This window comes from Tachypleus tridentatus, chromosome 4 (genome assembly GCF_004210375.1).
Source record: "Tachypleus tridentatus isolate NWPU-2018 chromosome 4, ASM421037v1, whole genome shotgun sequence".
In the NCBI taxonomy this organism is placed as follows: Eukaryota; Metazoa; Arthropoda; class Merostomata; order Xiphosura; family Limulidae; genus Tachypleus; species Tachypleus tridentatus.
In genome coordinates this window covers 75,417,431-75,474,675 of record NC_134828.1, presented here as the reverse complement: position 1 = coordinate 75,474,675, position 57,245 = coordinate 75,417,431, and the positions used below count along the sequence as shown (strand labels likewise).

Genomic DNA, 57,245 nt, shown 5'->3' with positions numbered 1-57,245 from the left:
CGTTACAAGATAGTGTAGGAGAAGTTTTTATATAATACTTCTTGTTTTCGTTGACAATTTTTTTTATTCTATTTGGTATCGTTTTGAAAATTGAGAAGCAAATGGAGTTTGTCAGATTAAGATTGTGCAGGTTTTTAATCTTTTTTCTCGAAGGCACGTGACTCTGAGATGGGTTGTGGATAAATGGAATGATAAGTGTGACGTCATCTTCTATGCTTAGTTACACGGTGAGAGAAAGTGTTGAGAGAGGAAGATGGTCGTGTAATACGCCGTTTATTATTATTAAACCGTAACTAGTTTTTACAAAGTCTAAAGAATCTCAAGGAAAAAAAAAGTCAAGCAACTATTTTGTTCGCTTAAATGAAAGAGAATTTTATCTCAACTTATAAATAGTAGATTGATATAGCGCTGTTATCCAAAAAGTAGAAGATAACTATTTCAGGTGACGAGCACATCTATAGTAGAAAGACAGAGAATTCTCGTGGAGATTACGAACTTCATTTTTTTTTTTTACCAAAATAAAAAGTCACGAGGAGAAAATGGCCTATCGATTTTTTCAGAACATCATAAGATAAGTGGATAACTTTTTCTTAGAGAAATGCAGTTTCTCCTAGAAAGTTACAAAATTACTTTGAACTATTCGTTGCTGAAAGAGAGGATCTTATAGTCTTTTGAAAAGCTGGCTCATGTTTGTGTTGTAAGGGGTTCGTTCACTCCTATCTAGAGCTACTGATGTTTGTTTATCCAAGGTTTGTATGATGTATACCTGTTTGTAATACTTTTGTCCTGGTACGTTTTAGTGATTTTTAAATATTTGTTTTGATATCATTCGTAGTCTTGGAAAAATTCTTTCAGATATTTTATTCCGAAAATCGTTATAATTAGGAGAGTGTCTCGTCAGACAAACCAAGGCTGCTATGTGTGTATATATAACAACATTTACATAATATTATTGTTTGCTTTGTGAATTATAGTCAGGATTACAGTTTTATATATATATATGTAAATATACATACACACACACATAATGTTCGTAACGTTACGTATGGAAATATTTGGTGTCAGGCAGGAAGTCAATAATATTGTTAAATATATACAAGTCTAATAATAGTAGACATGAAAAGGGACAAAAATGAAAAACGCTAGATAAAATCCAGCACTACTGTGACCTTATGGAAAATGAATTCTCACCAAGATATGATAAATTGAGGTTTGTGCTAGTTACTGACTTTATAATTCTTAGTTGTTTGATGCTGAAACTCTTTCGTTGTTTGATCAATAATATCGACAAGAAAAGGGAGAAATGTAATAATTATAAATCAACTTGTCCGATTTTGTAAAGTACGATTTTTATTGTTATGATTTTTCTTCGACAAATTCGAACATGTTACGTTTTAAACAGACGTTGCCTACGTTATATTAAGACGATTTTGGAGACTTATGACGTCGTTTCAAATCATGTTTGTACCACACCGCCGGTTTCTGACTTTCGTTCAGCGAAGTAATTGGTTTAAAACTGTTATGTCCAAACCACACCACTCCTCTCTGCTGCTTTCCATAATGTCTACAGTGTACAAGGACGACTGTTTTCAAGCGTCTATCTCAAAACAGCCTCTCAATCCGTCGACTTGACTGCTATATTGTTGTATGTAATGACATGAATAGTTGGTTCATTCTCCAGCTGCTTGCAGTATTCAACATTTGAATTATATGTCGCGGAAGCAGTTTTTGTCACTTTTCCAGTTAGAGATCCTTTTTGATTGTATTGCTTACTGTTTCTTCGAAAGGTGTCGCAGGGACGCATGTTCGTTCATTCTTTCCTATTAGAATACATGACTGGGATACGATTTCTTGCGAGTCTGAATGATCCAAGTGCTTCAAGTTGGGTTAATATTTCTTTGTTTTTCAGTGTCCGGACCGGCATGGCCTGGCGGGTTAAGGCGTTCGACTCGTAATCTGATTGGTCGCAGGTTCGAATCCCGGTCGCACCAAACATGCTCGTCCTTTCAGCCGTGGAGGCGTTATAATGTTACAGTCATTCCCACTATTCGTTGGTAAAGAGTAGCCCAAGAATTGGCGGTGGGTGGTGATGACTAGTTGCCTTCCCTCTAGTCTTACACTGTTAAATTAGGGACGGCTAGCGCGGATAGCTCTCGTGTAGATTTGCGCGAAATTAAAAAGAACAAACAAACAAAACAAAATTTTCAGTGTCCGTAAGTACAAGGGATATTTGTTTGTTAATATGAACGTATCAATAAAGTTTGCTGAATAGGGTTGTTACATACTAATCCTAAGAGTGATCAGTTTTCGGTGGCGTGACTCTTGAAACGCCTAAGAATGCCACTTCAGATCGGCTGTAGTTCTCACGCGATCTGCTGATTTGCATATTCAAACTTGTTTTAATATGACGTTTTCAATTCTCTGTATTTGTAAATTTATAGTGAGAACAAAAACATATTCAAACACACAATGCGATATGTGTGTTTTTATGTATAATATACTTGTTTGCTTCAGAATTTTTTCGCAAAGCCAGCTACAGATAGTTTATATATGTGTCGAGCCATCCCTAATTTGGAACTGACTAGTCGAAAGGCAGTTATCCAACAGTATCCAGCACGTACCCTTAGGCTGCACTTGTCTGATAGACGAGTAAGATTTGACCATCACTCTTATTGCACACCCACGGCCGCAAGGTGCGGGGCGCGTTCGTGCGAACCATGAACGAAAGATTGGAAAGGCCATTCGTCACCTCAAAGAAAAAGTTTTCACGAGTGACGTGTGTTTCACCTACTTAGTTAACAACGCATTGGGAAACACTGAGTGGAAAAGGAAATCTAATATATTTAAAGATGGCAGTATGTATCTAGTATTTTATTTAGATTTATAAAAGATGGCGGTATGTAACTAGAGTATTTTATTTAGATTTTCTCACATGGCAGTATGTAACTAGAGTATTTTATTTAGATTTTCTCACATGGCAGTATGTAACTAGAGTATTTTATTTAGACTTTATCACATGTCGGTATGTAACGAGAGTACTTTATTTAGATTTTCTCACATGGCAGTATGTAACTAGAGTATTTTATTTAGATTTTCTCACATGGCAGTATGTAACTAGAGTATTTTATTTAGACTTTATCACATGTCGGTATGTAACGAGAGTACTTTATTTAGATTTTCTCACATGGCAGTATGTAACTAGAGTATTTTATTTAGATTTTCTCACATGGCAGTATGTAACTAGAGTATTTTATTTAGATTTTCTCACATGGCAGTATGTAACTAGAGTATTTTATTTAGATTTTCTCACATGGCAGTATGTAACTAGAGTTTTTTATTTAGATTTTCTCACATGGCAGTATGTAACTAGAGTATTTTATTTAGATTTTCTCACATGGCAGTATGTAACTAGAGTATTTTATTTAGATTTTCTCACATGGCAGTATGTAACTAGAGTTTTTTATTTAGATTTTCTCACATGCCAGTATGTAACGAGAGTACCTTATTTAGATTTTCTCACATGGCAGTATGTAACTAGAGTATTTTATTTAGATTTTCTCACATGGCAGTATGTAACTAGAGTTTTTATTTAGATTTTCTCACATGGCAGTATGTAACTGTATTTTATTTAGATTTTCTCACATGGCAGTATGTAACTAATATTTTATTTAGATTTTCTCACATGGCAGTATGTAACTAGAGTACTTTATTTAGACATTTTCCCATGTAATAAAAAAGATGTTACTTTTGACATACAGCGAAACCAACTTTATTTGACTGTACTTGTTTAGTGGTCTAATTAACGAAGGGCATGACGAGGTAGTTAGAGAACTCGACTCGTAATCTGAGGCTCATGGGTTCGAATTCATATCCCACCAAACATGCTCGCTCTTTCGGTCGTGGGGTTCTTATAATTTGACGGTCAGTCCCATTACTCGTTGGTGAAAGGAGTAACCCCATGGTTGGCAGTGGGTGGTGATGACTAGTTGACTTCCTTCTAGTCTTTCACTGCTAAATTAGTGTAGCTTTGCATGAAATTTAAAATAACACATACTAAATTAATGAGAGGAATGACGTTCCCCTCATTAAAATAAACATTAATTTCTTCCCCTCCCTGTTAACAAAATTAAATTTATGCCTTTGTTTGAAGATGTTTTCAGTAATGTTCTAATCTGAAGTAATTATGTTCTGAGTCATTTATTACCATTTAAAAGCCAGATTACAAGTTCAAGTAGTATTAATTAGATATTCTTATTATGACGAAGACTTGATATATCAGTATGTCGTACGCGTGCCTATGCAGATCTGGAAAATTTGGAATTTTGCCCACAGAAAGTCGCGGAAAGAATGCGGACACCCTGCTTTCGGACATGTTGCACCAGCAGTGAAGATGGAATGAGTTGAGCTTGTGTAAAAACATTGTCTTTATGTTTCTACCCATGTTTATTGTAACGACTTAGAAATGGGAAAATTTAGTAGCACATTTTAAGACATAAATCTTTATCTACGCAATTTAGCATTTACATTAACTTCGCGAGATATGTGTGTATAATATATATATATATATATATTAGTGAAAAATTAATACATTTTGATAAAGTTAAGTAAACAAAATCACAAGGAATATTATATATATATATATATCGGGTCTCCAGCTTGCTAAATAGTAAACTTAGGGGCATGCAACTGAAAAATTTGGGATTGCATTTCCGGCGGTGGACACAGTGCAGATATTTTGTTATGTCTGTAATTTTACATTTAACATTAAACTATAACAATCGTATATGAGAAATCAAGCACCTATATTAAATTAATCTAATAATTTATTACTAAGTATATATCAAAATAAATTTCTTTGGAGATGTACTAATGTAAAATAATAAATATTTAAGTAATTACACTCGGTAGATTAAGTAAACCTGTAGAAACGTTCATTCCATCTAATTGGAGTCTCGGATCGTTATGGGTTTAACGTATTGCTTTTTTGCAAACTAACATTTGTGGATGTAGTGATTCACTTACTTTTAAAGTGTTTGTTACAATTGCCAATGGCCCGGCATGGCCAGGTGGTTAAGGCACTCGACTCATAATCCGAGGATCGCGGGTTCGAATCCCTATCACACCAAGCACGCTCGCCCTTTCAACCGTGGGGGCATTATAATGTGACGGTCAATCCCACTATTCGTTGGTAAAAGACTAGCCCAAGAATTGACGGTGGGTGATGATGACTAGCTGTCTTCCCTCTAGTCTTGCACTGCCAAATTAGGGATGACTAGCGCAGATAGCCCTCCTGTAGCTTTGAGCGAAATTCAAACCAAACCAAACAGGTGCTTACTATGGTGGACTTGTTCCTCAGTGAGTTAGCGGTAAATTGTCGGACCTGTATCACTAAACATCCTAGGTTTGATTCCCTATTATATAGCTTTGGTGTGAAACAACAACAGTGTAGTATGAACCTGACGAATTAAGAACAAGTGGATTCCTAAAAAAAACACAAAAAATAACGCTTGACTCTATTTGAATAAAAGAGAATCACGTACATTTTTCGTTATATATTTTGTGATTTTCTAACTTTTCATGTTAATGTTTGGTTGAGAAGGCAGTGAGAGTGGGAACTGGAATTTATTTTATGTTTTGCGTCTTTGACGCCGATATAATGTTGTAAATATAACTTTTGTGTTTCAACAGAACTGGGTTGAAAAACACTTACCTGACTTAAAAACAAATTGTCCATTGTGATCAAATACAAAGCTGAGGGGGAAAACTTACAAGATAAATAGCATAATTTGTACGCTTCGTGCAAAAATCCTGCGCAGAAGAATTAAAACGAATGTAAGTGCTTTATGAGATATACAATAACATATGATTGTTAATTTATTTTATGTTACACAATTGCAGGTAAATCTCTACATATTTCCATTGGAGAATTAAAATTTTGCTAGCAATAGTTCCCGAACATCCAAGAAAGAACTCTCTACCCTAAATGGTTTATATATTTTGTCGGTGCTGTTTATACAACCTTGACACCAGGCTGGAGAAACACTTGCGAACGAAGTCTTCAGGCATTCAGCCTACGTCATCCCATTTGTGGGTGATGTTTGATAAAACCCTATCCAGAAATGAGCCACATTATATTTGGCACAAATCACTCACAGAAACGTATAACGTATTCGGCATTTAATTACTTGCATCTTTTTTACTAGGGTATTGGGAAATCCGTATGATAAAAAAAACAAAGGTATTCACCAGAAAATGTTTGGAGACAATTCCTAACAGAATCGCGTACAGGAGAGTTTCAGGTTTACTTTATGTGAAGCTTTCGGGACATGTTGTAATACAGATCCATTTATAGTTGATTAATTTGTTAGATGAAATACAGTTTTATTATACCCTTCGGTGGCACAGCGGTATGTTTGTGGACTTAAAACGCTAAAAATCAGGTTTCGATACCCATAGTGGGTAGAGCACAGCATTGTGCTTAACTCCAAAATATTTTTTTATTATAAATATAATAAGGTAAATAATAGATTACAAACGGAACTTCTACATTAGCACATATTAAGCACTTGGTCGAGTTTGTCTTGATTAGTGGTTTTGATAATTATTTATTGGCCCGGCATGGCCAGGTGGGTTAAGACGTTCGACTCGTAATCTAAGGGTCGCGTGTTCGAATCTCCGCCACACCAAACATGCTCGCCCTTTCAGCAGTGGGGGCGTTATAATGTGTGGTCAATCCCAATTATTCGTTGGTAAAAGAGTAGCTCAAGAGTTGGCGGTGGGTGGTGATGACTAGATGCCTTCCCTCTAGTTTTACACTACTAAATTATGGACAGCTAGCCCTCATGTAGCTTTGCTCGAAATTCAAAAAACAAACAATTATTTATTTGTGCTTGTGAGATATTTTGTTTATCCCCAAAACTTTCCCGTGTACCCGTGTAAATCATACACTTGTAAACTCTAATTTCAGGTTTTAAGTTACCATAGGGACACACATGGAACTAAAATTGTCAGTTACTGTGGAAGTGTTCAAAATATTTATTGCAATTTATGCAGAGCTCGGAGTTAATAGGTATTTGGAATATGTTTTATATTAGTTTATACAGTGTTTAACCTTCTTGGTATGCAACTTAAAATCGAATTCACCAGTTGTTCTGAATAATGAGCAGGATGTTTCAAGAAAAATAATAATTAATCAGATGTACTGTTGAAATAAATAAAACGGTGTTAAAAAATCCCTACTTTAATTCCAATATGATACAAATAAAACAGATGATAATTTAATTTTTCACCAAATTAATCCGTTTCACACCATAACAGTTGTTAAATTATTATAAACAGCATCTCAATTATTTACTGCGTAAGTCGTATCCAAAGAGACCTGAAGAGCCTTGGTGTCAGGCGATAGGTCTACTCGGCACGAGATATGGAAGGCATATTGATATATTATTATATATATATATTATATAAACAAAACACTTTCATCTCTTTTTTTTTTAGTTTTCCCAGGGGGTCAACGTAAGCGTACAGACTTTGGTCTAATAAAATATTAACGTTTTTTTTAATTAAAGAATGTTACAAAGTTTGTTGAAAGGGAAAAAAACCAACAACAAACAAATAGTGTTGTAACTTATTCGTCCATTTGTGCATAGATTGGCAAAATTCTAATATTGAATATACAGTCTTGTAGTTAAATATGTTATTTTATAAAACAACGTCAGTTTATGTACGATGGTGTATCGTATCACGACTTCATCAATGATTTATAAGCATAACTTCGTGTCTTTTTTTTCCGACACTTTTTATTTAGTGTGAACGATTACGTATAGACTTTACATCGCTTTAATCACCCGTATGTGGATTAGGCTTATTGTTTGTTTCTTTGTTTTTAATTTCGCGCAAAGCTACTCGAAGACTATCTGCGCTAATCTTCCTTAATTTAACAGTGTAAGACAAGAGAGGAGGCAACTAGTCGCCACCACCAACTCTTGGGCTGTTCATTTACCAACAAGTAGTGGGATTAACCGTAATATTATAACGTCGACATGGCTGAAAGAGCGAGTATGTTTGGTGTGATAGAGATTCGAACACTCGACCCTCAGATTATGAGTCGAGCGTTCCAGCCACCTGCCCATGCCGGTTCCAGGCTTATTGCACCACTTGTTATAATCCCATGTGGTTAGCTTGTTGGACTGTGGGGAAAGGTCTGGAATTCGAGACCTGACCTGCTGTTGCTGGATACATTTCGTACTTTTGTATTGGAAAAAATAAAGACAGTTAATTCTTTTATTTCGTTTAAAACGATTTATTGAGGCTGGTGCAGTTGGCCGACTGTCTTTCCTCTGGTCTAAATTAAGGACAATTATACCTGAATCATAGGATGTCTCTAACGTGACCCTGTAGCCCACCTGTGTAGAAGGTGCTGTTCAGACTAGACATATTTTTGAACAGATTGATTATTAAATTCTTTTAACTTTCATTTTGAGTGGCTAAAAATGATTATCATCGTTTTAAAACTGTTATAAAGTTACATTAATTTGATAAAACGTTGTTGGAATTGTATATATTTTAAACACCTTGTGAAGTATTAGAGTAATTCTCGCCCTATCCTTGATATGCACAATATTTATTTTTTGTTATTTCTGTAGTGTATGTATGTATGTGTATGTGTGTTATAATAAACTTAGTATATTCAGGGCAACACGAAAATACCAGTATCGGTGTGATTATAATCTGATGTATCGTAGCAAGTTAGTACAACACATGTGTTTAGTGAGATTAGAAGCTGGTGTATCGTATTAAACTACTACGAAAACAGTCTGTTTGGTTATAAGCTGATACACCATACATCAGTGTCTGTGCAGTTATAAGCTGATACAATCAGTTATAATAATAGTTTTCGTCAGTCCTGAAAATGCACGTGCTCTTTACTATCAAATGCGCGCGTACTAATTTCCAGGATATAAATATAGTTTAAAAGACATTTTGTACAACAGTATATTAAAAATTTAACAAAGGATTTAGTTTTGAAAGGTCTAATCTTAAGTTGTAGAATAACAGTATAAGTTTATTTATCGGTAGTATTACTTAATTTATAACTTTACCGAATATAGGCCATACTTAATAAAAGGCTGAGTTAATGTTAGGACTACGACAAGTGGACATGTAGATTTCGATGTCTGCGATTAGAATCCTCTGTGTAATTTGTATTTTAAGAAATAATGTTTCAATAAATATAGTAAGCTGACCACAAATGTTTGCGGCCTTTGTTAGTATATCAGTATTAGTGAGTTTAGAAGACGATATGTTTTATTAAGTCCACATGAAAACTGTGTTTGCGTATTTGTTAACAGGCGTTATATGTGAGGTGATTACAAAACATATCTGCTCGTCTTGATGACACCGAAAACACTCCTTCGTTCAGAGTTTGAAGAAATATATTTGTTATTAAACTGGTGTTTTTAGTTTTCTTCTTTACAGTGTGAAATATGCATATAGTGAAAATTTGATTGCTTTCATTTTTATGTGTGAGAATCGTAGAGCACAAAATAACTTGTCATTTTGATATAAACTTATATGTTACAATTTGTAGCAGTTTGGAACACAAACATGATGTAATGTCATGGTTTTTGTATAGATGTATGTGTAGAGGCATTTGTTAGACAGGTGTAAGAAAAGTTGAACGAATTTGAGAAGTAGGTACATGCCATACAGTGGAGTTTTTGTAAGCTTCCGTATATTTGGTTCACGTTGAATTTAGGACAGTGCAATTCTGTCACGTTGCTTACGGCTGGATGTTTACACCACAGCTTTGTCCAGAAAGGATATTCATATAGCGAAATAGCAAAGTTCAAGGCACACCAGTCCGAGAAACCATCAGCTATAATTTAATGAATAGCACTGGAAGACCAGCACACGCATAATGACGAAAAACCAGCATCCAACACACGCAGAAATACCCTTTCCATTACGGAAGTTCGCAAACAGGTCGTCCAGGAAGAATTCACCTCTCGCAGAGTGACCGTTAACAAGTTGTATGAACGGTTCCTAAGAAATATTGGTGGTAGAAAGAGGCCCAAGAATACTGTTCGAAAAGTGGCTCATGCATAGGAGATGAAATTTGGGGTATCAGAGAGAACTTAATGGCTACCACAAGAAATAGGTGGTTCGCTGTAGATCGTGGAGAGATAAGGATTTTAAACATGTTAGAGAGTGTAAGAAAAATTTATATTAGGCTATATAGTTACTTCAGGGTTTTCATATGGTGAAATAAGTAATTAAAATAATGTCTCTATATATTTATACATCTTGAGGTTATTATTCATTCTACCTTTTGACTCCCGCTAGTGCAGCGGTAAGTATAGGGATTTACAAAGCTAAAATCAGGGGTTCGATTCCCTTCGGTGGGCTCAGCAGATAGCCCGATGTGGCTTTTCCATAAGAAAAACACACACTCATTCTACTTTTAAACCGACTGAACTAAATTACATCATTGTAACGGGCACATATTAGAATGTAAAGAAGGTTTACTTTGTTAGCACTATTGTGATAAACTGCTTTTACCTTCGTAATATTGAAGTATTTGATATAGTAAAACAACGAATTGATATTCGCCTATTTGAACTATAAATACAGCAGTTTAATTCTCGTGGTCGTTAATTCTTACTGTGTCCTTATGATTCTCAGTAGAGTATATGCGATCTGTAAACCCCCTATATTTAACAAAAGTGAGAACGCCCCACTAGTGTTGCCAAGTTACCACTTTAGCGTAGCAGCGGCAAAGGTCTTCGAAACGCATGTTGTCTCACTCGTTTAGTGCGATGCGACATGAATTAGTTGAACGGGATACTTTGTAATGGTTTAACCGTTTTTGAGAGACTTTCTCAATTGTTTGCTCTGTGCGAACGGTGGGATACAGCTACAAATAACATCTAAGAAAACTAAGGTTGTTTGTCTGTCTGCGTTCCTGTGATATGGGCGCACTTTGAGTAACAAACCACGCTGATCAAACTCACTGAATCGCAGTTTTCGATTTCTGCGACTTGATGCTTAGACAGAGAATTTTCCACTCTCTTTACGTGATAGGATTGGCAAGCGCCTGCACACTAAGTCGATCGGAAATCTCCTGTGAACAAAGCGGATGATGAAAGCCGAGCGATAATCAGGGAGACACGGGGAGACTAAATCCTCGACCTAATAACTGTGACACATGCTGTATTACCTCTTAAAGTGATGAGGTTTATTATCATTCGAACCCACCTGAAAACTGCGCTGAAAATACCCCTCTTTGTTTTACCCAAAGCTATTGGATTGAGACTTTAGTAGGCTTTCAGAATGAAGAAATTTTCAACTTTGTCAACACGGGATTGGAGAGCTATGTAAGTAAATGTTTACCAGTTGTTATTAGAATAAATTCGAGGCGCTTTATGCACGGTTCAAACTGTGGATAAATTGTTTTATCAAATTATTGTTGGAAAGCTATTATATATATAATAACTTTCCATCTCTCTTTGCTTCTTCTATTTTTTCTCAAATTTAAATATTACGATTTATTATACGTTTAGAATCCACTTTAGCTTAATTTATTCGACGGACTTCGAAAACAATTTAACAAATCATAGTTGTGATTTAACATATATAATTTGTCTGGTGAGTATGCGTAATGGTGTTATGACTTGCGAGTTATATTATTTTTTTGGTTACACCATTGATTTGAAATTTTAGTTTGAATGTGTAACAGTAGCAAGAATAACAACCACGGAGGTTTTTGCAAAATTAATCACCATTGAAAAGGTTATTGTGGTAAGTTTACAAATAATCGAATATCAGGTGATAATTCTCAGCTCTGCCACTTGGGGGCTCTTACATTGTAAAGCCTACACTGTCTTGTTTAGTGAGAGAGAGTTTATCAATATTGTATTCTGAGTGAGATGAAGTTATTTATTTTTCTGTTATATTTATTAAGACTGAAGGATAAGAATGTTACTCATATTAGCCGTTCTTGGCATCAGATTCACCATGGTAACTTTCACCAAATTTGTTCTTTGTTGTGTATTTGGTTTGAAAAACATTCAAACAGACTGTATGTTAATGTGATCAGTATAGGCTAGCCGCTAGTGGATAATGTATACCTAAAACTTCCTTTTGGCTTATCCACTTTAATAAAATAAAACAATAAATAGAATGAATCCACCAGTTCTTCGTTTTATCGAAATCTGCACCAGGTTACAGGTGTTATGTATGCTCTTCTGAGCTAAACTAGTTCTGAACTGTATCTAGTTTCATATACATTGACTTCTGTTTAGGCCTGTCACGCCCGTAAAATATACAACATGCTTATGTATGAAACTGGAACTGTTATCTACAGTTTAAATAAGCCCGGCTTTCGCTCCTCATCCTAGAGGTGGGGAGCTTTTTTTTTCTTTCAAGTACAAGCTTTTATCTCACAGCTCCGTCATCTTATGACCGATTTGAATTGTAATTACAATATTTGACTATATTCAAGGTCTCATAAGTTAATATACTTAAGTCCTACGTAAAATAATTTAAAATGCCGTGGCTATTGAGGACACCGATTGTTGACTTTTATTAGATATTTTACAAAATCATACATTTTTTTTTTTTTTTTATAAATTTATGACATTACTTTTAAATTCCCGTTAGCGGAAATGAATATAGGTGAATCAGAGCGATATTTCGGTTTCCAAAGCTTACCGGCCCTGAGTTTGAATATTTCACCTGATTATGAATTCATATAAGTTTACATGAAAGTTAAATAAAAATGTATCCTGATTGTAATAGGAAGTAATAGAAAGGATTGTGTTACCTTATGTCATAATTGTACGTAAACAAATGAAACAAACAATATTCCAGTGGTGATCTGAAATGCGTGTAATCGTGATGTATCATTTAATGAATGCTTCTAAGTACTAAAATGTTATGTAATAGTTGAGAATAATTACATAATTTTTGACGTATAGTATAATAAAAAGATATTTTTCATTTTAATCGCAACTCGTAAATTACTTTTATATATAGGATCGTGACGAGTATCCGTGTATATGTTGTCTTCTGATTTACTGAAATATGAAATTAAACAATCACATGCCTTCTCTGTGTTCAACTATTGCAGTTATCTTTGGATAAGAAACAGTGACAAACACAGTATGGATATGTGAAACAGACCGGTTTGTGTTTAGTTTAAAAAAAGAAAAAAAGTATATTTTTTAAGAACGAACATGAAGTCCAACAATGCGGAATAATGATTTTACGGATTACTTTTTCTGACATGAATGTGTCTGACAGACATTTGACACTCTTGTGAATTGGCTCATTTGTTTGTTTGTTTGTAAGCACAAAGCTACATAACGAGCGATCTGTGCTCTTATCACCATGGGTATCCAACATCAGACTGTCCGTTGAGCCATCAGGGGGATAGTGGACTCATGGAGAGACTGGACAATGTAAATATAATATAATTTAGGTTTTAGTAATTGGATACGAGTTCGATTACGTAGAGACATGTTTATAAGCTGCACCTTCAATGACCGTAATGAGTTCGTCAGCTTATGATCACAAGTTCACGCAGTCTTCAAAACTATCGCGATATTGGTAGTTAGTATTTGAATTAGATGAATATTATTTGTTGTAAAACGTTTCATCTCTGTTATCAGTTGTTGCTTAAGTCGTAGAAAGATGTATACAAACGTACGTTTGTGGTCATTATAATAGTTATTTTCCACCGGTATTAAGTAAGGGTGTTGTTATAGTCGTTTACAATATAATATGTGTACGTTGCGGTTAATGATCTGCCGATGCTAATATTCAACTGAATAATTTTAAAATGCGTACATTTTCGCATAATAGTACATAGAACGTATTGGTTTAGTCAAGCGACACACAGGCGGAAAAGGTTGAAAAATAGAGATATTGTATTATCCGGATGAAATCTTATTCGATCGGCTATTAAATTTGCGATAAAACGAATAACCGGATAGTATTTCCTCCAACGCATTATTTCGCAATATTATGCTGGCAGGATACTGCTTACACATGAATCACTCGTAATAGATATGGTGTTGTCTTATTGGTGCTTTATACGAATTCCTAAATGTAGTAGCAATTCCCTCGTGTTAAAGAATAAGATCTCCAAGAATCGTAATGCAGTTTAAATAACCATTGTTTCGTTACTGTGGTATACAGTGACGAAACAATGGTTATTTAAGCACCGTCTACTGCCGCATTCCCCCTGAAGGGCCTTAAATCAGCGCTCACTCATACAGAACAGTCGTTCCTCATTATTATTATTATTTTTTACAAGAGCAGCGCGGAAGCAACTAGTTTAAGACTATATTATAGTGAAGTAATTGCCATCTCTTATGGCGTGTTATTAATATGTGAGTAAATATGGCCAGTTTGATCCTAAAATATCCCAATCCGATTGAATATTGAGGAGCCGAATATCCAGCCAAAAGTGATATTTGTTCAGTTCGTAGCTGAAATCCATTGCAGATTTATGGCTCACCTTTTATCACCTAGGTGAAGAACACTTTTCTCGTGTATTTTTGTTTTTAGTTCATGTGTTAGATCACCTAGGTGAGGAACATTTTTCTCATGTATTTTTTTATTTGAGTTAATGTTTCAGACCACCTATTTTTGTATTTCTTTTTCTTTCTGCAAAAAAAAATACTAATTTTAATTATTTAATTATTATAACTTAGCCTGTTTCATTTTACTGTTTAGTTACTGTGGTCGAAGTGAATTTGTGTAATCAGATATGAATTAGACTATTTCATTTATTTGTTATTTTGCTGTTATTAAAACACGCTTGGTTGATTTCCTATGATTCTACTCCTATTTGTTTCATTACTGTTTTATGATAAACAAAGTACACTTTCGAATCTGTTCTACCTATAATGCTTCGGTTCGTTATTTGTTTATATTTTAACCAAGTTCATTTGGTTGATGCGTCACGCCTATTCTGTTCGTTTTATTGTTATCAAAGTTAATGTGGCTGATGTGTTACACTTTTTCTGTTCGTTTTATTGTTGTTTTTCTCTTATTAAAGTTAATAGGTGTTATTACCTGTATTTTGCTTTTCTTGAACAATTCTATATGCTTACTATTTTCCACTAAGATCATTTTAATGTTATGTTTTATGTACGGGTTCTAATCTCCATCATACCAAACATACTCGTTCTTACGTGAGGGTGTTATAAAGTAACAGTCACTCCAACTATTCGTTGGTAAAAGAGTAGCTCAAGAGTTAATAGTGAGTGGTGATGACTAGCTGCCTTCTCTCTAGTCTTACACTGCTAAATTAGAGAAGGCTAGCGCAGATAGCCGTCGTGTAGCTTTGCGTGAAATTCAAAAACAAACAAACAATGATATGTATATAAGAATCAAGTGAAGATCTACCTGTCAATGTCTTAAATCCTTAAGATACAAGGAACACTTTGATCCCACCCTCTAAAAGAATACCTCTGAATCTTGAAGAAATTACACGTTTTTCACAATAAATGTAGGGTAGAGTAATTTCAGATCTGGCTTTTAACAGGTAACACCTTGGAAAACAGTATATAATGTTTCTTATATATATATTTGTGTTTGTGTGTATCCTGATATTTTTCTTTTTTACGTGGGAGATACAAAGCTGTCATTGGAAGCAATGAATTTATCCGTAATAAACTTGAACTTATTTGGTAATTGGTGAACAGTTTTATAATCATACTTTATGATAAAACTGTATTATTTTGTACACAAACTATATTCTTTAAATGGCGTAAAGTTTTCAATAATGTTTCCGAAAGAACACGAGATAATAAATACCAAAACTACGACAGTCGCGTAGGAATACAAGAATCTTATACATGTGGACCAATTACCTTCAGATACCAGCGCGTGGGTAACAATTTTTACTGTTTGACAAACTAAAGAAAAAAGTGCTTCTCGTTGAAAAGGGCGTGTTAATTTTCTTTATAAGTTATTTTGAGCCAGACTAAAACTACCTGACATACAGTTCATCAAACTTGTCTATCTTCCACTTAATTATATGCTCAATAAAGGTAAATTTCCTTTTAAAATAATTCTTTAGCGCACATAAAACAGAGAGAGAAAGAAAACACGTATTAAAATCTTAACAATTGACTTCCATGGTTATTGTGAGGTTTGGCTGAATCTGTTACTATCCTATTCATTTATTTTCACGATGGTTGGCGGAAGACATTATTAAGCTTACTCAAGCGCTAATATGCACATTCTCTTTCGTTGGTTTTTCAGAATTTCTTAAACACAGTGACTATTCTTGAGCATTTAGAAATTGTTGCTAGCTTCATTGGGAGACAGACTGGCTTTACGTGCTTGTCGTGTTACTGAATAAACACACTCAGTACTATATTTTTAGCTTATTAGTTTTGTATTTAGACACGCACGTTAGTGTTAGCACCTGGTGGTTCTGGGAAATTGAGAATAATTTGTTTAGTTGACTCCTCTGTACTTCCAATAAATAAGATTCGTTGCTGTATTTATTGGACAAACTGATTTGCTTCATCTACTGGAACGAGCTCTGATTTCATGTGCTTGTGTTGTATTTTCTTTCCATGTTTAACACTGTAGGTCAGAATGTCATATTCATTTATTTTTGCTTTCTAGAATGAAATAGATACATTTATAATGATTTTTCTTTCACAAACCATTTTATTTTCAAATTTAGGTTAATCTACTATAGATTTTTAAATAATATCAAATAAATTGTGTTAAGCATACTCTCATTTTGTGTATCTTGTAAGCTGTAACCTTACAGACTTACAACGCTAAATTTCAGGGTTCGATTCCCCCCTCGGTGGAACGTTGCACATTGCTTACTGTAGCTTTATTCAAAAAACCAAGTACAATTAAGGAGAAAGTTATTCGAGACAAAAAAGGCCGAAGGAGGTTATAGTTTAAATTTCCAAGATAAATAATAAACAATATAGGCACTATTTTGTTTCCTTTACATTATTGTTTAGAAGAGTAATACAGTGTTCAAATGAATTAGTTGACAGTTTCTGTAGTTAACGGAAGTCGATAAAAATAGTTCCATCTATAGTTCTTGGGGAGCAAAGTTTGTAACTGTTATGTAATTTAGGCCATGCATGGCCTGGTGATTAGGGTGCCCGTCTCGCGATCTGAGGGTCGTGATTTCGGATCTCGTCACCGAACATGCTCACTTCTTGTAGCCTTTGGGGCGCTTTAATATGATGATTAAATCACACTCTTTTTTTTTGGTAAAAGAGTATCTCAACAGTTGGTGGTGGGTGATGTTGACTAGTTTCCTTCCCTGTAATCTATCATTTCTAAATTAGGGTTGGATACAGCTGAAAGCCCTGGATCAGCTGTGCACGAAATTAAAAGCACAAAGTCATTTAACCTCTGTGTATTAATACCACACTTATAGTGGCACAGTAAACATGGAATAGGTGCTTATGAAAGACAGTCAAATTGTAAATCTATTAGAACATTCATAGGAGCTTTTAATGTATATTAGAGATATCTCTAAAGAAAATCTAAAATGTAATAAATATTCATCAACTAATAAACAACATATTCATTAAATATTGACTAATCGGTGAAGTTTGCCAGCTAGATAAATATAGAAAGAATCATATAATTCAGAAATCAACACAACTGATTCGCTACCAAGAATCTCAAGTTCTTAATTAATTGAAACATTCATACTGCCGCCTGCTTCGATGTAATTGTTTTTTTAAATATTATAGATAAATATCTATCCGATATTCTGTCAGTTTAGTTGTTCTGTTCAGTTATCAGTATTAAACGAGTATAATTCTTATATACGTTCTACACTGTTACTGAAGTAGTCCTTGTATGTAACTCATTCGTAGTACTCTTGTATACCACGAGTCATGAGTTGGAGAGTATAATGAATACTTCAAGTGCTTGGACGGCTTTAACGGAATGCTCCTTTGTTTTCTGAGTGGCTTGTGACCAGTAAATGTATCGAAAAGGCAGGGTTTTGATAGTCGAGGTGGAATTCCCTGTACTTCCTGTATAGCACGTACAAGTATTACTGAATATTCATTTCTACCGTAGTTTTTTTTGCAACGAAGAATAGTAATAAATCACTGTGAATTACTTCATTTGAAAGCGTGCGTATAGATACTTATAACTTACCTCAGGTACAAGGTGATGTATGTAGATTTGTCATAAGAATCACTTGTTGTAACATCAACGTAGCTGCTCTGTAATCTGGTTGAAACTATATATTTATAACTAAGCAGTAACGTTGAGATAAATGAAGTTCATGTAATTCTTCGTGATTAATTTTTGCAAGATCTTAGACTTGGATTTATTTTAGTTTTTAGACTTAAGTAATATAATTAACAAATGTTAAGACTGCCTTGACTGTTTCCGAATTAATGTTTAAGCGGCTGAATCAACTACTTTACTTTATCTTAAATAGTATCTTCGACGAATGTCTGGTATCTTTTAGTCTAGAAGTCTGTTAACCACATATACAACCAGCGTTACTCGCAGCTTATACGAAAGAAACTTGTGTAACTTGTGATGTTGATGACGTTTTACATATAAATATTTTGTATTAATTGCTTGAATCTGCATTTTCGCATTTATGGTAAACTTGTTGAAGTTGTATGCTAATGTCCAAGAATTTTGAAAAACAAATCAGAAGGAAAGTAGCCAGTCAGAAGCACTTATCCATGTTAAGAGATTAACTGCCACTCTTTTAACGCACCTATATGGAATATTTTATGGTATCTCTCGGGTTCGAACCCGACTCGTCAGCTATAAAATACAGAGCTCTACCACAGGAGGCCGACCTGAGTCTTCTTGACAGTTTAACATATATTTTTCAGTATATACTTACAGGTAACACTAAAATTATAATGTTTGTTATTTCTCTGAGCAAGTGTATAATTTATTAAATTAAAAATACGTTTTTAAATGAAGTAATTTCAGCGTGTTCCTGAAAGGGTATCACGAGAAGCTTATTTGAACAGTATACACTTCTTAAATGCCAAACTTTTAGTTCGTGAGGCTGAGCGTGGCCAAATATTTAGCATTCTAGACTATAGATCTATTGTTTGCCTTCCTTTACCGCAAATAAAAATTAAAAACAAAACAAAAAAATTGTGCAATGCACTTTAGAGCTATGGGTGCGTTATAAGCATAACAGGTGACGTTTAAAGTCCACTATCAACAACCTTGCGTTTAATTAAAGTCTCTTTCACAAAGGAATTCATAAATATAATTACGATAAGTGTGTGTGGATTGCTAAACGATTTTAAACATACTTTAAAGAATTGAACTGATATGTCGTCACAAAGCAAGCCTCACGAGACTTTTGACGTGCGTTTTTTGTTTGGCTGAAGAACATTCTCCAACAAAAATAGGGGGGGAACATTTTTCTTTAACATGGATAAATTATATATTTTCATTGTTTTGTTTAATTAAGTTTCAGTAATAACGATATCAGAATATGAACTTCATTAGTTTATTTTAATAATGTATATTAAAAGCACCTGTTAGGTCTCACCAGTCGTCGTTGTAATGGTTTTGTCATTTTATCTCTATTTGTACTTTTGAAAAGTAGCTTTCTTTATAACAGACACACGTCATTATTGAATTTATTTAGAACATAATTATTGTTTTATACACAAAACTTTATTCATTTATGAATATGGTAATTTTTGCGCACAAATTAATTATGTACACATAATGGCATATTGTCACTAAGTGCTAAAAATACCGAAAAATCAAAATGGACGAACGCTAATACGAGCCCTTCGAAATTACCGAAAAAATAACGAAAAATTACAGAAGGCTCGTTATGTATTTAATTTTGAATGCTGCTGCAAGTCATTACCACACATGTACGTGTTTTCATCAATTGGTACTCAAGCTCACATTTTAATTTCGTGCATACTCGCATTTTTTTCTTGATTTACACGCATGCTTCTGTGTGTATCTGCGCATTTAAGTTTTAGTTTTGTTGTGTTTAGCTTATATGGCAGCTTGCCAATCTGGGACTCGTCGAGGAGTAGTTTAAAGAAGAGAAGCATTCCATTTGTTCAGCTTACTTGTGCATGTGGAACAATAGTACTATTAGAGTATCTTGGTTTGGAACATTAGAGCTGTCTACAGAACTAGATACTGGTTTCCCACAAGATACCAGTCTACATATAGATATGTTTTAGTATGTTTTTCTTGTCTCCTTCTATTCTGGTACCACCTATTTACATCTTCAACTGTAACCAGAAGTCCATGACTCCCTGTGTATGTAGTGACAGTGAGATGATTGTGTTAATGGTTTTCAGTAAACACTGGAATGGATCAGCAACATGCCGAGACTGCAAAATATGGTTAAATGTATAAAATTCGAGGTAATATTTGAATAAGTTTCTTTTGTTTACCCTAATACAGAAGCCAGTATGTGTGTGCGTGTGTGTGACGTATATACCGTTTATAGTACTCTCCAACTCTCAACCTTTCATGTTAAAATATTTATAGAACTATAAAGATTCAGTTAGTTCAACAATGTCTATATTTTAATGTTTTTAAATTTAAACACAGTCATGGTTAAAAAAGCTTGTTTTATTTGTAAAAGAAACATAGGGTAGCCCATAAAAGTACTTAGAACCCCTAGAATATGTACTACTGAAGAAGGGTATTCTGATACAAATGTATTTCCAAATAACACACTGGAAAATCCCACCACGTCAGCTCGCGAAAAATGAAAAACGTATTAAAGTTTAGTGTATCAGTCTCGTTGCTTTTTGTTTGTCCTAGACATTAAAACGTGGAAGGAACATGTTTAAAACATTAAATGAAAAACAAAACATTAATTCGTATTCATGAGTGGGAGTTATCTTGTTTAAAAAATACCCATCATGCGTTTTCTACTTGCTACTATTAAAGAAAAAGCAAACGGGGGGGGGGGTCACTGTTGACACTTTCGCAGACTAAGCAATGTAACTACGTAGTATGCTTTGTAATGGCACTAAAAATCTTTAACAGGGTAGTTGATTAGGTTTCTTACTGCTTTTGAAATATCATGTTAATATAATATAGCATATTATAATAGAGTGGTCTTGTTAACGCTTTTTCGTTTTTGAAGGGATAGGTGGTGGCTCTAAGCAATATTGAAATGATGATTTAAGTATACGACACTTTCACCCACTGGTACAGCCGTAAGTCTACGGATTTACAACGCTAAGATTAGGGGTTCGATTCCTCTCGGTGGATTCAGCAGATTGCCGGATGTGGCTTTGTTTAAGAAAACACACACATGCGACATTTAAAAATAATGAAAAAACGAAATCTAGTTTGCTTCAATTTCATTTCGTCTCCATGTTATTTGCTGCTATATTTTGTAGTTGGAAAAACTCGGTAGTCTCCTGCGATCGTGACAACATCGTTGTCCTCATATATGTTTTTTTTTTAGTTTCATTGTTTTGTCGTGTGCCATCTTGACAGATAGTACAAAGATGAAAGAATCAGCTTTGTAACTTTCTTTTAGTCACTTGGGTGAATTGGGGCTTTGTGAATAAAAGTGTAAAAAGAAAACAGGTTGAAAGCTTTGCAGTAGATGTTAGGTTATTAGTATAGGTATAAAAGTTTCCTTTAAATTGTTTTAATTTTGGTTTGAGTTGTTGTTTTAGTGAAACTTCTTTGATTTTGTGTTTATTTATATTTGTTTCCCTGCTTAGTATGTTTACTAAATAAAACATAACATTTCAGTAAACACAATTTATTCAAAATCCAGGTATAAAATTAAAGTCCATACTGTGTAACAACTACACTGACAAACACACCAACATTATTTATAAAACACAATATTGGAGAAACAAGCAGAAAAATGGAAACCAAATTCAAAGAACACAAAAACACCTTCGCACGTTTTGAACATTGTAAATCAAATAAATACAACATAACCACAGAAAACACCCACATACTAAGTAGGGAAACAAATATAAACAAACGCAAAATCAAAGAAGCCCTACTTATACAACAACTCAAACCACAATTAAAGCAATGTAAAAGAATATTTTTATTCCTATACTAATTGAAAACCTAACACCTAACTGCAACGCCCCCTACAATCCCGTACCCGTTTATACTCTCGTCCCTGATATATGTGCCTTACAACGGTCCCATGCATTTTCTCTTTGTGAACCCGAAGATGACCTAAGAAGGTTCGAAACGTTGTTCTGTACTTTATTAAGGTTTTAATACCACCAGCCTTCTTGAGAATACAATGTATTATTAATTTATTTTAAAGCTATAAACATTTCATTAAAATAAGATAAGAATAACATACAGGTTCAGTAAGCCTAACGTTTCGGTGAAATGCCACCTTCGTCGATGCTATATCAACAAATCTGGCTGTAAAACTCGCATATAGCAGATGTGACGCAACGGGCTGGGGAAGAGGGGAAATAAAACAGACTTTTATAAAAAGTTCATGTTATTGTTTGAAAATGATTTCCAGATTTTTAAAATAAACGTAAAAACGTGTTTACTTAGACACAGTATCGTGTTTTATAATTAGGAACATGACTTTCAGTTTGGTAGTACTGTGCGTGTTTAATACATATTGATGTACAAGCGAATGAAACAGTAAACTTCACAGTTCTAGGTGAACCACAAATATCAATACAAAGCTGTCTTCCCAAGACACGTTTTACTCGTCCCTTGAATCTTAAAATTAACATAACTGTTGAGTTATATTCGTACGTAGGTTTTGTAAGAATTTGAAAAGGAATAGCCAGTTCAACAAATTGTGATTGTTGTTGTGTTTTGAATTTCGCACAAAACTAAACGAGGGCTATCTACACTAGCCGTCCCTAATTTAGCAGTGTAAGACTAGAGGGAAGGCAGCTAGTCATCACCACCCATCGCCAACTCTTGGGCTACTCTTTTATCAACGAATAGTAGGATTAACCGTCAAATTATAACGCCTTCACGGCTGAAAGGGCGAACATGTTTGGTGCGACGCGGATTCGAACTCGTGACCCTCAGATTTCGAGTCCGGGTAAGTTCAACAATGCATGGTCCGGCTTGGCCAGGTGGTTAAAGCACTCGACTCGAAATCTGAGGGTTGCGCGTTCGAATCCGCATCACACCAAACATGCTCGCCCCTTTTAGCCATGGGGGCGTTATTGCGTAACGGACAATCTTACAATTCGTTGGCATAAGAGTAGCCCAAGAGTTAGCGGTGGGTAGTGATGACTGGATGCCTTTCTCCAAGATTTTCATTGTTACATTAGGGACGGCTAGCGCAAATAGTCTCGTGTGGCTTTGAGCGAAATACATAACAAACGAAACCAATAATATAAAGTTCTTAGTAGAATCTGGGTTCGAACCCAGGCTAAAAACATAATTCTTTAAATTTTAATAATAACGTTTATGTATGAAACTGTACAATTTAGTAATATTATAAAACAAAGTATTCTCTTTTTTATTTTGCAAAATCACATTATTCTTGAAACTGCTTTTGTGTTAAATTGATCCAGACAGAAAACACGCACAGGACTTGAAGCTGGAGAATTTTATTTTTAAAGTAGTATTATGACAGATTTTATATTAACTATCAGCTGGACTGCAGGACAACTTTATATTGTGCTCAGTTATCTTTGTCATTCGTTTTAATTAAAAAAATACTTAAAATTAAATAAAGAAACTGTAATATGAAAGCTCGAAAATACTTTGTTTTTGTTAAAATTATGTAAATCATTTTTTCTACTTGCTTATAAATTTTTGAATTTTAAACCGAAGATTCATAAAACTAGGTCTAACTTTCTATTTTGCACTTTTCAGTCGGGATTTTCAAAAAAATATTTAAAATCGTCACGTAAGGACAGACCTACGTGTCTGTTAAAAAATTCCTCAACTAAACCCACTGTTTTACTTATGTGGCTAAGGGACAAGTGGAGTCTAGTAACGTGACATAAAATGTGCGCCGCATTTGGAACCCTGTGTACAGTATAACAGTGAATGTCAAACACTACTATTTGATAGTCAAGGGTAGCCCTAGAGTTAACGATAAATAATATATTATTCTATTTTATTAATTCAAAATTACGGTCGACTCTACCATCCATCGTCATAAATTAATAAACTAGAAGGGTATATTATCCGTCGTCAATTCTAGGGCTACGTTTCACTATCAAATAGTAGTGTTTGACTTTTACTCTTACAGCGCACACAGGGTTCCAAATGCGGCGCGCATTTTATGTCACGTTGCTAGACTCCACTTGTCCCTGAGCCATATAAGTAAAACAGTGGGTTTAGTTGAGGAATTTTTTAACAGACACGTAGGTCTGTCCTTACGTGACGGTTTTAAATATTTATTTGAAAATCCCGAATGAAAAGGGAAAATTAGTCCCAGTTTTATAAATCTTAGTTTTAAAATTCAAAACGTTATGAGAATGAATGGCCTAAGAACGTTTTCTATTTTTCTCATTAATACTCAAAATTGGATGTCATAAGCAACTAATACACAAACGAAGCTGAAAGTATGAATCCTGAAAAAATATCAATTATAATATATACAACAGTTATACAACATTTTAAGGTACTAAGCTTAATATCTGAATTTGTGTAACTGACCCCTTAAGTGCCTTTTTATGACAAGATGATTCACCATCAGTGGTTATGTATAAGAGGTCTCGGAAAAAAATTGATATTTCTTTCCATGTTCAACCTCTAAATTTAAAACACTTATTTGTGGTAGTTATTTGTTAACTGTATTTACTTGTCTGGCATGGCCAGGTGGCTAAGGTACTCGACTCGTAAAATGAAGGTCGCGGGTTCGAATCTCCGTCACACTAAACATGATCGTCTTTTCAGCCGTGGGGGCGTTATAAGGTACGGCCAATCCCACTATTCTTTGGTAAAGGAGTAGCCCAAGAATTGGCGGTGGGTGGTGATGACTAGCTCCCTTCCCTCTAGTCATACACTGTTAAATTAGGGACGGCTAGTGCAGATACAAATCAAACCGTATTTATTTTTTCCAAATATCGCGCATCATATCTTTTGTAAACGTAAAAGCATCCTGCTCCCATGGGAGTTTCTATATATTACTATTTTAAATCTTGTGATATTATACGAATCAATTTCTTCAAAACATTATTCACAACAGCTTTTTAAAAAATAAAATAAAATTCGTTTTTCTCATCCAATGAAAATGAGGTTTTCGTTATAATGGTGTATTCGACAAAACGAATTAATTACTATTAAGATGGTAATAGGTAGTGTGCATGATTAAATTCAATTTGCCACCTTGTGGCTTATCGACAAGAATGAGGTTTTATAACGCTAAAATTCGAGTTTCGATACTAGCAGAGCACAGTACAGTATTCTGTAGCTTAGCGTTTAACGACAAACAAAGTAAAGCTAAGCTATTTTCGAACAGTCGGCAAATTTCTTTTGTTTGATCAGATGCAAGAATATGTTTTGAATTTCTGCTCAGGAATTACACGTGCGTACATTTTGTTGTTGTATGCCATCACGTTTCTGATCACGATCTTAAGTTATTTTAGCGGTTGAACGTTAACAGTATCTTCTAATTAACTAAGTAAAGAGTTCAACAGACGCGAAATCTTGCCAGAGTTTATAGGATGGCCACAAAACACATTTTATTATATTAAAAAAACTAGTCGTGTGGAGTCAACACGTCGTTGCCACCCAAATTAGTCGTCTAATTCAACGTATGTTCATGAAAAGAAAAGTATTATTAATGTAGCTGTACAGATAAGCGTAATACTACATAGAATGAATCAGGTACGTTGGTGTAGTCTTCTGTTCTCTGTGAAATTTAAGTCACCAACTGTATTGTTTCGGATGAATTAAAGGTTTAAAATCGGTATTGTAGTATATTTTTATGGTATCATATATAGTTCAGATTTAAAATTTTACATTGATTTAAATAAAAAGGCTTCAGTAGTATTATATACCATTCATTTAAGATAGGTTGTTTTTTTTAGAACCTTTGTTTCAAAATAATTTAACATTTCAAGAAATGATTTGTTAAGGTTTACAACGAACCGAAATCAGAAACTTATGAGATATAGACATTGCGATGCTTGTCGTGTTGGTGTCGTTATCTTCTCTAAAAGTAAAGCCATCGCTTTAGAGATACCGATGTTAATACTCCTTCCTGTGTTACCAACGTATGTCGAGAGCCCTATTTTGTTACGTGGGTCAGACTACTGAAGATTAATTCATTTATAACTTGTAGACTATAAAATTTAGTACAACTGTAGTATTTGAGCTACTACGGTTCTACTAAAACTTAACTGTAATAACCGACATCCTATGGTTGTACCCAATAGACATCTTTGGGTAAATGGCTCAGCACGGGAGACATGACTCTTGCAAACATGTACAGAATACCATGTGTATAACAAATGAAACATCTTGTCAACGTTCAGAGTTTAAATTTTGAAAAGTTTTCAAATGAAAGAAATAACTCTTTTGGCCATTTATAAATAATAGCCCTCGTGTTGATTATATGTTTTACATATTCGAGCTCATAATTATTCACGCACTTTCATTCCAATTATGATAAGCATAATTATTCACTAATTATAGTTTCAATTCCTACGCTGAACCACGTACGACGATCAAGTTTTGAATCACGTACGAAGGTCGAACAGAGGAGAGATCATGTCCAACTGGTTTATGTATTACCTTATATATATGTATAATCACCTTTCACTTGGTTTATTGGTTTAAAACTATAATCGTTTTTCTGTGAAAATTTATGAATAGGTAATTAATCACGAGTTAGTGCGGGAAACACGTGTATACCTACATATAGTTCAAGTTATTTTCTACTTTCGTTTTCCTAGAAATAGTTCAACTGCATGTACAAAAGAACTTGGAGTCACGCCACATTACATTTCAGTCTCTTTACACCTAGTTTCTTTTTTGTTTTCATATGTAAGGAAAGATTTTCATAAGAGTATTCCTTTAGAGTTTATAAGTCACAGTTTAAAAAATATAGAGCTAGCTGATGGAGATAATATAATTTCTAAGGAATTCTATTCTGTTACTGATGTGCCCCTAAATGTTGTGTTACATATTTTTTTTTGAATGTGCATTTGATGTAGTTTGAATAATTACTAAAATGCTTTCATCTTAGTCTACAGGAGTGATGTTTCTACATATATACTAGTAACTGATTGTATGTAGTGTTAACTTATTTTCTTAAATGTAGGATGTCAAAACGCTTTCTCTGTTTTCGTAATATAAAGCTACGTAATGACTTGTTGAACCTGTCAGAACTTCTCCAAGAGTTGAAACGTATAACCTCCACTTTAATGAAGGGTTCTGTTTCTTTACAGTTGCAGCCATCAGAAAGATTTTCAAGATAGCGACGAAGAATCGGTGAGTGGTTCAATACTCCTTTTTTTTTAATACGTACTCTCAGGTGCTCAGTTTCGTCTTTTGGCGGTCGACTCGCGGGCTACGGAATTTAATCCTATCGTCATACAGGGTTGCCGTTTGGTTGACAGGACGTTATAATGTTACGGTTTATCCCACTATACGTTGGCAAAGACTAGCCTGTCACTTCACAATTAGGGATGGCTAGCGCCGATAACCCTGTAATAGCTTTGCAAAATGTAACAAACGAACTCTACTTCCTTTCTTTCTTAAGTATTACAGTTTTTGTGGTATCTGTAACTGAAAGCTGTTGAACGAATATAGTTTAATCTTGGGGAGTAATGCTATGCTATATTTTGTTAATGGCTCAGCATGGCCGGTTGGTTAGGACACTCAACTCGTAATCTGATGGTCGTGGGTTCGAATCCCCGTCACACCAAACATGCTCCCTTTCAGCTGTGGGGCGTTATAATATTACGATTAATCCCATTATTCTTGGTAAAAGATTGGCCCACGATTGGCAGTGGTGATGACCAGCTGCCTTCTCTCTGGTCTTACATTGCTAAATTACTGACGGCTAGCGCAAATAGCCCTCTTGTAGCCTCGCGCGATATTCGGAAAACAAATATTTTGTTACCATGCTACAAAGTATTCAGTTCACAAAACATACAGTGGCTCAAATGCGTATATTAATAACTATTTAATGGGTTGTTTGTTTCATTACATTATGTAGGTAAGTTTTACTGATTTTTAAACATATGAATTGATTGTTCCTCATTTCATTTTACGATCTACCCTATTATATGTATAGTTTTATATTTTAACTATTTAACTGACTACGATTTATCCATAAAACTGCCGTACAAACCTGTTTTACGTTGTATTATCACGTACTTCTTCCATTTTTATCCTATAATCCTAAACATTTGTGTTTTTATATTTTAATCCAGACGCACATGTTGAATATGTCATTTAAATACCAACAGAAAACTTCGGTGTGCTATTTTAAACACTTAATGTACTGTCATAGTTGAAAACGCCTTTACTAAAAATGTATGCTGTACAATTCGTAACAGTGAAGAACAGATCACATCTAAGACATTCCTCTATCCTGTATAATTTGTTGGATCGTTGACGCAAGTTTATGATTAACAAATAAAAACGACCTTTCCTGCAACAATCGTTTATTGTTTTGTGGAAAACTAGTTACTTCACTTGTAAGACTAAACTATACGTTAAAGGTTTTAGGTTTGAGTTTACGCCCAGGGCAGGAAAGGTTGATTAAATAGATATTTTGATCAAAGCGAATGACGCTTTTCAAGTACACTGCACTGTACAACAGTAAATGTACGTTTGATATAAAATGCTCGTGTTTCCTGAGGAAGGAAAGTTGAGGTCATTATGTTTGTGCCCTTAAGTTATTGTATCACGATGCGAAATAGATTATGGAAAGATTAACCAGCAAAACCAGTTATTTTAACAGCAAAAATTCACACAAAATATTTTTTATGTATTATGTTAGCGTTACGATGAAATTTTTAATGGTGACTATTGGTTTTGTGAGTGAGGAAGGCAGGAAGAAACGTTGTAGCAGATAATTCGCGCCTGAAACGCTGGATGTAACAAAATAATTAAAGACGTTACTTAGATTCTGCGACTGTGTGTAGTTATGTATTGTTTTACTTCTCTGTATGACATAACTAGTTGTATTAATTTTTGAGTTACATCTTAGTCCTGATCTATATGGTTAGTTGTACTTATGATCAGTTCTTGATGTGAATTAAGGAACAAATATTATTCGTTTTCCATGGAAATTGGTGGCGCATTTCATGTTTTGGGTAGATAAAAATAATAAAATATTCCCTCTTTCAATTTACACGAGAGTTTTCACAAGTTTGAGCATAACTGAAATTTTCGTTAATGCGCATAGATTAAAAACAAGAGGGAATTTTCAATAGTCGCTGCTGTAATGAGAACTCAAATCGGTCAAGTGATGGAACTATTAGCTAAAAGTTTGTACCCGAAGAAAAACAAGAGGGAATCCTCAGTAACCGCGGCACTAGAAATTCGTTTCGGCAATACTGGTGTAAATTAATTCATAATACTTCCTCCCCCTTTATTAGCTGTATTTTTATGCACTAGCAATACGAAGCGTGGGAGCGCGTGTACCTGATTCAATTTTATTACTCATGAAGATCTCTACCAACCTACCCTCCAACTGAAATTCTTTCAGACAGGATTAGAGTAAATTAATCTACGAGGCCTTGGGCGTGGCCAAGTACATCAGTCAAAAGGGTTTGACCTCCTGAGTCTCAACCTATAATTAGATCCCAAATAGGTCAAGAGATGACGGATCAATGAACTAACACTTTCTTTTTGAAGACTCGGAACCATTTTATGAGCCGCTGTGCCGCAACTAAAAAAAATAACATTTTAATACCCGAGTTATCCACGCGTTTCTCCATATTAGTTTGACATTTCTATCTAACAACAGAGACGATGTGTAGAGAACTGATAAAACCAAACAGTACGAGATCACTTATATTTTTCTGTTAAATACATATAAACTTCATCAAGTAAGCAGTTGGTTGGTATTGTTTGTTTGAGATTCATATGTTATAAAAAACCTTGAAACCAGAAAAAACAACAAAAAACATTGTAGGCTCACAAGTAGTTTAATAAATAGTTTGGAAAATTATGTTAAAAAAAACCGAACTATGGGACCCCAAATGCAGTTCTAGGGTTAAAGGACAGAGTTATCCGAAAAAGTACGTTAAAAGTCTGAACGCTTTAGTTAAGCAACTAAAGGATTTTTCCTACAGGACAAAAGAAACAACAACAACAAACAAACAAAAAACGTAAGCTTGTAGGGTGATTTTAGAAACAAGTATATTGTACTGAAGTATATTTAAACAAACTCAGTGAAATGTCTTGTATCTTGTCGATCAAAACTTCGAGAATATTATGGCGTATTCCGATTTCTAGTTTAATTCACAAGTTTATATTTGAATCCAATAACTTATTAACTCGTTAGGTAGAAATACAATCGTCTTTGTTTCTTGGCAAAGCGGAAATATTCAGTACTTTTTATAATGAACTTTATTGAAATTTTAAGGCATAACGTTGAATATCCATCAGAAGAAGGTGTGTGTGTGTGTGTGTGTGGATGTTATTTTGAAATAACAAGCTGATGCCAATACTTTAATAATTTCTAGCTTCTTGTTTAAAAGTAATTCGTTTCTCTGGCCATGTTAGGATCACTTAGCTTCAGACTTGTTAAAAAAGTAAGAAACAGTTGAACTTTTATAAATGCATTAAAATTAAACTATTAATATCTTTAACATTGTATTTTACGTTCACGTTTTGTCAACATAGCATTAGTGTAGGTTGATGTTTGTTCCATGTTTGTCTATCTTGCTTCATGAAGCTGAAATCACACGACACAGTAAGTATATTGATCAAATTTCACTTCGGTCCATCTACCTCGAAATGTCGTGATTTAATATAAAGCTTCTGTCGTAAACTGGATCTGAGTTTTCGAGACATTCTGCTTTGCAATAAGCATTAAATGAGTGGAGGACAGAACGTAGGTCAAGCTTCGCTAACAGATATTTCCCTCGAATAAGATCAATGAAAGCAGCGGAAAATCTTCAATCTGTATTTGTCCCCCCCCCCCCCCCCCCTCCCTCACAGTATACCTACTATATCATTGCTGAAATATACTCTTATTTTCAGGGCATATTGCCATTTAGTCTAAGGGAGGAAACAGATCTGTTAATAAAGTACTACGTGTGTTTGAGGGTTGTCAGGACCCAAGGAGGAGTGCAAAATGCATTATCTCTGTTAGAGTAGCGGAATACATTAACATGTCTGTGTTGGTTTGACATTTCCATAAAGTCACGAGGAAAAAAGAGAATTACGTGTGTATTTGCATAACACGAATTGGTATCTGGGGTACATTGTTTTATAGAAATGTTAAAGTGTGACGTTAGTACTAAATGGTGAGACCACAAAACATCCATCTCGTATCTTTCTTTGCCGATTTATTTGATTATCTGCTGAATATCTCACAGGAAATGCAACAAAAACACTACTAACCTTCCACGCGTTGTGGACAACACCGTAATGTCGCTATATCAAAACTTCTGGTACCTTTTTCAATTTCTTCATATATTGTTAATAGTCATTTTATTCGAAACGTGTTGCATCATAAAGCAGTTAGCATAATATATTCGTTTGCATTTCACTTAAATATATCGTGTAAAATCCTGCTATGAGATACAAAGTGACTCCTATCAACTGAAAACTGGAATTGTTTCATTTCATAGTTTAATTGTTGAATCTAAACCTTTCAGATACTGTGAGACGCACAATTAGTGTTTTCCGGGGGGGGGGGGTGATTCTGGGCTGCTTGAGAGGCAACAAGGTTTGACAAATGAATACATAAATTGAATCATCAAATAAATACAATACAGCAGTCTGAATAACCGACAGCAAATCGAAGAAACGTCAATACAACAAGAACCTGTGTAAACATTCTATTTTTTTATGATATGTTAACTTTTTTCAGTGTAATTCATCTAGTGAATAATAATATTAGATGTAACTTGTATCTATATAAATTTGGTATTAATTCTGTTACTGTGTGTTTAAACTTAGATTACATGATGTTATGATTTATTTTATACCTGACATTTCTGTATTTTCAATTTGTGTACAGATTCATAGAAAAAATATACGTACATGTTATACTTATTGCTTTTATTGGAACAGTGAACATTATTTGTTTGTAATTGTTGATTTTATCTAAATAATTACGTATATTTTTATTTATTAGAATATTTTAATATATATATATGCCAGCTGCTTCAATAAGCCCTATAAATCAGTATGTTAACTATATCTAGTTTAAATAAATCTAAATTTCAACTATTAAACCAAAAAGTTTGTATATAAACAACCTTTACTCTTAACATAACAATAAAACTATTTCTGGTGACGTTCCGTCACTACGGATTTGTCAGGGCTAGTAGCAGTACAACTGTTCTTGGTACACTGAGCCCTGATAAAGCCGCAATGGCAAAACGTTAACAGAAAGAAAATGTTTTTAAGAGTAAAATTTTTATTAATGGTTACAGCGATCTAGTTTCGGTTACACAGTTACCATCGTCAGGGTTAGTGTTACCAAAATTTGTCGTCTATAAACAATAAATATTTTACCTTTCATTGTGCCAAAAACGTTGGATTTTGTTTTTTTAATATGTATAAGAACAGTTTGCCCGAAAAGAAATTATAATTTTTTTATTATTTGGATAGCAAAGGTCGTTTTTCCTAACTCTGAATTCCTTTTGAAAAAACACAACAGAATACTAAAATACGAGCATAAAATACGTACATAAAACGTCACTAAATTAGATATCTTGCCCTTGTGAAAAGTTAAGAATACTTCAATCATTAATAGATATAATGAGAAAGCGTTAGGTTGCGTAAGCTACTGAGATGGTTGATATAAGACGTACAATAAATATGATATGGTTGACAGTTGATGTTATGCTGCTACTCTGTTGTTATTTCTATTAAAAAAGGGATGAAATTTTCACAAGTTTTAAATGTTTGTTTGGCTATTAGACACAGCAGTTAACACTAAATTGCTGTACAATGGAAAGAAAAAAAAAACAGCTTACGGCTTCATTACAATAACTGTTTGTTTTTTTAATTTCGCGCAAAGCTACTTGAGGACTATCTGCGCTAGCCGTCGCTAATTTAGCAGTGTAAGACTAGAGGGAAGGCAGCTAGTCATCACCACCCACCGCCAACTCTTGGGCTACTCTTTTACCAACGAATAGTGGGATTGACCGTACATTATAACGCCCCCACGTCTGAAAGGGCGAGCATGTTTGGTGCGACCGGGATTCGAACCCGCGACCCTCGGACTACGAGTCGAACGCCTTAACACACTTGGCCATGCCGGGCCACAGTAACTGTTAAATTAAAAGATGGCTGCATAAATGTTTTATAAGTCACAGGTTAAAGTCACTGGCTTCGTTAAAACTATATATTTATCGGTGACACCAAAAGGGACGCATGTTATTGCAAAGGGGCATGCATGACAAATTACACACACGCCCGCTTTCCCGGCATCCCCGTAAAGCCAGCCAACGAAATAAATGCCGCATGGTCACATTTACTAGTAGACAAGATTTCACTTAATATTAAAGCTATGCCTTCAATATACGTGCGTCTTTTATAGATAATGGATACTCCACGTTATGAATCTCATGCAAAAATTCATCTTTGGGTTTTATCCAGGTTATGTTGCAAAATGAACCCGTGACTATATTGTTATAAATAAGGTATCAGCCCTTCGTGTTTTCATGTATTGCATGCACTTATTGTATAGTTTTACATATGTAGTATGTAATTCCACTTTAGATGTTGCAGCCGTCATACAGGAAAAAATAACATGAACGTTCTAAGATTTCGTAAAATTACCTTTTTCAAAAGACTATTGAAGCAGCAACAACAAATAGACAACGCCGAGAAGGTTGTATTTGTGAAAGTATTTATTTCAAACTCACCAAAGGCAGCTGTGATCTTTGACCTCTTTTGTTTGAAAATTAAACACATTTTTAACTTACAAAATGTTTGTAACGTAGGTACCGTTTATACATTAAGTTAATTTCACATAATACAAATACGGTGTATTACGTTACGTCAAAATTGGTACTTTGGTTGTTTATTTAAGAACAGTGTGCATATTCTATTTTGTACATGCGTATTAGCGCTTTGATTTCACTTAGCAATTGACGTTTTATATCGATAGGACGTTTCCATATTATCATAAGCAAATGAAATATTTCGAAGTTGTGGGTAAATTAACTTTATGTAGTTCTAAAGTTTACTACGAACGTTTTTTGACACCAAATAATGTGTGACATTGTCGTATAGTACACAATGTCTATTGAGGCATGATTAATATCGATTATTTACATTTTGCCATAAAAATTGTCGTTATTAACCTTACCCATTTATGGGTGTATTACACATTTCTTTGTTTTCTTTTTCTCACTTATATTTTGCGTGCATGTAAAGACTATAAGCTCATTTGTAAATATTTGGCCCGTCATGGCCAGGTGGTTAAGGCACTCGACTAGTAATCCGAGGGTCGCGGGGTCGAATCTCAGTCACACCAAACATGCTCGCCCTTTCAGCCGTGGGGGCGTTATAATTTACGGTCAATTCCACTATTCGTTGGTAAAAGAGTAGCCCAAGAGTTGGCGGTAGGTGGTGATGACTAGCTGCCTTCCCTTTAGTTCTACACTGCTAAATTAGGGACGGTTAGCGCAGATAGTCCTCGAGTAGCTTTGCCCAACATTCAAAACAAATATTTGTGAATATAACATATAGGGTGAAAAACTTGGTGTTACACACGTTAATCAGTTTTCTACAATATTCCACTTAAATGTATATCTTATTGTGTTATATATATATATATATATATATTTAATATACGCTAGTTTAAACTGGTAGTTTGGTTTCAGATTTAAGTTATTGAATTATGTAATTAAATTAGTGCTCCATAGTATCAATCTTCACTTTTAACCTTAAAATTACGGACGGCGTCACTACCCATCGGATATTAGCATACGACTCATACAAAAAAAGGGAGAATTCCACTAAATACGATGGAGTCCCATATGTATTTTACGTAGAGAATGGGAGTCTTGATTCAATATTTTGTCAGTTTTTTTTTACATTGATTGTAACAACAGGAAAGAAAAACAGTACAATATGTAAGCACCACTAGCAGTGAACAGTATACAAAGAAGTCTTGAGTTTAGGGTTAATAATACGCCTTTGGAATATCAATGGCGGAAAATTAAAAACCTTCAGGTTTGACAGCTACTAAAGGTGGCGTTGTAAGTGGGTATGTTTATTATCTGTCGTAAAAATCGGTGAATAAGCGAGGTTGTAGAAATTATATGCTTGTATCTTTCTGGACTTTCACATATTTATATATTATCTCATCCTGGAAGTACGTTGTTTTTGTTTAAATTTATATTGCTCCTAGTTAACCATTGGACGCCCCCTTCCCCCTATCTGGGGCCCGGGATGACCAGGTGGTTAATACGTTCGACTCGTAATCAGAGGATTGCGGGTTCGAATCCCCGTCGCACCAAACATGCTCGCCCTTTCAGCCGTGAGGCGTTATAATGTGACGGTCAATCCCTCTATTCTCTGGTAAAACAGTGGTCCAAAAGATGACAATGGGTGGTGATGACTAGTTGCCTTCCATCTAGTCTTACACTGCTAAATTAGGGACAGCTAGCGCAGATAGCTCTCGTGTAGCTTTGCGTGAAATCCAAATAAACAATCTCCCGTATCTGGAAATTGTAATAACGTTGATGCCATTTTGTGCTAGTAGCATGAAAAAATGTTTGAGCTATTCAAATATAACTATTAATATTTGGTTTGACTCCAGTTTCACGCTTTCTATTAAGTAATATTTCCTAAAAAAATTTGATTTTGCACATGTTAATTTCCAATAAACGCAGCCCATTAACCAGGCATTTTACGTTTCTCAAAAAAGATCAAGGCTTGAGAAGGAGAAGGTGGCTGTGATTTTCTGTAAAATAATTTTAATGCCCTCTCCTCAGTTGAAGCCATTGCTGACGTCAATGAGCAAATCGTAGTTTTCTTCAGTACATTTTATGAGAATGTTGTATTACTAAAAATATATATCTATGCAATCATGAATGTAAAACTTATTTCAATTTTAGACAGTTTGTAAAATACAATATCCATATTATGTAAAATTATGACTTGATAACCTATTCAATTTGAAATTATATTCATCAACAGAAAACAGTCTAGATTGCAATGGTTCTTTACCTTTATGGGACCCATCCACGAGCCAAAGACAATTCTGTGGATACCTTTATCGAGATATGTCTATACATGGAAGCATATCTTACAGTATATAGAAGCAGCAGTATGAAACTATTTCCATTTCATAGAAAAAAAAAAAAAATGAAAACTGGATTATTCACTGTCATGGATACTACACTCCTCTTAGAATTACCAATGACTTTTAACATCTGTGAACCAGAGGTTCAGAATCAGGTCTAGATAAAATGGAAAACCTAAATTTAGAAGCTTCATGTTTACGGTGGAACTACTCATTTCAAAAGTGCATATTGTACAATCAAGAAGCATCTGCTCACATGTTAAGAGACCAGTAGTATGATACCAGTCAAATGATGTGGGCATCCAGAATGTTACAGCCAGTCTTGTTTTGTGCTCTTTAGTTTGAGCACACATTAATAGAAAATGATTTTCACTTTGTGAGCATCAGAATGTACAAACTTGTGTATGGTGGTTAATTACAATATATATGAAAATTATTCAGTAAAGCATTGATCAGGAGAAGGTAGTTCAAATTTTAACAAATACATGAGATGAGTAATTAGCACATATGCTTTAATTTGTCTGTGAAATCATTCCTCTTTATTATCATTAGATAATTTGTTCATTTATACCGAGTAGATACTGTGTTAGGATGAGCTTTCAAGATGATGAGTTACATTATAACAACGGGTCCTAATGTATAAAGAAAAAGACAACAAATACCACACATCTTTAATGTAAAGAAGAAATAATCTACACATTAAAATGTTAGAGAAGCACATTAATTATTACTTTCACATACATGTAAGTAGTGTGTATCTGTAAGTATGTACTCTTTTGGTTTATTTTCAATGGACTTACACAGACAGATTGATGAGTTTTTTTGTTGTTTTTTTTTGTACCACCAGGTCCTGGCTGTTAGAAGACTAGAGCAGCTAGGAAGTGACAGGCAAGTCTCATCAGCTAATATGTATGTACTGGACCTTTTGAACTGTGGTCTGGAGTCAGGGGAAGCTCTTAAAAGGGGGAGGGTAACAAAGTAGTTGAAAAGATTCAAAAACTCTTTGTATTATAACTTAAAATTTCTTATAGCTTCTTTATTTTCTAAATATCCTCACCACATGAAGAAAAAGCATTAATTTTTTTATTAGGTTGTTTCCAATGATCACTCATAGCTGCACAAAAGATACCTTTGCATGACTCTTCTTAATTTTATACTAATTTAGAGTAGGAGGGAATGCACCTAGTCAGTAAAAATCCAATGCCAATTCTTGGGCTGTTTTTGTCTGATTGATTAGTGGGGTTTGACCATCATTAATAGTGCATCCACAACCCCAAATTTCAGGGGGACAGTAAAGGTTCATGAAGCATGAACCTTTAGTGCTAACTTCTAGATCATGCCTGGTCTTTCATTTTATTATTTAATAGAAATAATTTTATTATCAAGTGTTTCAAAGTTTTTGAAGAATATAAAAAAACTTACTTTTATCAATGTGAAATTATGGATAGGAATTGCACTTGTAATTTTTTTGCATTAGTTTTAAAAGTATGTAACACAATGTTTCATAATGCATATATAATCACTTAGTTGCTTGAATTCTTTTAACTCTTACCAATCTTATAATGGGTATCCTGAAAAGTTTGTATTTTTGTTTGAGACACTTTTTCCCTGCTCTTTCTGTTCTAATATCTTCTATATATATATTTGGGAAATATTTTGTGTTCATCACTTACTTTATGATCAACTCAGTAACACACTTAACCTTTATAATTTTAGATATTGGTGAGGTTTAATTCCTTCTTTGTTTAATGGGATGAGTCAACAAATAAAATAGGTGTCAAATAATGAGTCTTAGTGTTAGAAACAGAAGTCAGTTAATATTTTTCCAGTACAAGCAAATATAGTGATTAGTGTATCATTGACAGTAATAATAAACAAATTATTTGCCAGTTGATTTACAGTTAGTACATCTCAGACCTTTATGGGGGAAATTAAGTGCATACTTATTGTTAATAATTTAAGGTCACATGACTATTTATCAGAATACTTTGATGCATTCGTTTTTTAATATGTATATGATGTTGTAATTTATAAGTCTGATATCATCAAATTGAAGAAGGATTAAGATAAGTAAATAGTGAATTTCAGTAAATTTGTTCAGGAAAAGTTTTGAATATGTTTGGACTTTATATCTTGACAGAACTTATTTTTACTCTCAGATCAGATTACAGTGACATTCTCAACCCACCACTTCCCACAGAAATCATGTCAAGTGTAGAAAGCAGTTCCAGTGACTCAGAAGAGAGCAGCTCTGGCTCAGAATCAAAGGAAAGTAATGTGTCTGGAAGACTTTCTCCAGAATCACCAGCAAAGGTGTCTGTTGTTATAGATTTATTTTTCTGTAGTTATTTTGTGAGTGTAAGATTATTGTTTTAAATTTATGAAACTAACTAAAATTTGTTATTTTCATTTTATGTTTGTAATATACTGCTTATAATGTCAAATTCAGTTTATAAGAATAATTGGTAAAAATAACATTTTCTGTTTGTGGAAGTAACCAGTTCTAGAATTCATAACAGAATTATTCATCATCTGTAAAACAATTTGCATATTTCTGGTTACCTTTTCATCTACAAGGTATATAACTACATTGGTTAAAAGTCATGAGTTGCTTATGAAATTCAATTCAGTTATGGTCTTTTGTAGTTGCTTGTGGTAGCTGAAGCTACATGGTTATCATGAACTGCAAAAGTGGTTCTTAATAGGGATCATAAGGAGTTACACAAAACTTTAATACAACATTTGGACTAAAAAAACCTTTATTGTTGACTGCTATGGGTGTACACACATGAAAATGCTCAAAAAAAGCAAACATCTTAGACTTACAAGGAAAAGAAAATTTGCTCAGAATGGCTTGTTGTTAATTCTTATTCACTTGCCAGCCTACAACAAAATGGCTTGACGTATTGCACTCAAATATTTTGTAGAATACTAAATAAGATACTGCAAAAGTCATAGGGGTATTGGAAAAGTTTCTGTTAATTCTGTATTTTATAAAACGTAAAAATGTCCCAAATTTAGTGTAAAAATAGTTATCATTACCCATTTAAGTTGCTTTTCTTACAAATAGTTGATGTCCTTTAAAAAGTTTAAGTACAAGATAAAACAGAAATTACCAGTCTATAATAGATAACCATAACATGTAGGTGCTAAATGCTTTAAACACTATACATTTAGTGTTTTTAGGAAATAACCACTATATTATGTATGAAATCACACATGTATACACTCACAGAATACTTATTTTAGAAGACATGAACCTTCATTTAAAAAAAAGTGTTTTATTTGAAAAGGCTGCTGTTCTACCAGTAAAATTTGTTTTTGCATTTAGTGGAGGCTGTGTTTTAGTCTAAGCATATACTTGCTTATTGCTATGCATTATATATATACAGAACTTAGTTACAATAAATTGTAACTTCTTACTATATTCTATGATAATTTCCACCTCCAACTTCACATTTTACATTTTAAAGTAATATGATCAAAAGCTATAGTTGATTGGTTAGTTTGGTGTTTTATGGTGCAAAGCAACTAGGCTATCTGCACCAATAGCTATAGTAAATAATCATGAACATTAGTTATTATTTAGCTAGCTACTACTGTTTATTATCATTATAACCTGTAGAGTTAACTTCCATATCAAGTAGTTCTTTGTCTATAGTTGAACATACAAAAAGCCAACAAATAAGATGAAAAAAATGTATATTTAAAAACCTGCAATTAGGGATCATGAAAGAAATTAATGAAACAAGGCCAGAGGTACTGTAGAGATTATCTACTCAAACTAACTTCCTATTTTGGTTCCTTGCTGCTATCTGGAATAACATTTGGTGGAATCAAAATAGGGATTTGTAGTTTAAGTAAATAATGTCTGCAGTATTTCCAGTCTTTTTCCTTACTTTTTTACAATCACTATATGCAGGTTTTTAAATTCCCAATTTCATTTATCTTGTTCTATATACAATTATAAGAGCATGCATGGTACAAAGCAACATGTCTATCTGGTTAAACAACTGGTTAAAAATTGATAAAATGTAAAAATGAATTGAAATAAAATTTAATATGCAAAAAAAGTTCTACCTGAAAAAATATCATGTAGAGACACAGCTGTAGAAATATTTTAAGAATGTTTGCTTATATTGTTCCGTATGAAGACATCTGTTTTGTTTTCCTTTAGAGCTCCCATTGTAGTTTATATTATAATCAGTTGCTGTTTTTTTCTTTGTCAACAGCATAATACTCAAAGCTGGGGTCTTGCTAACTTTATGGAAAAGAAAGATTTGCATTCTCTAGCATCAATAAAAGATGTAAGTTCAAGTAGTTACCATCAAAATATTCAACATCCTGTGATGAGCAGTCAACAGAATATCTCACTGGATTTGGCTGATAAAGATTCTGTTAACTGGATTCTAGGAAAATACTCTAGTGATGATATTAAGGATTATTTCCAAAGGTTAGTGCTGTCTACCTACTAGAGAAATATATCAATACTATTTGTAGAAATAACTTAGTTTTAATAATGCTTCCAAATGTTAACTTTAGGTAATTGGAGTATAACATTAATAAATAGTCAGTCAGTAACATACAAATTTTCATAATTTTCTTTTAGATTCCTTGATTATCACTTATTTTTGTTTTTGTTAATTGTAAATAATTTGCAGCTTTACTTGAATGTAGGTTTTTACATATGGTATTAAAACATACACAAACCATTCCTAATGAGTTTCTTCACTGTGAGTTTTTTTTGTCTATTTTTCTCATTACATGCAGTACGCTACATACTGACCTACTTAACGTTAGTTTTTATACTTGTAAATGTGTGCAGATATTGTGGTCTTTTGCAAAACATATTGACAAACAAAACTGTGAAATTACATAAGTTGTATCCTTGATAAAGTTTTTTTAAATTTGCAGATGATAACTTATCTCTATAAGCAGAAATGCTATACTGGTGCATGATGTAATCATGCAATAATAACCCTCTATAAATGGGAGTGTGACAGAACCTACACAAGCAGTAGTTTACCCTGTGCACTTGCACTTGAGATAAAGTAATTCTTAGACAAGGTGAGAAAAAGGTGCACTAGAACTGGGGGTGACAGGTGGGAATGTGTACAGTGGCAAGTATCTATGGGAAATACATTTTCAGACTAGGAAAATGTTAACTTCAGAGATGATAACTCACTTCTACATGCAGAGATGCAAAAATTTCATGTTGTATTGGTGGTGGGGCCAGTTCAAAAATTAAACATTAATGAGATTCTTTCAGAAAGTGTTTTAAGGGAAGGCTCATGAATTATTACACCCATTGACAAGGACTCAATAAGGGCACACTTATAGGAGACTGCAATTGTCTCAACCAGGGTATACTGAAAGGAAGGAAAGGCAGAATTACCTGAAATATAACAATGATAAGTGGAATGCAGTCATAATCAACTGAGCACCTGCACACAACTGGTTATCAAGCTGATATGTGTAGTGTGGTTAGGAAGGAGTATCTTTCAGTCAAAAGTTCTGTAGTTCTACATGTTTCTAACATATTAAAAGTTCTTTGAGCCATAACTAGATTTTCACTCCTACCAATTATGGCTAGACTATGATTCAGAGCTGTAGCATTATACAACATTCTGAAGAGGATATATGAAATTAACACTATTAATAATAGAAGCAGGCAAAGTAGAAAACCAATATAAAGGCAATATTAAATACCTCAGAGTATGACTCTACCAGGTAATCGACAGTCAAGTACAAATAAAAAATAGCAAGATACATCTTAGCATAAAATTGTCAAAATCATAAGTGTAGTTAGTTCAGACATTCCATTTTCACAGGTGGAAATTCATTTAGTTGGTAATCCTAGATTGGAGAAACAAGTTAGAATCTGCATCTCAAGGGTATTAAAAGAATTCCTCTGAACAGTAATTTTGTTTAAGGAATTTAAAGTAGTATGTAAAGGCTTATCTCGATAGATATATTCCAAATACTATTTCAAGACAAGTTCATTATCTCATGGTCTTAGTGTTTTGACCAACAGCTCTCCTAAACTTAGTTTCATAACCAAATTTGAAGGTCTAGCAAACCAAGTTTTTGAATGAAGCATTGGAAAGTCTAATAACAGTTATTTCTGGTAAAGAGTATATGACTAGAAATCTTGGTAAAGAAAGAGGAAAAAGTGACTGTACATATAAAATCTTTTATTTGCAGTCATTTTCCAGTCATTTTTATCCTGGGTGATAAAGTATTCAACAAAAGAAAATTTGGTACTCACTGACCTACCCACCATGGTAATGTTCTACAATATCAAAGTTCAAATTTTAAGAACTGTGCAGGAACTCCACATTTTTGTGGAATTAGCCCAAACACCAATGCCAAATTTACTCCTTGAGAATGTCCAGTAGTGGTACTAGAATGACCCTAGTTACAATTGACCAGCTGAGCTTGATAGAGCCAGCCCAGGAATTCAAGGCCTAAGTGGTATGTTGCACTGTTCTCATGTAAAGCTTACAACACAGGTGGATGTTTAGATGCCAGATAAGTTAAACTCTGCAGACAGAACTTTCCCTTGGAAGTGCTGTTGATACATATACAGGAATCTACATTGATTGGTTACGTGGTCTGTGACAATGGTTGATTCCATTACTAATTTCACCACTTAGTTGTTTTTTACTTACTGTTTGTCAAAGTTACAGCTTATTAACCTTTTTATTAACAATTTACATGAAGATTGGCTTGATCTCAGAATAAGCCGTATTTATTAATACTTGGTTATATGTAAAGGTTAAGTTATCTATATAAAACCATGCATTAAGGTATTCATAGCTAAATATAAATATTTTTCTGTAATGGCCAAGATATTTATTAAAGAGGACTACAGAATACAAGATTCATATTTATTTGTTATATTATAGTGCCTAAAAATGCTTTAAGCTGTAAAAGTTGTTTGGCATTTCTTTGGCACAAAGCAATTGGGCTATCCGTGCCAAATAGTAAAAAAAAGTAAAATTATTATAACATGTAAAATGAAATCAAGCTAAAACAAAACAGTAGTCAAAATTTAGATAAAAGGTTTATATAGCATTAAAAAGGCTAATAGCCCTTAAAAAATTAAAAACTCAAGAAAGATGGACAGTGTCACCATTACCAATGACACTGTCTAGTGCCAGGGGTAAACCTGTGGAAAAAAACCCCATCTAAAATGGTGCTGTTATTCAGTGTTGTAATGACTGCATGACAGTAAGACATGGGCTATTGTGACTTGAGTGTCACAAAGGCCACACACTGGCAGTTCAGTCCTAGATAAAAGAAAATAAGTTGAAAAACTGTGACCAATGTGTATCCTGGCCACAACAACATTCTCCTTTCAATCCTTATGGAAACAATATGGCCAAAAGAGCAACAGCCAATCTCCCTCAAAATTATGGGAAAATGACCTCTGCCTCATGGGTCACTGTCAACTCTTCAAGAAAAATGAGAGAATGAGTAAAGGGGAAAGCTCCATAGAACAACTGTCATTATCAGCATCACTCCTTTAAAGCTTTACAAGATAAAGAAGGGAGATGGCAACTATCCTATGAGAGCAATAAGCTCTAATTGATTGTAGTTTCTCCAGGAGACAGGTAGAGGGAACTAACAGTGATGGTATGACCCAAGGAGATATGGCCAGTTTCAACCTTCAAGTGTGTATTGAGTAGCACAGACAAGGTGGATACATGCTGGTCAACCAGTAGCATCACCTCTCCATGAATGTACCCATCACACCACATGTCATTTGGTATATGAAAAGTTGTAAAAAGATGACATCATCAGTGGGTTTCAGGAATGTTTCCTGAAAGGAGAGACATACAGGATGATAGGAATTCATCAAGGCCTTAATATGATCCTGATCCTTTTGTTTATGACCACACCAGTCTTTAGTACAAGGAGCTTTATCAACTTCTATAGGGTCCTGCTCTAGGTAGATTCCAGTGATTGAGAGTGTGAATAAATAATCATTCAGAGTAGTTGGTTATCAAGGCCATATCCTCTAATTCTCATCCAGCTTAAGAGGTTCTATTTCTTTTGGGGATGTGAGTTTCTTTGGAAGTTCTCATACTCCCGAGTCATGGTCACATTTATTCCCTCTAAAGGGAGTTCTGTTGGATCAGTCAGTTGTCCTTCCTTCTTCTCTTCAGATTGATCTTGTTTAGTGGTTGATCATTGTTGTGCAGAGTCAGTACTATAGCTTGTGTTCCTCTTCCATCTCCTCATCTGGACTTGCATCTTTTTTTACTGATGGTTCTCTTGGTTGGGGTGCATATCTCAGTTCCCAGATTTCCATAAATTGGTTGTTAGCTGAATTTGGTCTTCATATTGATGTTTTGAGGCTCTTAGCTGTTCATTGAGCTATGCCTCATTTCTAACATCTTCTGAGGTCTATCTGAAATTATATTCGGAGTAGATATGGGGTGTACAAATGTATTGAAATATGATTAAGTCTTTACTGAATATTCTCCAGAAGGAGTTGGATAATTTAGGTACTAGTATGTCAGAACTTACTTTTCATGATCAAAGTGTGTTTGCATCTTTTGAAGAGCCAACAAATTTCACCCAGGTCAGAATGTTGTTACCTCTAGTTATGTAGTGCCATGTGTTTGTGGGTTGATGACTGAGGTTAGCAGCATGCAGTCTAAATATAAGTTCAGTCTTGTATCTGCATTGAAGACTCAAGTGACTCAGTTTGAATAACAAAGTCTCTTCTGCTTGGTTGTGGCATTGGATCCTAGATTCAAACTCAATTGGTGTTTCATTATACCTGTGGTCTGTGAATCCAGTCAGTGCTCCTGCAGCAATAAGTCAAGGAAGTTTCATCAACAAATAATCCTACAACCATGGAAACAAAAGAGGATTGTAACCCCTCATCATATGCATGCACACACACGCACAAGAGAAATAAGTTCTTAGTTTATTTGCTGCCACCAAGAAAACAACCAGTTCATCTTCAGAGGTAACAGAGATCAACACCTACCTCAAAGGTCCATGTATTCCTCAAGAAAGGAAGATTAATGACAAAAAAAACCTTTCCTACCCTAATGCAACACAAGAGTTCTAGCAACCTCTTCACTGCCAAGACATTTTGAAAGTGATGTTTGTAAAGAAGAGTGGACAGTTATAATATATACAAGTTTTCTTTGAAAACATAGTTTTTGTTCTAGAACATTTTATTGAATTTTGAAAAATAGAAGTATTGAAATGTTATTACTTATGCTTTTTGTTTCAGTTTTTAAAACCCTTTGTTTCATAAAATATAGGTATCAAAATTTTACTATCTGCTGTTCTATGATGAATACATTTCTATTTATTAGTATTTAAATAATTAGCATTTTTCTTATACTTGTTTTTGTGTATGATTACTGATCTCCAGTATTCATTCCATCCCTGTTTAAATGTAAGAAAATAATTTTCCTGTGATGGAACACTGCCAAAAGTAATGTGAGTATGGATATAAAAAACAACACAAACATAACTGTGGTCAAAGAACTAAACTGAGAGATCTTGAAATGTGCATGTGTGTATTTCTACATACATTTATGATTAAAGTTAACTGACAATATTAGAGAAAACTTCTTACTGTACATGTGTATTTCAAAGGAAAAAAATTTTTATTTATTCAAACTTTTGTTTGATTAAAATGAAATACACAAATTCTAGAGCAGGATGAATTAAAGGTCTTATGATCTTGCTCTTGAATAATGTTGAGAAACAGTTTTAAATAACACAAATTATTTCCTTTCCACCTTTTCTTTTTTGAATAGTCCAAGCCCTAATTTACTGGATTTTGATTCTGAGGCTTTGTCACCAAACAATGAGGGCCAGTTGTTGTCACCTGTGATTTCATCACCACTACTAAAAGAAGACACTAAATTAGAAAAGGATGCCTTAAATACACATCTTTTTGAGGAAGAAAAATGTAGAAGTGAGGTTCAAAGAAATAACAATGTCAGTTGGCTAGAAAAGAATTATGACAGTGAAGTTAAAGGGACTTCTGCTGAACAGGTACATTATGTAAAAGTACAAGTCCACACAGGGAAAACAGAAGAAAATGTTAGTATATCAGAGAGTGAAAAAAGTACAAATATATTTTATGATCAGTGTAGTTCAAGCTTTTCTTTTACTCCTGAGATGTTCAGCTCAACTGTGTCTAGAGCCAATAGTACAGTGAAAAGTTCTAGGCCAACAAACAAGTCTACTATATATGATTCTTCATTGCATAGTTCAGGTAGTAATAGCTCCTATGAGTATTTAACTTCATATAAGTATAGTCAAGAAACCATACAAAATAACCATCATAAAAATGAAAAAACAGTGACTAGTAAAAACCCACATAAACATTTGTATGCTGGTCATGTAGATAAAAGTATTGCCAGAAAAAAAGAAACCTTTAAAATGTCTAATCATAAAAATGGATCAGGGAGGTTCACAGTAACAGAATCTGCAAGTTTACATTATGATGAAAAATCTCATAAGCAAAAACCAAAGAGAATGGTGAAAAGAAGCACATTAAGAATAAAATCTCAAGAGATTATTCAGTCAGATTCATCAAGTTCAGATGAACATGAAACAGTTGCTCTAAGAAACATTTCATCCAATATTAAAAATCTTGACAATGAGAAATTTTCTTTACAAGAAAAATCACCTAGTGTTACTTCCAGTTTGTCCAGAAGACATGCACAAAAAGTTAAGAATGGAGATACTTCTGTAATATCTACAGATGTATCAAATTCATCTCATTTAACTGAAGTGATTAACAGTGTGGCTAAAGGAGACTCCTTGTGTTTAGACAGCTGCTCAGAGAGCAAGAAGCATGTGTCATTAAAGAGAGAGAGTAATCTACTAACCCAGTCATTTGACTATAGAACAATGACTAACTGTGAAAATCCCATCAAAATGGACCCAGCCATAATTTTCTCACCAATTCATAATGGGAGGACACCTAAAGCTCTTCCAGAGCACAAAGAAAATGCCATTCCACGTGTTTTAGTGAATATTAATTTAAGTCTTATAAACCGAGTGCCTGTATATCCACCAATAGACAGGACTATGTCTGGTAAAGACAAAGATAAGATTCAATCAAAAACCTCTACCAAATCCAGTCCAAGGGAACATTTGAAAGAAATAAAAGATTTGAACAGAAAAAGTGTTTGTTTAAGTCCTATGTGTGATAACTTATCATCAGTAAAGAGTAAAAAGATAAGTACACAATCAACACTTAAGCCTCAGAAGCGAAAAGCTGAAGATAAAACAGGGAATGAAAAGAAGCACAAGATATCTGCTATTGCCAATAATATACCCACAGAAGCACAAGTTAATGGGTAAGTGATTTGCTGTTGTTTTTTGCTTTTCAAATGTTATGAACTTTCATACACTTTCGACAATTTGATCAATAGACAGATAAAGTCCTACAATGTTAAGTATTTGTAAAATATAAATAAAGGACAAGCATGCCCTCTTGTGTTTTCCATTTTATGTAGGTGAAGATTTGTGCTAATACTTTATGCTCATGTTAACTAACAGAAGTTTTAGTTGTTAATGACTTACTTGCAAATAACCATGAATGATCTTCAAATCCTCTACATTTAATCTATGTCAGTCTTATGTACAGTTTCACAAAATATATTAAAGCATAATTATTCTGTTATAGACTTCTGGGACCTTTTCTCATGTACTGTATTTTCTAGTTATTTTTTTACATAGTGTATGCAATGGAACAATGTTTATATTTATGATGAACATTATTTTTGACAGTGGTTTATGAGCAGTATCGTACTAAATATTTTTCAGTTTTTTTAAATCCATTTTGTTTTAGTATCACAAATAGCTTCAAGTCATAACAATGATGGTACTGAATTGCACTGTTCAGGATCAACTATTAACAAAAATTTATGGTTAAACCTTGTTGAACCTGCACTTTTATTATTATTATTCAATTACTTCCATTATATTGAACTTTCATAAAGTTAAAAGATACACATCTTTTCTAAAGTACTTAAGCTGTGCTATACTTTCAAATATATTAAGTAATAAGTAACCTATGCATTTTCTGTTACATAATATGGTGCTAATTTTAACAATACACATCACATGAAGGATTTCATGATTTTCTGGCTATAAATTGTAAAATGTCTCAAATCTATGGAGATATGATGTTGCATGTAATAGTTCCAACTGGTCTTGCATTAAATCATTCAAAACAAATGAAAACATTTACAAGTGAATAATTTTCATTGAAACTGGGTCACATTTTGCTATGCTTAAAATGTTGACAACCACTGGATATAGATTTCTCTGGAACCATGGTGACACGAGTCTTATCAGTCATTCTAGAACCCACAAAAACATACTGCTACTATATAAGGCTGCATGACATGTGATTTCTGGATAGTGTTTGTTTGTGAATGCACTTTGACATTTCTTTTTTTATTCAATATTATTTATTCATTGCTGTTGCAACCAGAGTTATGTGAATGACCCAAACATATTCTGTAATATTTGTTGTAACAAAGGCAAAATATTATAAAATTTGTCAAAAAGTTGATTACATGTATTTTGGAATAAAACTTTGGGACCAAGACAAATTGTGGGCTCCACACAAAGTTACACTGCTTGTGTCAAACAGTTGAGACAATGGACTAAAAGTAAGAAAGAAATTATTTTCCTTTTGAATTCTAAGACAACTGAACCAAGTGAATGGCAATTATTTATTGTTTCCCCTTCACAATGGTAATATGTGAACACACATGTCTGTTTTTGTTGCTCATTTTGTTCACTTGAAGGAAATGTATGAACATTTTAGATTTTTAAGGTTGACTGCATTATGGAGATTTAAGTTCTTTGTATGTTGATGAGTCAACAATCTTGGTTTATAAAGTTGTCATATGTTTGTGTAAATGGAACAGCATAGCATGGAATCAGTACTGAATAAAGAAGCAATAGCTATACAGAGTCAGCCTGTTACCAGAATCAGAAAATATTGAATGTGAAAGTTTGGTTGACACTAAGTTCTATCACTTATATTTCACATAAAACTGGACTTGATGAAGCAGTTTGTAATGGTCTTAAACAAAGATGGCAACTGTCTCAAGTATCTACGTAGGCAATTCCTGGCTTTCTCAGAGGAAAAGCTTAAAAAAAGGACTTTTGTTGGGTCCTCCGATTGGAAAATTGACTTTGGATGAACAGTTCAAAAGAACAATTAGAAACATTTAATGGTCTTTACAAGATGTTATTGACAAAATCTTAGCAAACAACAAGGGCTCAAGTAACAAAAATATTGTTCATAACATGTTTAATAAATTCAAAGAGTTGGGCTGTAATATAAACTTGAAATTTCATTTCTAACACTCCATATTAACTACTTCCCTAAAAATCCTGATGCTGTCATTGAATAACAAGGAGAAAGGTTTCATCAAAACAGAGAAATGGAGAGCAGATATCAGGAAAGGTAGAACATTAGCATGATAGCTGATAACTTTTGGTGTCATTGAAAAGAGATGCTCCAGATGCAATACATGAAAAGAAAGATCACAGTATATAGTTTTGAGACTGAAAGATGTGGATTTCACAGAAAAAGGAAAGAGAAAAAAGATGAATGAGGATGGACATTCATTTGATGTCAGTATTGTTCTTCTTTTCTTAGTTTGTTTGTATTTTTGTTAAAAACATGATAAAATATTCACTGAGGGAAACAAAATAATTTGACCCCAAAAGTTTTTATTTCCATTTAAAAAAATCCTTACATGATAGAAAAAATATTTTTGCATTCTTCATAGTTGAGTTATGGGAAATCCATTATTAAAACAAAAGTAACTTAAGTTTAAATTTGCAGGACCTGCATTACATGTAAATTCTAAAGTTACCATTTAAAGATGAGCAGTAACACACTGAATGTCTAAGTACTTTAGTCTCATGAAGGTCTATCTTAATACCTCTTAGAAATGATTAATAGAATTGAGATTTAATTTATACTTTTACCTACTATTTTCAGAAAACTTTCACTTTCATGCAAGAAAAATGAAAAATCCTACCTCATTAAATAAAAGACAAACTGTATGTCTAAGGCCAAAAGCCAATGAATATATCTTCTGTTAATTTATCATTTTGATTTGACTGCTTGAATTATGAAACTGTAATTATTGGGAAATGATTTTTTGATTAGTAACATCTTAAATCTGTAATGTCAAAGTTTGTTTGCTTGCTTTGTAAGTTCTTTAACTCTTGCATGATTCTAACATGGTATTCAGATGACATAGCTCTTCTGAATATTGCTATTTGTGAATTTTGTAAACAAATATCAAAATACATTATTCTGCCACAAATTATTATTTTACAGATAACCCAAAAATTTTCTAGTTGGCAACAGAAACCCTAATTTTCACTAAATACCACCACACATTTTCAGTTATGTTTGTTTTTAAAATATGAAATAATTCCATGTTAACCTTCTGCAATTCAAACAAACTGATGAATATTGAATACACATTTTACTTACACAGAAAAATAAAATATTTAAATGTATCATGATTACATTTAGAAGTAATATAGTGGTTCACTAGCCAATTAATGTGTTTTTTGAATAGGGTGAACAAAAATATTTAATAAAAACCCCAGTCAGATCTTTGGACTCACCTTTCTTGCTTGCTAAACAGTAATTTTCTGAGTTGATAGCAAATTTTAATTTATTTGGGAGAGCACATATATTTACAAACATTGCAATTCAATAAAATTTAATATTAAAGCATTACTAGAAATGATAATATTGATTTTAGGCTTCAGTTCATATATCAGTAAGCTCTCCTTTATTTAAAGGCTCTGTTCATCATTGACCCTTGCCAAAACCTTGAAGAAATTATTGTGAACAGGAATGTCACATTTGTGAAAGCCATGTGTATTGGACTTAGCTGGTAACCTCAAATTAGCATGTTCTATCACATGCTAATTCTTTTAGTGGAACAATGTAATCTTGCTGACAGTAGGGAAAAGTAAATTTATAAGCAAAATAATATTTTAAAATTGGAATTTGATCCTGCGATTTAAAGCAACTGAGACAACAATTTGATTTTAAAGTACACCTCAGCAATATATGTGGGTTTACCTTTTGAATAATATTTCTCATTTGTCTCTTAATGATCAGAGTATTTACCAATATAGGATAAACTAATAACCAAATAATATTTAGGTACACCACTAATACAAGTTGTACAATACTCAGTTTATTTAGATATTGATGAAATAACTTGAAAATAATTTTTAGGAATTATTTGATAGACAAAAATTTATTACTCAAACTGTCACACATGTTGGAACTCATAAGCACAACAAATTTCAATTTCTTTTATGGTACACTTTACAATTTTCCAAGAATGAAGTTTACAATTCTTCTGATTTTCATAAGTAAGCTTCACACTGCTGTGTCTACTGTTCAGCTATTGTAAAATTGGAAGACCTAATCAGAAGTTGAAAGATTAAAAGTATCACCACATATCCACAATAGTAAGGTGAAACTGTTAAAAAAATTTGTTGAAGGTCAGAAACAAAGTATTGGTTAAGCTTAAAAATTCTTTCATATGAAACTCTGATAGTGATATTTGGTTATATTAAGTAGATGTTAAATGATGTTGAGGAAAAGGCTTTTGTTCATGATGTAAAATGTAGTATTCCTAATAATTTAAATTTGAAGATTATTTTTTACAATTAAAAACTTTTCCCAAATCTTGTTGCATCAATACATTTCATTATTTAAAATCAAACATGACATTGTTTTAGTAATGTTAGGACTGAAATTAGTGGTTTAGCTTTGATTGCTTTTAATCATTATAATAGTTATTACGTTTATTAAATTTATGTTCAGAAGAATTTGAAGTTTAAAAAAAATTAGAATATTGTTCTTCTTATAAAAGTGAATATTCTGTTTTAAAATGGGACAACCCTCCTAGCACAACAGACTACCTCTATATTGTAGAACACTATCATCACTTCTTTATGTAGCATTCCAGTATGAAGTCATGCTCAGTTTTACTTTATTTACGATTCTCATTTTACTCTTTCATTTATATTTCAAAACTTTTTAGTTTGTTGTCACGTATGCTGCTTACTTATTATCTGTGGAAATCTTTTTCATTTCCATATAATTTTACAGCAATACTTTCTGTTATGGGGTCTGGCCACTACAGATTCACCACTGCCACTTACCATTTCTGTGGCTACTAGATCAATCTTTTTTCTTTTTTTTTCAGAGGTTTTGCCATGGTGCATCACATATTGTAAAATATTTTGTGGCCTCACAAAGAGCATTTGAACAGTCTTTTGTACTCTGTTTTTTAGGTAATGATTTCCCAGGTTACTTATTATCTCCATTCCATCTTTCCCTAGAGGGGTTTTTGGCAGATGCACATGACTTTCTTTTCCATGTTGGCACCTTATCTACCTTAACTATATATTTTCATACATAGCCACTTTGTATACAGATATATGCTTAATAGTTTCAAAACCTCCATATGACCCCTTTTTAAAACAGTTTTGGGGGATCTTCCCCATATTTTGGAGTATCAGATGGATGTTGAATATCAACATTTCTCCCTTGTTTCTTGTCTTTTCAAGCATCTCTTATCTCAGTTCTTGTGTCTTGCTACCTTTCATAAATTCTTTCCACTACCAATACCACATCCCCATATTTTGGTTACCAAAGTGACTATTGTTGTGCTTTTCAACACAAATTTCATCAGTTACTGTTCTATGGGTTCTGGCTAATCAGATCTATTCATCTGTAGCACCGTTTACTTGTTGACTCTTAAACTGTAAGTTCTATTAGAGAGACTATTCCTTTAATTTTCATCTAGTTTATTTTCATGACCTATTTTCTTCCCTCTCCTTGTGATCCTGTTTTGTGTCAGTGTCTCTCAGAGACAGTTTATGATTTTATGCACTAGGGCACAACTGGATAAGTGTTTCACTCTTCTCCAAGGATATTTTTTTAGTTGTTTGTGGTTTCTCAAACAAATATTGGTATCCTATCATTGATCTCTTCAATCTCAACTGCATCATTGTCCTCCTGTGATTCATCATGGAATCTTTCTGTGTCGATATTTAGATGACCAAGGTTGATATTCTGATGCATACCTTCATATTCTTTTCTCCTCCACCCAGACGTTACCTATGGTTTGTTTATGGGGCCCACATATTTCAGTCATGCACTCTTACGTTTTGGTCTGCTACTGACACCATACTCTCCTATCATGTAGTCAAAGCTTTTTCACAATCTTCACATTTTGGTATACAATATCATCGTATGGATGATTGGCTCTTTTAGCTCTGTCTCAACAAAGCCTCTCACTGACATACCCCTTTTCTTCTGAAAAGAGTCTAGGATGGCTTGTTAAGCTGGAACAGTCCTATCTCACTGCCAGGCAGTATCTTAGTTATTTAGGAGTATTTTTCAGCTTCTATCTCAGCAGAATCCAGCCTTATCCTCTTTATATGAGGTTAGTGAAACTTTAGGTTTATAAAACCAAGCCCTTTCGTTCTGTACCTATGCATGAAGTTTTCTTTTGGGAACATGGGTTTCCAAGAGTGCCCTCATACCTTAGGGTTCTCCACATATATTGTCTTTAGTGGGTGTTGCATGATCAGTGATATCTCGTTTGGGATCTTTTGGGCTCTTATCATCCTCATTCTTTTTTCCCACAAGTTGACTTTGTCCGAGCTGACATTTCTTTTGCTTCCTTCCCATCACAATTTGCCTCTTTTACAGATATTTCCCTTACAAGGATGGGGAGCATATCTGGATTTTGGGAGATCTTCAGTCATTGGATGATGATTGAACATTCCTTCCACATCAACTTTTTGGAACTTTTTGCAGTTTGTTGGGCCTTAGATTATTTCTTACCATTAGTAAGAGCCTGATTGATCGTGATTTGATTTGACTGTTGTTTCTTACATCAGTTGACAAGGTGTATCCATTCCTATTCAAATATTGGAGATCTTTTTTGGGCCCAGCCAGAGCAAGTTTGTCATCTCGTAATATCCCAGATGTTCAGAATCTTGGAGTAGAGTGGTTATCTCATCCCAACAGGATTCCACCTGTGGAGTGGTTATGTTTCATGTTTGTTACTGTCCTTCTAGATGCATTTCCTACCAATTTGCCCCTCTTCTGACCTCGGGTTCTCCATTCTTTAGCTTTGGTGGTGAATGCCTTCAGTCAGTATTGGACAAATCTTTAAATTTATTCTTATATCCTCGTATCTGCCTTTTTCCTTGTTTTCTCTTCCTCATCAAAACTACTCCATGTCAAGTTTTTTCTAGTCGCCTTCATTCTGGCCTGCTCCAACCATTCATTCATTCTCTTCTGCTTGCTCAGTACCTTCTGAACCAACCTCATATTTCACGCAGCGGTTACCACACTTTTTTGATGCTCACATAGATGTTGCCTAGCCCTTTTCAAGGCTTTGTGTGAAAGCATACCTCCTTTTAATGTTTCCCAAGAAATGGCGCATTTGGGGAATTGGTCTTTTCGCTATAGTTTCTCATTTTTCCAACCTAGTGTCTCCTACCTTTCTGGTTTATTTAATTCTCTTCAACAATGGTTTATCAGTTTCCACCATTGCTTTTATTTCTGATAACCTTGTCTAATACCTTTTATTTCTTTCTTTAACCCCTTTCTCTTTTTTATTCCCATTGCCTGATTCATCTGCCATATCAAATACCCTATCTGATTGGAATCACAATGTAGTTCATATCCTTCCTTCCTTTTAACCTTTGGTTACTTGCTCATTGTACCACATCTCCCTCAGAACGTGTTTTCTTTTTTCGTATTTGGTTATTGTAAATCAGGTGTCTTCGCTATCAAATTCTCTCGTATCCTATATCACCATGTCATGTTCTTCCTTACTTGAATAAAGGTTTCCCAAGACATCGGTGAAGCGATATCCTTTTACCGTTTTCATCATCTCCATTTCTTATTTGCATTCCTGTTTCATGCCTAATAATATTTGTTCAGTATGCGTTTTGTTTCATGTCACCCACACTACTTCCTTTCAAAGCTACCATTTCCGTGTTTTGTACATCATGAAATGTTTCTCTTTCTTGATCTTTCTGCTGCTACCAATCTTTCTAGCTATATTCGCGAGTTTATTCGTCGTCACCTGTAAATTTTGTTCCAATTTTTCCAAGTTTTTCCGACCAGAAACTCTTCTTGTCTTTCCCTGGTTGACCACTTTCATTATCCATTATAAGAAATTGTGTAGGCTGGCTCATGAACTACTACACCTCACGTGTTTGGTACAAAACAAAATGTTCTGTGTCAAACAACTGGGATAAAAATAAAACCAAAACTATAAAACAAATCAACTTAAATTTGTTTTTGTTTGTTTTGGAATTTCACTTACAAAGCTACTCGAAATCTGTGCTAGCCGTCCCTAATTTAGCAGTGTAAGACTAGAGGGAAGGCAGCTAGTCATCACCACCCACCGCCAACTCTTGGGCTACTCTTTTACCAACGAATAGTGGGATTGACCGTCACATTATACACCCCACCCCACGGCTGGGGCGAGCATGTTTAGCGCGACGGGGCGCGACCGACCCTCGGATTACGAGTCGCACGCCTTACGCGCTAGGCCATGCCGGGCCATCATCTTAAAAGCAAAAGTCAAACATTTGATAAACTCAAATTTTAAACAAATAGCCCATAATTAGCTAAAAAACACAATGAAGCTAGACAATGTCGTCATTCCCAATAACACTATCAAATGTCAGGGGGTGTCTAAAATACATGCATAAATGAAGCAATTTCTAACAGTTGTAGTAGCCTGAAAGTAAAATGTGGGTAATTATGCACACACGTGTTTATAGTGCAATACCTGCGCCATTTGGCCGTTTCTTCCTCATATGGCTGTTTCTCACTGGTTGTTGTCATTTATACATGATTTCAATTTTTAATGGGTAAATACTTTTTTGCACTTATTGTCCCACTTCGTAACCACGGAGATGGAGGCTTTTCTACTCAGTTGAAAGTAAAAAAGTGGTGAGCATTTTTCTCTTACATATCTAATGCCATCTAGTTTTACATTGACAAATCCACTGTTGGATATACAGAACTTGAGTTTAAGTTATTACCTATTTAGTTTATTTAGTGCTTTAATATTTAATGACCGTATTTTTATAACAAGAGTGTAAAGTTATTTTAAAAATAGTTATGCTAAGTCTTGTAACGTAACTCTTTACGATTTACATGCTGTGTAGGCATTTTATTTGTACTAGGCTTTTGTAATATTGTTAACATTATCTCACTCAGACACCTTCTAAGTTTTTATCGTTATGTGCAATATTGTTGCTGCTAGAGGGCTAGATATTTCTAGATTTTTTGTCGGATATAAATACGCGCAGATATGAAGAAGTAGTAAAAGTAAGACAGATTTATAGAAAGATATAAATGTAGACTGCAAGTTTAGCCATAAAGAGGGTATAGTGGTGACTTTTTAAGTGCTGTAATTACACATTGTATTATAATAAACAGAAAAGAGAAGAATAGTTCGTTTTGTCAGGTGGGATCTGGTAACTCAACAAGCCTCCATGGACTTTTGACGTAAAATAATTATTTAAAGCTCTGTACATCTTTGGTAACCCACAGGCTAAAGTAAGTGAATTTATCACTAATTATATTGTTATAACAGTACAGAAAAATGCCTTGTCAAAGGGATTTTAAAATAATTAAACCTGCCTCGGTGAACTTTGACCAAAAGAAAGTTGTTTAAAGTTCTGTATACAACTGTGATAACAGTCACTGATACGAATTTTGCTTTTATGCATTTGATTTGTTTTTGGTGTTTTCATTTTAAAACAAATGGAA

At 33.9% G+C, this 57,245-nt stretch overlaps 1 protein-coding gene across 2 annotated transcripts; it reads left to right on the top strand.

Annotated features, from left to right (window-relative positions):
• The first annotated feature begins 10,764 nt into the window (after window positions 1-10,764).
• Window positions 10,765-47,973, top strand: LOC143249462 (uncharacterized). 2 transcript variants are annotated; one of them, XM_076499359.1, is made up of 6 exons: window positions 10,765-11,375; window positions 27,363-27,405; window positions 37,218-37,258; window positions 38,530-38,683; window positions 40,603-40,823; window positions 46,162-47,973. In XM_076499359.1, exons 1-6 carry the CDS (start codon window positions 11,332-11,334, stop codon window positions 47,720-47,722), a joined length of 2,064 nt encoding a protein of 687 aa, XP_076355474.1. In that variant the 5' UTR covers window positions 10,765-11,331; the 3' UTR covers window positions 47,723-47,973. The 2 variants fall into 2 exon arrangements, with proteins under 2 accessions (XP_076355474.1, XP_076355475.1); XM_076499360.1 differs by lacking the exon at window positions 10,765-11,375 and adding an exon at window positions 20,046-20,396.
• Window positions 47,974-57,245: the final 9,272 nt, after the last annotated feature.

Excerpts from the sequence above, each read along its gene's own strand:
- LOC143249462 (XM_076499359.1), top strand. The coding sequence starts at position 11,332 with ATGAAGAAATTTTCAACTTTGTCAACACGGGATTGGAGAGCTAT. Across the intron at positions 27,406-37,217 it reads AAGATAGCGACGAAGAATCG|GTCCTGGCTGTTAGAAGACT; the intron begins GTGAGTGGTTCA and ends TTGTACCACCAG. Across the intron at positions 37,259-38,529 it reads GAGCAGCTAGGAAGTGACAG|ATCAGATTACAGTGACATTC; the intron begins GCAAGTCTCATC and ends TTTTACTCTCAG.